Consider the following 72089-nt stretch of genomic DNA (forward strand, 5'->3'; position numbering starts at 1 on the left):
TCAATGAATTTTAATATTTTTCTAATAAAATATTAATTTTTTTCATAACAAACATCACATGCTCGTGAGTTATTGAATTTATTTAATTTAATTTCTATTAAACTTATTAATTTGGTCACTTTGGTGACTAACAAATTAAACATTACATAGACATTAAATTAATAATAATTTTAATCACATCAATTTACTTTAGTTTTATTGATCTAATTAAAAATCTAATTCACAGCGGAAATTTATTACAATTAACATAAATAAAATTATATGAAAAATCATGAATTTAGTAATCAAGGCTCTAATACCACATGCTAGAAAATTCATGTTTGAACTTTTTGACACAAATTTCAAAAAAAATTACATAATAGCCAAGATCTTTTAAATTCATGATTTTTACATATCTAAGGTAAAGTGACGCATACCTGTATTCATGATGAACAAGAGAAGAAGTTTCTCTCTCTAAACTTTTGAAACTTTTTGTACTTTCTGATAAAAAGAAATGTACGGGGTGTATTAGGTAGAGAGATGACCCATTTTTAAATTCATGCTCTATTTAACCACCATCCATCAAGGGGGTTACTAATCAATAGGATTTATGATAATTTATTAAATTAATTAATTTTATTATTAAAATCAATGACATAAGTTAGTAACATTTATTTATTTTAGGGGTTATCTGAGTTACAAAATAAATATCATAAGTTATGACATAAGTTATGAGTTAAGAAAATAAATAACTTAAGTTATCAAAATAAATATCATAAGTTATCATAATTTATGACATAAGTTATGAGTTAAAAAAATTAATAACTTAAATTATAAAAAATAAATATCATATGTTGTCATAATTTATGACATAAGTTATGAGTTAAGAAAATTAATATAAGAAAATTATTAATAACTTAAGTTATTAAAATAAATCTCATAAGTTATTAAAATAAATGTGAGTCATAAATAAAAACATAACATAATAATCTTATAATTTATCAATCTTAGGCATGTTGAATTCCTCTCATCTCTATGCTCAATTTGATTATAAATATGTCAATTTTGGAGTTCATTTGATCACTCAATTAGCAATCAAAGCCTGATGTACTTTAATGACTTGATTGGACCCGACTTGACAGAAATTTAATCACTATGTTTGTCTTCTCGAGACAGCCAGTTTACTTGTAAACTTGCTAAAATGGTGGACATTAATTATCTTGAATTTGAATTTATAAGATTCTTTAATCAAAAATGCATTGAGATATATAGAATTGATAGAAGAACTACACAGAAATAATCCTTCAGTAATTAAAAAATAATAATTCTATACACCTCATGATGTACCTATTAAGACAGACATCTCATATATTTTTTATATGGGCACAATAATAATCTAAATTGGATCAAAATACCGCTACTAAAAAAAATATTTTGTATTCATGAATTATGTTTATTGAAGTTGTAATACCGTTAGATTTATCACACGCCAGCGGAGAAACAAATACTATGGCAGAGGGAGGGGCCAGACAGTCGACATTAAAATTGATACTCTTAGGGTTTTTTTGGTGTCTTTTCGTTCTAATTTATAAAAGCATAATCAGCTCTATAGGTGAAGCAAAAAACAATTTTCGTATGTGTAAAGTTTTGCAAGTTGTCCGACATTTTTGGTGGTCGCATTGTATGATATAAGCGGCGAAGAAGATTGCGCCACTGTGGGACAAATAGCCGCATGTGAGAAGTAAACTATGCTATATATATATATATATATATTGGGGGAAGAGCCGAATTCCGATTCTATTAATTGAAAAGATCATTCAAAGTTAGGGAGAGGAGGAGGATCCCCAGAACTAGAAATATATATATATATATATATATCACACTATTCTCATGTATTTATATATCTATCCTATGAAGTTTTTTTCTTATTCTGGGAAAGTTAAGCCTAAATGACAATATGCACCGTATAAACATGCAACCTTACGGTAGAAGGCTACACCATCAACCACTATGTTGTGAGTAAGTTCACGAACATAAAAAAATTGATATTTACACTTATAACAACTTGTTGCTATAAATATATGCATAAAAATATGTTCTTCACTTTTAAAAAGATGTTGATGATTGTATTTTTTATTTGATATTAAAAATTTATGGTATGCATATAAATATGAATGTGTAGGTGTTAGATATGTAAATACAAAAGATTGTGTGCCATGTATGTAAATGTTAAACAGAAAATATTATAAAAAAATTCTTGTTATGTATGACTGAAATTTTTTTAAAAGTAATTAAACAATCAAATAATTTTAAAATGTTGTATGCACATATTCAAATTGAGTGTCTCCACCAAAAAAAATATATATATATGAAAAATTAAGTGAAGGCCAATTAATTATATTTATAATTAACTAACATCCCCTTTTATTTGTGAGTAAATTAATTAGTAATACAAACACTTCATACATGATAAAAATTACTTAAAGATGATGGTCATTTTTATAGAAGAATTTTTTTATGTAATATATCAGAAAAAAATCATAAAAATGTAGCTAGTTGAATATAATTCACAAATCATAAGAGATCACTCTCTCTTAAATTTGGAGAAGGCATTAAGCAAGCACAAAAGAGAATGCTAGTTACACACTTGATCTCCACCAAAAGGTCGAGTAACATTCCGTGTTACTCGACCTTTTGGTGGAGTAACAAATGAGTATTATAATAAATGCAGTGTTTACAAAAGGTACAATTCAATCATTTCATCAATCATTTTAAAATAAATGCACAGTGTTGATTATTTTTTTAAAACAAATGAGTATTATAATCCATTTTAAAAATAAATTATTATCCATCATCATAACTGAGCTGCCTCTCTCCATTTACTGTCATTTCCCAAATTAAGATACATATTTGTTTTCTACGTTTAAATGCTCAGAGAGGAGGGAACATTCTGGAAAACATGGATGAAATCCCAGCTTGAGATGACTAGAAGGTTTTCAATGCAGGATTCTAAGACCTTCACAGTGAAGAGAGGGATAAGAACGACTTCGACGGGCTAGAACGGTGGAGAGCGAGTCTTGCATCATGCCCTGAGAGCGGAGTCGAGCGATAGGGATGCAAACGAACCAAGTGTTTGAAAAACTACTCATGGCTCGCCTCGATTAGAATTTAGAGCTCGTATATTTGTTTAATATTAAAGTAATTGAATGAGCTTGAGCAATTTTCAAAATGCTAAATAAATAAATGAACAAACTTAAATACATTATTGCTCAATTCATTTATAACCAAATTTTTAAGTTAGAATTACAATGATAATTTAATTTACATCAAATAAGATTATATTGAATTTAACATTAAATTACTATTTTAAATTAAAAAAATGGTATGCTTTAGTGTGAGGCTTCACATTAAATATATTAATTAAATTGCAAGTTTCATGTGAAGCCTACACTTAATTACACAAAAAAGTATTAAAAAGTAAAAAAATAAACATATAAAAAAATTTAATTAAAATATTTACACCTTCAAAGGTGTGGGCAGTGGATGTTGAGCTTTGTGTAGGAGCTTTAGGATCTCTAGTTGAGACTCTTCTATTCTGCACATTCTATCTTCAATAGAATGAATCAAGATGTCTTTGTTGGCAGGATAAAGTTTTCCAGGGCTGGAAGATGAAGATGCGCGCGTCGCCCTTGGCTATGTGACTGCTCCCTGGAACAATGAGTGTTGGAGCGGGATGCTCCTTTGTCACGAATATTTGTCTGGGGACCACGTAGTAAGCCTTGCAAATACTTCAGTGGTGGGATTGAAGTTTCCCACATACGAGGTCATATTGATGCGTGCTAGAAAATTTGTATTAGTAGAGTAGTAGATTATTGTCTCAGAGTGGTGCAAAAATTTAACACACACCTAGAAAAAAAGAAATAAAATAATAATGACACCAAAAGTTTTTACGTGAAAACCTCGAAAAAGGAAAAAACACAGGTTTGACCCAGCTGAAGAGTTGCACTATAGAAATAGGATTACAGTTGCAACCATATGTCTCACAGATGAGAAATGTTTACTAGGTTTCCCAAGTTATAAAATCAACATGCTGATGAATTTGTTGCTACGAACATACATTGACCAATAGCGATTGACGACAACCAATCGGTGGAGGTTGAAGATGGTTGACAGTGATTGACGACTGCCGGCGATGATTGATGAAGATTGGCTGTGATTGATGACAGTCGACAATAGTCGACATAGGTTAGTGTCGGTTAAAGTCGGCCCACAACAATCAACGAAGGTCGACGGTTATCGACAAAGGTCAATGGTGGTCGACGGTTATCGACAAAGATTAATGGTGGTCGATGGCAGTCGCCAGTGATGATGCTGGTCTTCAACCCCTTCTCAAAGCTTCAAGCTCTTCAGCAAGCTCAAGACCCCCCCTCCCCCCAAATAAGAGGGGTGGGCTCTATTTATAGTTTTTTAGATGCAATTAATAAAGGAATATAAACCACTTTGATTAGACGATTCTGAGAGCTTCCTCTGAAGCTTGATGGGCATTTGAGTGCCTTAACGATGTCAAAATTGAGTAATATTGGGCTCGTTGGACTCGTCTTTGTCGAGATGCACAATTCATTTAGACTATAGATTTTCTAGATTCGACAATTGTTTGATCTTCTAAATATGTTTGAAAAACTTCTAAAACTGGTTTAATGTCTTAATTGGGGCTTGATTTCACTTGATTAGACCAATTTTGGTATCATTGGATCTGTCTCATTAAGTCGGTCGGTTTAACTATAAGTTTATTGAAATAAGAGTTTTGGAGGACTCATATGATGTGTTTTGGGCAGTTTGTACTTATTCAAATAAGCAGATTACCCTGAACTGCGGTCCGCGGGTTTCGACCCACAATCTGCGTTTAGTGTAAAAATCCGACCGCATTTTCGGATAAATTCCAAACGGTGAGACATCGTTTTGAAAACGTCGCCCGCACTTATAAGCTGCTCCAAACGGGTCCTTAATCAAAGTTTGAACATTTCTTCCTTAAATTGATTACATTGAGATTCGCGTCATGCATCCAGGTTCCTGCTGGATATTAAAAATTTGTTGATGACCAATTAATCTCCTGAAATTTTATTTTTTGCAACTTGCAAGTCTTTTTCTATATATTATAACTTATAATTTATTTTTATCAACTAAATATTGTTTTAGGAATTCAAAACAGTTAGTTTATTTTTGCAACTTGATTTTTTTGTAATTACATTATTTTATTCAATTGAATATGATTTATTGTATATATATCATTGCATGTGTATGTATTTTTTTATTTTTAATATATCAAAGCGATTCTTATTTTTGTGTGTATATATATATTATATTGATTTATATAGAACTGAACAGTTCAAATCAATTTTAGATCGATTTGTCCGATTCGATTCTATTAAAAGTTAATTTGGATCGGTTATTTCATTTTTTTAATTTTAATTCCCGTCGATTTGAAAATTTTACTAATCGATTGATCGAATGCACACCTTAATCGATTGGCTTGGGCTCATGCTTTGGGTATACTGTTGGGCTAGATCAGCTCTTTTTTGACAAGCCCAATTTTGGATGGCTCTGGGCCGTCTTGGCAGATTCTCTTCTGTCAACAGCGCCTAGCTAACCGAGCCTGATCTAGGGTTTACTGCCTGTTGTCCTATATAAGAAATGGGGCTCTCTCTCTTTCGGCAAGATCTTGTTTCAGTTTTTATTCTAGGGTTCGCAACTTTTGTGCGCCGTCCGTGCTAGGTTGCTTCCCTTTCTCTTCTCTCTTTCCTCTTTCTGTGATCTATGGATTGCTTTTGCATAGGATTCTTTTGCTTCTATTGAGGTATCTCCTGGTTTTTATTTAAAACTGCTGCCTCCGTTTTGGTCGGCGGGGGTACAATGATTAACATTGCGATTAGATTCTTTCATTATCATTGGAAGCATGTTAAAACTTGTTCGTTTCTTTTCAAAATTTATGCAAAGCTTACCTGGTTTTTCTGATCCGTTCGTTCACTTTTAGGGTTTTGTATCGTCGCTTCTATTTGTTTAGCACTAAATAATAATTTGCAAAAATTAGGACTTGCTTACTACGCTACTTCAGTATTTTGTTCTAAATGTTTTGGCGTTTGAAATTTTTTTTTTTTGAAGTAATCATACAACATTAAATATTTTTGGCGAAGACCTAAAGAATAGTTTGGCATATATAATGCAGTGCTTGATTTTTTTGGTAGCTATGCCTGTGATGTGCTTAAATTTTTAAAATTTTATATAAAGTTTGTTTTTTTAGACCTTCCATAATCAAGTATGACGTTTATGCCGCTGCACTTGATTGTTTGATTAATATGGCTTATTTTTAATAACCTTTAACGCTTGATGATGGCAAAATTCTCTTTTTGGTATGCGTTTTTCATTGCTAGATTATAATTTTCATAGGTATTTGTTACTGTTCTCTTAGTTTGTGTTGTTTATGTTTTTATTCTTTTTTCTTCTGATTTAGTTTTATTATCGTATATTTTTGGCTGTTCTTTATTATTATTATTATTATTATTATTATTATTGAACTACCCAATGTTTTCATTGAAATTTACTCTGAATTTTTTTTGCCAGAAAGGCATAAGGAAAAATTTTCCTGCATAATATATTAATCATTGCTCAGATAGCTGAGCAGCATAGAAGAGGTTTTTGTGACTTTAACTCAAGCATCTTTAAAGAATTTTGTATTGACTATTGGATTAATGTTTTAAGTCTTATTAATAATTAAATACTGTAAAATAGTGTTATTAAGTTTGCATATACTTTTTTTAATTGCTTCTTGATGGGTGAATATTATGATGGACTGAGAATTTTTTGCTTTTGCCTGATCAGCCTAGAGAGATCCGATGAAATCTATTTTTTCATTATATTTTGAAAAAAGTTGATTTTTGAATGTACACACAACTCTTTTTGTTTATTTTTGTGTTTTCTAACTATTTTTTAGTTTACCAATCTTGTAACTTCTAGATTAGATAGTTCTACTTAAAAAAATAATAATTGTAAACGCATTTAATATCTGAATATCAGGGTTAACTGATGTAAGAATTTCGGATTATTGGAGACCTTACTGGCGTGTGGTATCTGAAAGGCTAATTTATGTTTATAGCTTGTGTTAATTGTGTAAGTTTTCTGATGTCTAGTTGAAGCCTATAATTTTCTTACTTATCTTATTATTGTATATATGTATAGTGTTTCTTTTTGTTTATTGTGCAATTGATATAACATTTTTTTATTTCAAAACTGCTCAAGTAGTTGCATTGTCGATCTATCCTATAAAATTGTTGTCAATAGTTACTTTTAAAAATTACTTCTAAAAAAAGCTACACTAATTGAAACTTAAAACAGTATCCTTTAATTTTATTAGTCAATGTTGAGTGCATTTCTGTCTATACGTTTGTTTGCTTTTTGTACTGGTACTTGTATCTCTTTTATGAGATGCCACTTTTGTCGTGGTTTCCTGAGATTTCTTGTTTTAGAAGGCTTCAGAAGTTGTTCTGTTTATCTTTCTTTATCGGTTGTAAGCGGCCACTACAATATTTACTCTGTTTTTACTATGTATTACTTGATAATGAAAATTAATTTGGCTTTCTAATCTTATTAAATCCAATTGTAATGAATCATTATGTTTTTTTTGTGTCTTAATATTTTATCAAGTTCATTAAGTCTTGTTATGGTAGGTTGTTAGCTTCTTTTTGTTTTTCTTATTTCCTACTGTTACTCAAATAAGATGCCAATGATGACAAAATTAAGGCTTGTTTCTCAAAACATTCGCAGTGGCTGCCTGAGAGCTTTCGCCTTGCCAGGCTCGAGAGCTAGTGCTGCCTATCAATTTTTTCCTTGGATGTCTGAGGCCAACTCATCTAGATTTTTGGTGTATTTTTATCAAGTTTTAATATATGAATTGAAGATATTTTGATATAAATTCCTGTTGTTAGCTTTTTTTTTTCTTTTTTTTTTTCTGTTTTTTATTTCCTCGTGTGACTCAAATGAGATGTCAATGATGACAAAATTAAGGCTTGTTTCTCAAACATTCGCAGTGGCTGCCTGAGAGCTTTCGCCTTACTGGGCTGGAGAGCTAGTGCTGCCTAGTAATTTCTTCCTTGGATGTCTGAGGCAAACTCAACTAGATTCCTGGTGTATTCTTATCAAGTTTTAATGTATGAATTGATGATAAAAATACCTGTTGCTAGCTTCTTTTCTGTTTCTTATTTTCTTATGTTACTCAAATAAGACGCCAATGATGACAAAATTAAGGCTTGTTTCTCAAACATTCGCAGTGGCTGCCTGAGAGCTTTCGCCTTGCCGGGCTCGAGAGCTAGTGCTGCTTAGCAATTTCTTCCTTGGATGTCTGAGGCAAACTCAACTAGATTCCTGGTGTATTTTAATCGAGTTTTAATGTATGAATTGATGAAATTTTGATATAAATTCCTGTTGTTAGCTTCTTTTCTGTTTTTTATTCACTTATGTTACTCAAAGGCGATGCCAATGATGCAAAATTAAGACTTGTTTCTCAAAAGTTGCTGCAGCTGCCTGAGAGCTTTTACCTTGCCAGGCTTAATAGCTAGTGCATCCTAGCAATTCCTTCCTTCGATGTTTAAGGTCAACTCAACTAGATTCCTGCAGTATTCCTGCTGTATTTTTATCAAGTTTTAATTTATGAATTGTTGATAGATTGATATGGTAGATTGCCATCAATAATTACAATTATAATGAATAGTTAAAATTCATTGATTGGCACTTTAATTATTTTTTTATTGGAAAATTAGGTTTGTTAAGGATGAATCAAAAGTTTTTGATTGTGGGTTGTTGATACCTTTATGTTTTTGGTATTGTTGCATCCTAATAGTTTTTGCATTACAAGGCTTAAGTACTAGCGATGCCTAACAATTCCCTGATCTCTGCACCCCCTCCCCCCTCCCAATATTATGATTTAAGGTTCATTTTTTGCCCGATTTATTCTCTTATAGGATACTGATGTAGTTTTGTCTAATTAAATCATTGCTTTAGTTACAAGGTTAATCTCCTTTTTTGGCTTTCTTTGTTTTAATCAAATTATATTTCAATGATAACATTACGAAGGGTTGCTTCTCAATCATTCCTAACTTGATGAATCACAGGCAATTTACTAGTGCCAATCTTATTGTTTATTTTCAGTCAGTATTTAGGAATATTTGATTGTGGCTTAATTTATTCTATCACAGCCAAATTATATTAGTTCTTGTTGATTTACATAATTTTGTGATTTTAGGTTATTAACTACATTTTTGTTTCTTTTTTTTAAAATATTTCCTTTGCTCGAGCAGCTTGCCACTGATGATTTTGTGATGGCATGTTTCTTGATTCGAAGCTCTGTTATGATTGAAGGTTGACTCTTTTGCTGTTTTTTTTTTTTATTGCTAAACTCAGATGCGCGTGAAGTAATTGCCTTGCCAGTAGTCTTGAGAGCTTGTAATACCCAATGATTCCTATGATGTACGAGACTATCAAAACTTTTGTTTTATTTCCACAGTTGGTAAATTGTTGACAATTTGCATATGCCTTTCTTGCTTTCTTAGGAGTCAATATCTTTCTTATTTAGTTAAGTTGAATTGGAGGTTTGTTGATTCTTAGCATTACAGCTTTGTTTATTTTTATATTGGAGCTTTTGACCTTGTGGTGTTCTATGATTTGACGTTGGGTAGTCTATTTTTCAATGCAGAAAATAACCTATGAAATTCTTTAACATGGTGGCTCTAGTTTTCAACAGCATCATTGATATAACATTATCTAGTTTGATCACCATTAAAAGCTATTGTGGATAGCTACGTTGTTTTTGGCCTTCTTGGGCCTGGCTTCAATTAATTTTGTTTTACTTTGAAAATAAAAGATTCTTTATAAGGAGGCAATATTTTATTTACTTGAGACTCAATAGTTTTTCATGGGATGTGCTCCTTTTTTTTTCACTTGTGAGCTTGTTGTTTATGCTTTTTTGACATCTTTGTATAAATATTTATGTTTTTCTTTATAAAAAGTATTTGTAGTTTCTTATTGGGACTACCAAACGTCTGCCCCTATGGTTACACTTTAGCTGCCTTAGGGATGAACTAGTCCCTTATATTTGTTTCCACCTTTCAATCTGTTGGCCATTTTATTTTATTTTTTGTTGTGGCTGGCAACACTTTGGTGGGAAATACTTTACAAAAGCACAACCTACAACCAATAATTCAAATTTGAAGGTTAAAATGATTTTTGAAGCTCTAATGATTGTTTAATGATAATTATGCATTTTTAGTGAATACATCTCTTTCAACCTTATGCTGTATAATTTCATGATGCTTATTGGGAACAATGTTAAAGTAGGTTTATTGTTTTTTTTTCTCTGATTGCTTCTTGATTATTTTTTTCTGATGTTTATGGTGTTAATGGGCTTCTCATTAAGAGTCTAACAGCAGTTGCCATCCATGGTATCCTGTCTGCCGCATGGAGCCTATATTGATGGCCTGTGGAAGATTGCTTTTGGATCTTTTTGTTTTTTATCCAGATGCCACAATAACACGCAACAGTTCTTTTTTACTTTTTCATCATTTTATTTTTTCTATCATTTTAGTTTTCACAAGATGCTATGGTTTAATTTGTAAAATATGGCTCTAAGTCAGACAACGGGGGCTGTGTTGCTCGATATCAAGCTTCCTTTTGCATGGAGCCAAGATGGATATGATGGCACAGCTGCACGATGGAAGTAGTTGCATTTCATGGCTTTTCATTTCCATTAAAGTTTCAAGCTGTTACATCAAACATATTTTTTTCTTCCGATTTTATGTTAGAAGTGTTTTTAGGTCTTCTGCTTCTGATTTTATGTTAGAAATACACATTTTGGATGCTCAAGTTTTAAATAGGGAACTAAGAATTTCTTCATTCTCGTTCTTTTGAAGCATAAATATAAGCAAAAAGGTTCTAAAGTCATTCTATTCAAATAAATTGGTAGTATGTAAAATCAATATAACTTAAATCCAAGGTGAAGGGACGAGCGTTAAAAAAAATCCACGACTGATGAAAAAAACAATCTTGAATTTCTTATAAACATGAATTTCAACAAAAGTTACAATCTGATGTAAAATACTTGTCAACCTTTTTGAAAAACAAATGTCATCATAAGCTGTTTTAATTTTAAATACTTTTTAAAGCTTTTTACTGAATAAAATTTTAGGAAGAGTTAACACTAATTAATCACTCCTAAACCATCTTCCAAAAGAATCGAGTCTTTGGGAAAGTCAGTGATGAAAGGCCCTCACAACCTTAGATTCCATTGATCTAATAATATGACGGGCCCCATATAATGTGAGTTTCAACAAAAAAGTTAAATCCTTCATTAAGGGCTTTTTGGCACCTCATTCTTCGCACTGTGCGGCCCGACAACTTTATTTTACTTTATTTTCTTTGCCTGGGTAGTGCGTCACAGTGGAGATTTTGATAATTTTTGATAAAATTTGGTATTCTTTCTTTTTTGTTCGGTTTTTTACTGCCCTATCTCGAGAGGTGTATTGTACTTCTCTTTCTCGGGGGCTTTTTGTTCGTGTCTTGCTGTCCTCACTCTTGCCATTCTGTCCTAAATGTAACTTCCCTTCTCTCCTTTCCCATGCATGGCGCCGTTTGCAAGGGTTTGCTTGTCTTCTCCTCTCCTTATATCCCATCTATTTTTAGGCTTCTTTTGGTTTCATTTCTCTACCTCGGCCCATTGTATTCTCTACCGTTTTCTATTGTGATTTTTTTAGCTTTTCTAAGTTCTATTCGGTTGATAGGTGGTTGTGCATAGGCGTTGGATTTTGCAATTTGGTTGATTTTGGTTTTTGCGATTTTTTTTATTTGTGATGCGGTATTGGCTTTTTCTGAGAATCTGTGGAGGAGAAAGGGGAGGTGAGGTAAAGATTGAAGGATTCAGAGGATGTTCTCAATGTAATGAGAATGGATTAGTTTGATGCCCTTTTTGTTGCTAGTGATTATGTGATGCAAATTGTTTCATGGAGGATAAGAGATAGTTGCAAATTAACTGTATGGTGGATATTGAAGGTTCTGAAGAAAAAGAGGTAACAGTTTTTGTAGGCCAATTTTACCGTGAATGTGCTTTGTGGTTTTTTATTTTGTTCTATTTTTAATAAAGCGTTGCTGCTTTATTGAGAGCAACATTTAATACTCGAAATGCATCAATGAGTGAAACCATGAGCTTTCATTTGCTTTTGTGGAGGTTGTGTTGTGGAAGTGTGGTTGTGATTTGTGGACGTTGTGTGGTTGTGTGTGGAGTTAAGAACATAGTGGTTGTGGAGTTATGGTCCATGATTGTGTTGTTGTGTTTGCTAGTGTGTGGTTGTGCGTTGTTTGAGTTTGTGGAGGTGAAAAACTAGCTATGGGTATGTGGTGTTTGGAGGTTTTTTATTATTTTCTATTTTTAATAAAAAATTGCTACTTTAATGATAGCAATATTTAGTACTTGAAATGCATCAAACCATAAGCTTCCATTTGCTTTTGCGGAGGTTGTGTGCTGTATGGATGTTGAGTGTGTTTTTGTGTTTTGTGGAGTTTGTGTAGGGCTGTGGTTGTATAGTTTTGTGGTTGTGTGTAATTGTATTTTTTGGTGTGGTTGTGTGGTGTGTGGTTGAGTTTGTGGAGGTGAGAACACGGTGGTGGCGTGTGGAGGTGAAAACCTAGCTGTGGTATGTGGTATGTGGTATGTGGTGTGTGGTGTGTGGAGGTTTTTTATTATTTTCTATTTTTAATAAAACAATGCTACTTTAATGATAGCAATATTTAATACTTGAAATGCATCAAAGAGAAACCATGAGCTTCCATTTGCTTTTGCGGAGGTTGTGCTGTATGGAGGTGTAGTGTGGTTTTGTGTTGTGTGGTTGTGTAGCGCTGTGGTTGTATAGTTGTGGTTGTGGAGTGAACATAGGGGTGGTGTGTTGTGTGGAGGTATGGTCTGTGGTTGTATTGTGTAATTGTGTTTTTTGGTTTGGTTGTGGTGTGTATAGGTGTGGAGTTGTTGGTGTGTGGTAGTGTTGATGGTGGTGTGTGGAGGTGCGGAATTGTTGGTGCGTAGTGTATGGAGGTGTGGAAGTGTTGGTGTGTTGTGTTTGTGGAGGTGTTGGTGCTGGTGTCTGGTTATGTGTGCTGTATAGAGGTGTGTGCAGTTGTGTGTGGTAGAGATTGTGTATTTGTGTGGTTGTGTAGTTGTTGTGTGTTTTTTTTTTAGTAGGGCAAGGACCATTAATTTTGTTCAAAGATAATTGGTTTTGCATTATTTGTATTTATTTTTTAGTAAGTTTATTGGATTTCAGGTTTTGATGTTTTCTTTCCTTGGAATAATATTAGTGTTATTTTTTGTTTCTTTATATTGTACATTTTGTGACTTGTTATTTAAGGTTTATTAAAGTTGCTTGTTTAACATGTATTACTTGAACATAGCGCTTAATATGGATTTAGAGAGAGACTTAGAAGAATAATTGTGATTGCAATATGTTTGATATATGAGTACTACATGTCATATGTAGATGATATGTAGATGATGCATCTGGCTCTGATGATGATTTCTTTACAAGCCAAATAGAAAAATTGGTGGCTTTTTGCATCAATCATCCTGGGACGACCTCCATTAAAGAAGTATATTAAAGATGTGTTATTTTAGTTGATTTAATATACTTCTTTAATATACTTTAATATGATTTTACTCATAATTTTGAACAATTTTAATTCAAATGAAATTAAATTGTATTATTGAGTCTGATAAAAACAAGCACCGAGTTTGTCTTTTGTCCAAATTGCTTTCATCATAACATGCATTTCACTTATCCATCCACTTGGTCCTAAATACTAAGGGTCTGTTTGGGGTAGTTGCAACTTATTGAATAATCTGCTGATAAACTGATTAAAAATAATCTGTTGATTAACTGATTAAAAATAATCTACTGATAAGTTCGGTGCGGTAGCTATTACAAATTTTTATTTTTTTTGGAAAAACAAAACCGCAGTCAGAAAGCTGCCATCGCAGGTATGATAAGGCTGTTTTCAACATTTTGAAAACACATAAGTTGATAAAACACAATTTATTTAAACAGATCAGGTGCGTTTTCAAAACGCCACCGCACCAAAATAAGTTGCCCCAAACTAACCCTAAGACTCCAAGTGATTAATGTTTATCAAATCCTTAAAATAGTTGCATCACATTTATCTCATTAAAAGCAAGATAATTTTCTAAAACTAAAAAAAGTTGAACGAAGAATAAAATGCCTCAATTTTATCGAGAAAAAGAAATATACATAAAATTTTCAAACTATATAGTCATTAATATTGACAATGATTATTCATTAAATGCATATATTGTTATGAATAAAAAACTTGATAATTTTTTTTCAAAAATATTAAATTTATATAATATTGCAGAATTATTGTAAATTATATGATTAACAAATAGATATTACATAATTTGATAATGAATAATTAATCAATATAAAAAATGTGATGAATTGTATATGTTGGATAATGATGTAATAATTTGTAAATTTAATTAAAAAATAAATAGATATTAATAAAATAAATATAAAGTAATAAATTAAATTTAAAATACTATTAATATTTTAATATATGATATTAGATTTATAATTACATAAAATCTATTTAATCAAATTTTATTTAATATTATAGTATATATAATATGGGTTATTTGTTGAAGAACAAATGTATTGGCTCTTGAAAATAAATAAATTAATAAAATCATATTTATGTTTAGTTCATTTAATCTGAGCTTTTAAGAACATTCACATTTTTTAATTTATTAATTTCAACAAATATAATTAAGTCGAGCCGAGTTTGTGTTGTTCATCTCGTGCATTGCTTAATTTGTGGACTAGTTATGAAGTTTATGGAGCACAGATGACCCGCCCGAATTACTTTACAAGACTCGCGGACTAACACCTCCCTTTAAACCCTTACACGCGCCGTTCCAACTCATAACGGCTAGTTTCAGATACCGAAGCTCAACGGCTCCTTAACGTTCTTTTAAAACTGATAAAAGTTAATACTCGCAATCTTCAGAAGTTCAATCAAGTCTTACAGACAAACGGCCATCAGCTCCAGTTCCATCTTCCCGCTCCTCTTCCCTCCTCTTCCACCCTTCTCTCTCTCACCCTTTGGCCTTTCTTTGCTTGGCTTTGGCAGTAGAAATGGAAAATCCCAGCTTAGCAGTAGTAGAGGAAGTCGAAGATTTCTATGAGAGGATTGAAGCCCCAAAGTTCGTTGATTTCACCATCTCTGACAGCTCTTTTCCGGACCATAGGTCTTGGTTCTGTGCTCGCATCGGTTTGTCCTCTTAACATTTTCCCACTCTCTGATTTCATGATGTGGGGTTTAAATTGAGCTCTTACCATGGTGACTCTAGTAAATATCTGTTTTTTATCATTTCACTAACTCAGGTTGTGACCAGAAACATGAAGAGATAGATCCTGACGAGCTGAGACGAAGTTTCATGCTACGGGTTTGTAAACCATAAATAAAATTTTCCTCCTTTTGCTACTTCCTATTAGTTCTTTTTGTACTATTAATTTTGCAAGTAATATAGGTTATGACAGCTAGAAGTCCAAATGTAAGGTTTCAGAGAGCATTGAACAGGCAGGGTTTAAGGTACCGCTAGCATTTAAAACAATCCTTGTTTCCAAACGCTTTTTTTTTATTTTTATTAATTTCTGTACTCATATAAAATACAGAGCAAACACAAAATGCCCACAATCAGTCCCAGCTAAATCAACCAAAAATGGAATTTCCAGAATGAGTACCCTGAATTCAATCAAAGAGAAAATCACTATGTCCAAGCTAAAGCAACATCCGATAAGTAGTTTTAGAGAGACACCGATTCAGAAGAGAGCAAAATTGCCTACATTGACAAGTGAGAAGAAACAAAACACAACCAGCAAGAAAAACTCACATGCCAAATACCTGAAGATACCTGATACTTTTGTGGCGTCAAAGGATAGAAATTTGGTCAAGTCAGCTGGGTCAAGTAAAGTTCCAATTTCAAAGATTTGTTCTGATAAGAAGAAAAAGAAGAAGATAAATACAGGAGGTGAAAGCAAACGTATGAGCCCATGTTCTTATGCAATTGGTTCCAACAAATGTAAGGGATCTTCCATTTCATCAAAAAACATCACAGCAGTTGGATCAAAGATTGGTAACCACAACATTCTTAGAGAAGCGGAACAGAACGTGATGAAAGGTTTTCAGATTGTTGCAGGAAGTAATGGGCCAGAGAATTTAGTAGAGAACAATACTAATGCAGTAAAGCGAACCAATGAAGAACTTCTAGTTGTCACAAATTATAAAATTGTAAGCCAATCTGAAGCATCAATCAATCCAAGTAAAGATGAAGTAGAAAATAGAGATCTGAAAGTTTCCAGTGGAGTATCCAATCAGACTAAAACTACTTGTAATGTTACCAACGATGATGATAAGGAGAACACTTTGTTCAAAGATTATAAACTTATAAGCGATTCTGAAGCATCAATCAATCCAAGTAAAGATAGAGTAGAAAATAGAGATTTAAAAGTTTCCAGTGGAGTATCCAATGAGATTAAAACTGCTTGTAATGTTACCAACGATGATGATAAGGAGAACACTTTGTTCACTTCTGTAAACAAGTACTATCCACAACTCCAACTTCATACCTGCTATAGTTTCTCATTTTTATACTTATATTCATCTTTTTAATGACAATTTATGTCAGCAATCTGCAGCCAAAGGTGGCAATTTCTAAGGTTAAGAGCTTGCAGTTTCAGAATTCAAATCCTCAGGTAAATCTATATTTGATTGTTTCAGCATTCTTCATTCTTCCTTGTACCTACTGTTAACAACTTAGCACTTGGAATCAGGAAGCTCAAAACAAAGCTTTCCAGGCAGTAAAACCCAAGAGAACAACAAACCCCAAACCTTTCAGATTAAGAACAGATGTGAGTCCTACTAGTTGATTAATATGACCACTGTATACTACTACTTGGTAATTTATAAAGCGTGACATTTTCATCCACTGAATCAGGAAAGAGGAATTCTTAAAGAGGCAAATTTGGAGAGGAAGCTCAAAGTTGAGTTCAGGAAAGAACCTGCAACACTGTTCAACAATGTACATGGGATTCAGCTCAGCTTGTTCTAAATTTTGGTTTTCTAATTTGATGATTGAGAAAAATGCACTAAGCATATATAGTGCACGCTGGTTTCACCTTAGCCTGTAGTATTATCCGTTTTATTTTCTCTAACCTCCTGAATTCATTCATATTGTTAAATTTTCAGATACAAGAAACAAATTCTCAAGCCAAATTTGCCAATAGTACACAGGCTCACAAGGTAAACTAAATTACAGGAATATGTTCATCAACCATGGTTTTTTTGGTTAGTTGTTAATGATTAGAAGTCTATGGTGACAGCAGCTGGATAGTAAAAAACAGAAGATAATACAAGAATCACATTGTAAAAGTTTAAAAATGGCATCAACGAAGCAGCAACTGAAGATCACAAGGTTCTTTTTCAAATATAAAATATCAAATCAATGCAATAAACTAAACTAAAGGGAATGTTATTATTCAATGGGACAAATTGAAAATTTTACCAAATTATCTTAATTTCTCAATGCAGTGCAGGGGAGGAAAGAAAGGCTCCCGGCTACATGCAAGGAAGAAAGCCTGCAAAAATTCCCAAGGAACCAAAGCTCCAGCTGCAAGGAAAAGGGCCTGCAACAATTCCTCTGCAACAATTCCCAAGGAATCAATGCTCCACCTGCAAGGAAAAAAGCCTGCAACAATTCCCAAGGAACCAATGTTCCACCGAATCCATGTGCCGAAGAACTGCATCAGGAGGAGGTTTGAAATGGCCGCTTCATGAAATTTAATGTACTCTAGTGTACCAAATTCATGTGTAATGAAAATATTAATATTAAAGATTGTTATTACAATCAATATCTAGTTCATGAAAGAGGGGGGTGGGCGGGGGTGTTGCGGTGGGGGTAGATAAAATATATGCAAATTGGATATGATTTTTTTGTAGAAAATAAGAAATCATATTTTTCTACTTATTTCAAGTAGGTAGCATGTTTTAGTTTCTCAGTGTTTGTTTCTTGAATTGTGGGGATGAGAGAGTCGGGCTGTGACTTCATCCAATATATACAACAAATCAATTTGGGCTACTGGCTACTACTCAATTAGCAATATATGCTACTAATAATATTCAATCAGTAGCATTGTAATATTATAAGAGAAAATGTATGAACTCACCCAAAATTTTTGAGGGGAATTACAACACTGTTATGGTATGGCTCATATATCATATCGGGACAGACGCTGGATCGAAGCGGAGCAGAGCGGAGCGGAAGAATCTGTCCAAATTGGGAAGTTACGTGGGTTGGGGTGCGGGGGCAAAGCCCCGCGGTTTGGTACAGGGGTAATGTAGTAATTACATATTGTGCCTAGGTTTACTCCTGGGGTTATAAATATGCCTGTTAGTAACCCCAGGAGGGATCCTCTATTCTGTAACATTTTTTTTGAATATTGAAAGGAAATCGCCGTTCTGCTCCCGAGGACGTAGGCATTTTTGCCGAACCTCGTTAAATCTCTGTGTTCTTCTGGATTTGTGTCTGATTACTGTTTTCTTCGCCCTTATTTTCTCAACAAGTGGTATCAAAGCCAAGGTTCGAGGGCAAGGGAAGAAATTTCGTCGGCGCAAGGAAGAAGATTTGGCGGATAGGGTAGAGTTCTGCCAGAGGAGGTCCGAGCAGAAGTTTCGCCAACGGGCGAGATTTGCGAACGGCGGATCTTGCAGGACGCAGGCACAGGTTTTCGTGCGAAGGGTAGAAGTTTCGCGTGAAGGGGTTTTTGGATCGGGGCTTTTTCGCGACGCAAGAGGAAGGGAGTTCCGGGCAGGCAAAAGAGTTTTTCGGCGGAGGCTTGCGACAGGTAGAAGCAGCGAAAAGCGGAGGCTTCTACGACAGGCCGAAGGATCGCGAAGGAGGCTTTGCGGCAGAAAGAGGAGCTCTCGCCTTCGCAGGTCCGGCTTAGGCGTTCGCGGGTTCAGGAAAAGGAGGAACGTAGGCCGCAGCTGCCAATCGCGCGCGCAGAGGGGAGCTCGGCGCTGATCGCGAACGGAAAAGGAAAGGAGCGGAGGCCAGGAACGGAAAGGATCGGAGGAGGAATCAAGGGAATATTCCTTATATTTGGTTCCTATATTTGCCGGAAAGGAGGCTGCTGCTCTGGAGAAATTGGAAAGGAATTATTTCCCATCTTGCAAATTGGAAAGGAATTATTTCCCATCTTGCAAATTGGAAAGGAATTATTTCCCATAGAATAATATTCTCTTGGTGCTACAGGGAGGCGTAATTGGAGCTTTTGTCTCCAACTAAAGGAAAGTTTTTTTTTTAATTAAATTATTTTAATTAAATTAAGCAAATTTAATTAAGAATTTTTTTTGCTGGATAAGAGGAGGAAATAAAGGAAATATTTTTTTTTTCTTGGAGGCGGAGAGAAAATTTTTTGCTTTGCTCGAAGATTTCAAATTTTTTTTTTTCTTCAAAAAAAAAAAAAGTCACGATCCTTCCTCAGTCGTTGCCACAAGTCATGGTTATCTCAAACGTTTCTCCACTGATCTCGGGACCGATAGTTGTTGTTTTGGTGGCCGACAGATTGATTATCCTTCACCCTTTGTTGTTTGCCCTGTTCTTTTCGCTTCTTTGACGAGTGGTTCGATGATTCCAGCTTACACTTCGGGGAGCTGTGGAGGTCATCTTTGGTGAGTATGTGCTCGTTCGCCATCTCCAATAATTCTGAGAAAGTATTAGGTTTAAACAGATTTAGGTCATACATGAATCACTTGCTTCAAACTTCTAGCTTCAAGGTTGTTTCAGCTATTTCTGGCTTTAGGTTTCTGACTTCCAGCATCTCGTTTTGGAAGAGGGTGATGTAGGTCCGTAGACTCTCATTTTCTCTCTAATTGAGGTTGAGCAGGGTGTCTGAGTCTTTCCTTGGCTTATGCACATTTGAGAAGTGTGAAATAAACAATCTTTTAAACTTGTAGTAACTTTGGATGGTTTTGGTCGGCAGACCATTGAACTATCAAAGACTCGCCTCTTTCAGAGTGGTTAAGAAGAGACGACCCATTATTGGGTAGTCAATCTGGAGTCGACCGGCGGATGATTCGAATGATGTGATCTGGTCGATCAGGTCGGTGCTCCCTTTGTCAGAATCCAAGCGAGAAATCCTTAGATTGGGCGAAGGTATCACTTCTTTGATTTGGCGAGTAAAGGCTCCTCTTGCGAGTGGCCGAATAGACACTTGCATTTGTTCTTCCCATCACATGTTTTTCTGCGCATATGCGGTTGTGTTGGTGTGTTGGGACTCACCCTCTCCCTCTGCTTGCTGGTTGCTGAACTGATTGTGTGGAATATGCAGGTTCCCTAGCGGGGAGCCTGTGAGGATGAATCCTTTGAGGTTCTGCTTTCAGGCGAGACGCTTGGTCATTCCTCTAGGTGATCGCTGCACGAAGGACCTCAAATTGCTCCATCATGAGGCTCCCTTGGGCTTGCAAGCCCTAGATTTGCATATGGACATCTGGTTGTGTAGCGTCTCTATCAAGTTTCGTGTGTGATGTGTCTCTTTAGAAAGTTTATCCTTCGTAGTTTGCTCCGCTTCTCGTCTGGGATATGCCCACGCTCATTGTATCACCTTTAAGGATATTGGATCCTGGATTGTTTTTTGTAAAAACACATCAAGAGTTGGAGTTGAGTGAAAGAGAGAAAGAAAAGAGAGAGAGTAGAGCCAGCCTGGAATTCCTTGTCTCAAGAGTCCCCTTTATTCATATTTTTGTTCCTTTTTTATGGGGATGTATTTTGTACAATTACTGAAAAGAGTGAACAATTATGAAAACTGCTCTTAATGTGATTAATGCAAAAGTTATTTGTATGAGTTTCTTGCTGCATTACATCTTGATGTCGACCGACCTAGTGGCGAATGTGCCTTCTGACATACATGTTGGTCAGTCGAGGTGCTTGGCCACACGACAATCTCGTTAGTCATGGATCAATCGGTCTGCTGCGGTCGGGTGCTCTTACGTGCCTCTTTGTCCGTCGGAATAGCAGGTGTGAGTCTCTTATCGCAGGAGACCGCTCAAAATTTTTCCTTTCGGGACGGTAGTAAGGTGATAGGACACTCTGTTTGCTTGACCTCCTCCGTTTGGGCCGTTTAATGACTTTGAGATTCGTGCTAGTATTTTTGGTGTGCACATGTAACCTTTTGAGAAAGAAACGATAATAAAATCTAATATTAAAAAACTAATTTGGCTAATGCTCGGAGAATATCAATGGCGAAAGTAGATTATGTCCAGGGTGAGTAATTTCCCCCCTAAAAAATGAGATTTCTCTAAATAAATAATAAAAATTTTCATTTTTTTTCTTATGTCTAATTTATGCTATTTAGTAATTTTGAGAAATCTAATATTAATAAACTAATTGACTCATGTTTTGGGAAATTACATGGGCAGAAATAGATTATGCCCTGAGTGGGTAATTTCTCCCACTCAAAAACGTTAATGCGCCCTGACATACACAACTTTACATGGGCCCAACTCTTCTCATTGATTACATTTTCATCTTTTAGCCCATTAAATAAGGCCCACGTAGACTACTAGACAAAAAGAAAACAGATGGAAGTATCTCTCTTTATCCCGCATTTTGGTTCTTCAATCAGTCTAATTGTTAATTATGCTCATAATTGTTTTTAATTGCCACATTTTAATGCCTAGGTTATCATGTTGGTGTTCATATAAGAAGATAAATCACTACACAGACATGTAGGTCTTCTTCACATTGACAGAGGGTCTTATGCTTAATTATGTATCATATCAAGATAAGAAAACTCTAGTTTAATAATGCTTAATGAGGCCTTAAATTAAAATGTTGATTTTATAGCTTAATTGGGCCTTACTAGATTTGTCATATAGTTTAGTACACTATTTATATAGTTTTTTAGAGAATGTATGGGCTTGCTTTTTATATGTTAAAATGATTTCTAGAATAATATTCTAGTCATGCTAAATAGGGTTGTAAATGGAACAATGCATCTGATGAACAACTTAAACTCTGCTCGATTAATACTCGATCAAGTTTGTTAAGATTAGAAAATAAACAAGTTTAAACGTTTTTAAAAAAACACGAAAGATTAAGTGAATGAAAGAGAAACATGATTCAACTCATTTATTAATGCTGAATAAATTATTTAATTTGTTGTTCAACAAGAAATTATTAAATGATATATAACTATATGGTATATTTTTTAAATAACAAATTATTAACTATAATTTATTTAATTATATATTTAATAGTAACATATTATAATTTATTTAATTGTATATTTAGATAAAAATTTTATTAACTATAATTTATATCATTTAATTGTAAGGAAACTTATGATATATATTATTTTATTTAATTGATGTAAAATATTAGAATATTAATTCAAAATTTATCCAATTGTTGATCTGTTTAGAAATACATGTGTTAATAACTTATAAAATAAGTTATACTCATTCAAATTTTTAACTTGTTTATTAAAAATTAAATTACTTGTCCAACTAAAACTAACTAGTGAGATAATAATCAAGTAAAGTTTTTATGAGTTTGAAAGGAGCAAAGTATGAACATACATGTGAAAGTTAGATTCCAGCTGAACACAAATGAATTATAATATGACCAAACCAAGAACCGTCCACCATATATTGGGTTCAATCTAGCTCGATTAATGGATATTTCCAAGCATTGAGTTGGCATACAATGGAAGGGTTTAAGTTTTTCTTATGGAGTTAATTAAATATTTTTTTACAATAAAATAATGTCATTTAAGATTACATCATAATGATTAACCATTTAGGATCATAATCATAAATTACATTAATAATCATTCAATTAATTCCTAATTAGAAAATTTTAGCTAAAAATGTATAAAAAGGTATTTAATAAAAAGATCCATATAGTATTGATTTTTAACTAGATAAGGATTTTATTGAAAATGAGAGAGAACATGATGAGTAAAAGTATATCTACTTATGATTCGAACTTCAATTATTTAATCAAATCATGGTAAATTAGCTTATGATATTAGCTAACGTGGAAGCAAAATGTGTTTTATTTATTTATTTATTTTACTATTTTTTGAGAAATTAGAGTCATATTGGCACAGAAGCTGTTATTCATGAAACTGTGGTGGTTATTACAATTTTTTTAATTTTAAAAAAATTACAAACCGTAATTTTTAGCAACCACCATATTTAGCCAAGTTAGGTTGTAAAACACAGCTTTTCCATCACAGTGTCCTATAAAACCTGTAAAAAATTATTTCCTTAAATGCAAATGTGGTGCGCTCCAGAACACACTGCACTGTTAACATTTAATTTGATGGAGTATTAGCTAAATAAAAATAAAATTATAATCTATGACTATCCTTAGTGTTATGCTATGGCTCATATACCATATCGGGACAGACGCTGGATCGAAGCGGAGCAGAGCGGAGCGGAAGAATCTGTCCAAATTGGGAAGTTACGTGGGTTGGGGTGCGGGGGCAAAGCCCCGCGGTTTGGTACAGGGGTAATGTAGTAATTACTTATTGTGTCTAGATTTACTCCTGGGGTTATAAATAGGCTTGTTAGTAACCCCAGGAGGGATCCTCTATTCTGTAACCTTTTTTTCTGAATATTGAAAGGAAATCGCCGCTCTGCTCCCGAGGACGTAGGCATCTTTGCCGAACCTCGTTAAATCTCTGTGTTCTTCTGGATTTGTGTCGATTACTGTTTTCTTCGCCCTTATTTTCTCAACAAACACCTATACTTTAATTTTTACATTTACACTGCATCTAACATTTACGTCACCCAAATCTAACATGATATTATTAAGTTGTTTCACATTCTTAGATGGTTTCTCTTTTTACTACTTGGTACAATGGGCTACTACTCAATTAGCAATATATGCTACTAATAATATTCAATCAGTAGCATTGTAATATTAGAAGAGAAAATGTATGAACTCACCCAAAATTTTTGAGGGGAATTTACTTACACCCAGTTCTCATTTATTACATATACAACACCTATACTTTAATTTTTACATTTACACTGCATCTAACATTTACGTCACCCAAATCTAACATGATATTATTAAGTTGTTTCACATTCTTAGATGGTTTCTCTTTTTACTACTTGGTACAATGGGCTACTACTCAATTAGCAATATATGCTACTAATAATATTCAATCAGTAGCATTGTAATATTAGAAGAGAAAATGTATGAACTCACCCAAAATTTTTGAGGGGAATTTACTTACACCCAGTTCTCATTTATTACATATACAACACCTATACTTTAATTTTTACATTTACACTGCATCTAACATTTACGTCACCCAAATCTAACATGATATTATTAAGTTGTTTCACATTCTTAGATGCTTTCTCTTTTCACTACTTGGTACAATGGAACGGATACCTTGCTTTCTTGATTCACATTCTTAGGTGCTTTCTCTTTTTTACTACTTGGTACGATGGAACGGATACCTTGCTCTCTTGATTCAAGTGTTTGGAAATAGTATTTTTCGAGGGAACGGAGAAAAGGATTTGTTTGTCATGGATGTATGAAGATTGGGATTAGATCATTAGAATTAGTTTTTATATAATATTATAAAAAGTCAATTTTTTTGTATTATAATGTTTGTATCAAAATAGATGAAACTTCTTTAATTATGTCATTTTCTATAAGTTCAAACATTATGGTTTCGAAAGTCAAGCGAAAGATGTTGATTAGGTTGAATTAAGAGAATAAGAAATGTTGGGTGAGCATGTGTTTAAGAGATTGGTAAAATTGGGTGGTCTTTTAGTGCTAATGAAAAAATGTATGGAAATTGTGTGAATGTAATATATAGCTTGGAAGAATCCAACTGAAAGAAATAATGTGTTGATGAAATAACTGAAAGAAATATTGTTTTATGTTTTCCTCTTAGAAAAATAAATTTAAATACAATTGTAACCTATTTTAATAGCTATATATAATTGAACTAAAACAATACTTATCCTAAATAAAATTAAATTTAGAATATAGTTACGAATCTCTTAACTTCTATACTACAAAAGAACTTGAATTCATGGTTTAATTATTATAACATCTCCCAAAATTAAAATGTGTACCTAAACTTTCATAATGAAATAAATTTTCTTAAACTTTTATTTTAGCAAAGCCTTTTTAGTCTTTTCAAATATATTTTGTCACTTGATCTTCAATGTTATAATGCTTCAACATTACATCTCCTTTAGATATATTTTCTATTATGAAATGATTTATATTTCAAGTCTTTGCTTCTTGATAAATTAAATACTTTTGTCAAATTAAAGCATTTTTATTATCATAGAATCTCCGAGAATTAAATGACTTTTTCTCCTTATCTTACATCACATAAAATCTTTTACAAATAGATCACATGAAAATAGAGCATGTTCGTTCTTTTCAGGATTTTAAAAATTGGATCAAACATGCATATGACCGGTCTGGGGAACCACAAGAAAAAAAAACTTAATCTATGTGTTGAAGTTAACCCAAGGGTTCAAATTTGAGGGATTTTATCTTATTCATAAGGTCATAGATTTGAGAACAATCTAAACTTGTATGTTTAGAAAACTTTTCTCTCTTTCATTTGTTGAAAATTATTGGAGAAGTTCTTGATAAGGGGAGTTTAATTTGTTGTTAATTGAAGATCGTAAGGACTTTCAAGGGTAATTAGTCACCAAGTCAGTTGTTTGAGAATTTGCCCCATTTTGCGAATGTAATATCTTATCTATGTTTTTTCTATCCCATTTACAAATATAAGCATTTTCATTTGCCTTCATTACTGTCTTAGCTAAACCACAACTTGACATGCCGAATCCATTTGACAAATCTAAAGCCAACTCGAGACCCTAATAGACTTTGCTTCGCAGAGAACTCGAACCAAATCAAGATCAATGATTTAATGAGATGACTCCACCAACCACATCCAAGTAGATATGAATCTACAAATATCATCTATTTAATTGACATCAAGGGGGTCCATCAAGAATATATGATGACAACAAATTATACATTCAAAAAGAACCACACAAATGACCATGAAAGGCACCTTGACATGACTAACATTTGATGCATAGTTTTATAATATCATGTCATTCTTTCAACTAATAATGAATTACATTAAAAAATTCTATCACCTGCAAATAGAAATTGACCAACTGCCATACCAATTATTTACCCACCCACAATATGAAAGATGGATTAAATATAATACAACATATTTGACTTCTGAAACATATTTTGAAAGGGTTATGTTTTGATTATTAAACTATTGAAGAGATATGTTATTTTTTTCTAAGAGTGTGGGCCTCCTATAACTATTGAAAGAAGGTTTCTTTTGTGACATCAACTATGTGCTATGGTAGGCTTAAATTTAACATGTGCACATGGTGGTTGAAGAAGCTTCCCAGTAGTAACTTCGTCTGTGAATGCCAGCTCAGAAAAAAAAAATTATATTTCTTTTTTGATAAATATAAATAAATAAGTTAGTTTTTATTCCGCATAGAATGCACCCATCTGAATACGGTGACACGACTAAAATATGAAAATGATACGGGACCTGCGAACACGTTTATAAATTTTAGAATAATATATATTAATCACATAAATTATATAAATATGAAATGAAAAAAAATGGTCCTAAAATAATAATGAAGAAAAATAATGATATTTAAGGATGAGAAAATTAAATGATTATCCTAATATTCATAAATTAAGATAATAGATAGAGAAAAAAAAAATTATAAAAAATATAAACTATTATAAAAAAAATATAAATAATCAAAATGTAATAATTTTTTTTAAATATTATATATAAGAAAACATGAATTATTTGAAATTAAAATCTGATGCTTTATTATAAATTTTAATAATATTTATAAAATTTAAATTTCATTTTAAGGACAAATGCATGTTCAAATTTTGTTTTATTCTAGGTACATAATAGCTCAACGTACGCATAAATAGATAGCTTGATGGCTCATTTGGAAAGAAAATATCTTAATTAAATAAATTATTTCTCTTGAAAATAAAATGCGCTATTTTCATACAATATATTTTACCTTAAAATGTAATATTTTCCTAAATAAATTCGTTATTTCTTAGCATTCAATGAAGGCGCAATAAGCCGCAGAATAAAAATGTGACTATAAATTAAATACAATCAGTCTAATTTACTTTACAATATATATATATATATATTATCCATATTATCTTGGATGATGTAAATGCAGCACAATTCAAATTGATGCATAACTATCGCATGATTTTCATGGTTCTTTCTAATTGCGATTATCAGAGATCTCTAGATTCTGAGCACATGATTAAAAAATATTATAGTTTAGAATGCTAATTAATCATTTTAAGCTCTAAATCATATCTATTTAACTTAGGACAGTCAAAACGGCTCATTGTTCGGGAACAACTCATGTTAGGCTTGTTAAGAAGCTCGTGTTTTTAAAAAAATTATTTGACTATAAAGCTTCAAAGATTCATAATCAATTAAAAGTATTAATCAAGAAAGTAGAATAAAAAATATTAAATTATATTCAAATGATGTTTTAATATAAATAATAATCTTAAAATCTTACCCCAATCATTAATATTTTATGGCCACGTGATTAAGGTTACCAAAACAACTTTTTGTTTGTGAATGACTCATGTTCGGCTCGCTAAGAAATCGAGCCGGACACGAACACACTTTTTGAGCTCGAAATATAAATTAGCCAAACACAAGCTGGGGCTCGCTCTGGTTGGGCTTGTTACACCCTTAGCTGAATCCTTATAGGATGTGGGCTCTTGTATTGCTCGTGAGTACATATAACTCAACAAAGATTACGTTTTAAAAGAAAGAGATGGATGTGAAGCTTTGTGAGAGTGTCTCTGATTGTTTTCTCTTAATCTTGAAATTTCGGTTAGGACTGTCAATTTGGGTCAGTGGGTTGGGTTTGGGTATGACCCGAAAATGTCCCGACTCGAATAGGGTATGACCAGAGCGTGATTTGCTAACCTGAACCTGATTCGAACTTTCGTGCTTATTTGGGTCATGTTTGGGTTTTTGGGTTCAACTCGAACCCTATCCAAATAATAAATAAGTGGAATTCTTTTACCCAAACCTGACTTCAAAAATATTAGGGTCAACCCTAACCCAAATTGTTCAAGTTAAGTTCGAGCTGTCTTGACGTGTAGGGTCAATTTTTGAAATTCCTAACTTCGAAATATAACTCTGTGGAGGCTTTTCGGATCATAATATTTTCTCTAAAAAGAGAGAGAGAAGGTCAGAGGCCCCCTCTTTTTCTCCCTTGATTTCACTTCTATACACAACAGAGAAGAAAATAAATAATACATTTCGTACAGTATTGCACCATCTGTAGTGTCTTGATGTAAAGACCATGATATGGGCTTCATGTGGCACTTTTTAAAAAGTACATACTTCCGTCCTTGAAAATAGTGATGGTCATCCTTCATGGTTGTTCCTCACTAGATGGGCAAGGTTGCCCTCAAATCAGATAGAAATCTTGGTCCTTCGGCTTTCATCAAGTGAGCTCAGTTCAACCATTTTGACAGGTGGGTTTAGTTTGTGAAATGAGTCTAATTATATAGTTTGCACGACATGTCAACCTAAAATCCTTGCTTAGATATATATAAAAGAAGTATTCCTGATGGCTCTGAATAATTAGTTAATTATCAATTAAATTAATAGCTAACCTATAAACAATGAAAAAAAAGATTAATTATGCATTATAGATGATTCATGTAAGGCTACGACAACTATTTAGGTGGTAAGTTGCTTTTAATTGAGTGCCCACGTATTACAATGTGAAATGTTACCTATATAATACATTTAAAAATTAAAATACTTTAATCTAATAAATAAGGTTCCATTAACTTGATGATAACGCTAAAATGCAGGCCATCCGCACAACTGATATGTTTTTCTAATATTATTATATATAATTTCATTGTAGTACTAAATTTAAATTAGCTAATTGTTAGATTGTAGTTTTCGGAGTATTGAGGTCAAAGCCTACAAAAAGGCTATTCTTTAGCATCTGACGTCGTCCAAAGAGGAATTAATTTAAGGATTTTATCTAAATAAATATTTGCAGACAGTTATTTTAGTGAAAATTTTTAATTTTAATTTTCTTTTACATGCAGAATTACTGACTCCTTCATGTAATTTCCCTCTTTAGATATAATCTGGTTTAACTCGATAAATAATTAAAGGCACATTTACTTATTTCTCAATTAATGACTTGTTAATTTGCCAACAATGTAATATGATATATGCATAATGCTTATGTATTTATATATCAAACCCTTAAATTTTGATTTTTTTTATTTATAATATTTTAATTTTTAGTATCATGTCAAAAATAACACTATTATTAATTTTTTTATAAAAAAAAATAAATACACTTTTTAAAGCTTAAGTGGCAGGGACATAAATATACAACGGGGGTGTTTACATACATGCCACCCAATTGTTTTGTAATTACATATGTCACCTAGATTTTGTCTTCAATATTTATACAACTCAAATATTTCATATCCCCAAAAAAAAAAAAAAAAATCATATGTTTAACTCTTAAAATGTGAAGTACAAATTTTTCATGCAAAAAGAAGGTGGTATATTTGTAAAAATTGAAGTTTTAATTTAAGCCTGAGAAAAGGTCTTTACATATAAAATATTCAGATTCAGGAAGGAAAAATTGAAAGAAAATAGAGCATTAATTTAATCATTAAATTTTGCTAAGCCCAGCGCCCAGTCCCTTTCTAGGGACCAATATGTTTTTTTAATATATGAAAGCTAAATTTATAAGAGGTTACTTATGAGATTACTTAATTTTATTAAATAATTCATTATCCATTACTTTCGAAGAAGAAATTCGTAACGCAGATGACATAAAAAAATATTTAAATGACAAAACCCTTTGAACTAGTGGAAAATCATTTTAAATTCTAAAATATTATTCACTTTGATTCAATATTTTCATATGTTTTACATCATTCATATGCCTTAATTTTCATAATAATAATAATAATCCTGATATTGATATTCTAAGCCCAACATGGACAAGCCACATGATCGCAATTCAGCAATCAATCACCTCAAGCCTTGAAGCACTTACCATGTGGTCTTGTCTCGAACTGGACCACTAGATGGGTAGGACCGGTCTTTCCAATGGGGCCAAAATACCTTGTCCAGCATTGTCATGACAACTTTTATTATTGAGCTTATTTTAGAATGATCATTACATATTAATAAATACGTAGATCAAATTTAATATTGCTAAAAACCATGATATTCAAGATTTGTCCATGATATTTTAGTTTAATTATCTTAAAAAATGATAAGGTGCGACAATAATACGTAAGAATAATATCTCAAAAGAACGATTTACAAGTCACGAGTTGTACGACCAGCAACCTGAGGACTTGCAGCCTGGACGACCGACAACTTGGATGATTGCTGAGTGAATGTTTAGCAGCTTGGACAATTTGCAGCCTGAACGACCCATAATCCGAATGACCATCAGCCCGGACGATCAGTAGCTTGAATAATTTGTAGCCCGGACAACCCATATGAGTTGCAGTATAGAGCCTGGAAATCAAGTAAACTTGGACGGCCAGAAAGCTGAATGATTTTGCAGCATTGATGATTTGCAACTCAAACAACAAACAACCTTGATGACCGGCAGCTTAGATGCCCAATATCTGAACGAGCAACAGCCCAGACGACCAGTAGTCTAGATGGCCTGTGACTTGGACTATCCACACTTGAAAGAACCGCAGCCTGGACAACCAGCAGCCCGGGCGACAAGCAACCTTGACTTCCAATAAACTTGATAATCTGTAACCTAAATGACCAGTAGTCTGAACGACTAATAGTCCAGATGACACGTAGCCAAGATGAAAAGTTCACACACATAAAATACAAAAAATACTTCGATAAAACTCACATTAAAGCAAGCGCAAACATGTAACTTCATCTATTGTATCATCTCCCTTATAAACATGGGTTCATTTTATGAATTAAATAAGTTATAGAGGTCCAAGAAGTGTGATTCACATAGAAATTAAGATTCAACAGTAAAAATATTCTAAATAAAATTGTATCAAGATTAATATTTTAATCATTAATTTTTCAACTATAGACCTATTTAGAATAAATTTTTAAAATTTAGGATCGTTTGGTGATCAATTTTTTTTAAAAAAACTTGATTATGTGGAATGTTATATATATATATATATATAAGCTTGTATATTTTAAAAACACTCAAAATAATTTTTAAATGTTTTGTATTTTTAAAAGCAAAAATATATAAATCATGTATTTCAAATATATTTTATTTCAAATTAAAGTATAAATAAATTAAAATAAAATTTTTAAAAAATAAAAAAAAAACAGAAGTGATGCAAAATAATCCATGTTTATTTTTCACCCTTTTTTTAAAAAATTTTATAAGCTCTTACCTCTAAATTTTCTACTTTTCCATAGCAACAAAAAACTTAATATTTTCTTCAAACTATAAATATATAGCATTCATAATAATTTTTTTTCCATTTTTTAAAATAATTTTATAATCACCATTATCAAAAACTACGGCCGCCCAAACGGATCATTAATTTAATATTTTACTGCACAAATTTTTGTCGCGCACCTCCACCGAATTCATTTCAACCTTTTTTTTCCCTTTACCTAAATGCTTGTGGGTCCATTACTTAAATTCCCATGGAAAATTATAAAAATAATAAAAAAAACCGGGGGGAAAATTGGAAAAAAGTTGGCGGGGTTAGGACGTGATGGGCTCCGCGAATTTTGCAGGAGTCGACGGCACGATAGGCATCCCACCGACACCGTTGCTGCGGCCACGTGGCTGGTTTCCGCCTACCTCCTCAAACACACGCGAATTTCACGTGCCGCATCGTCGGTGCGACTCGATGTGCCTGAGCGCCGATCTTTGCCTCGAAAGCGCACTGCACGGCTGAAGTACAAGAGAACTCCACTTCCGCTGAAATATTATATGGAGGGATGAAACCAAGGCTTAATTGAGTGCATAATTAGTAATTCATATTCATCTCTAACTCAAGGCATGTTGATATTTAAATTTTTTATATTTTTAAACAATCATATTTAGCATATACTTCTCTCATTTAGATTAATTAAATATGAATAATGAGCTAATAAAAAACCAATGTATAAGAAAAAAAATATATTAAAATTTAGTATTTATATAGAGAAATTAAAAATTTCATAAGGGCAGCTGTCCGCACTGAACATAACCTTCTTCTGCTCCTGATTCAGCAATGGTGAGACCAAGGGATAGGTTAGGGGAGGTGCTCCCACATCTAGATTTCTATTAAAGATTTTAATATCATATAATACACCGAAAAGTTTGCCTTCTAAACTTAACTTAAATACTAATTTAATAATACTTTTAATAATTATGTTAATTTTTTCAAAGACATGAAAGCTTTAAACTCCAGTACTCGTCACTCTTTAAATTCTAATTTCACTAACCCTTTTTTTTAAATTATGTTTTTGTCACCTAATACTGGGATTTTTTATAATGTTATTATTAACTGGCTTTATAATTCTAAATAAATATGCAATTGAATAAATTTTGATTTAATATTTGCTTAGTATTCACTAATTAAATAAGATAATATGCATATTATAAGTAATTTTTTTTACTGGTTAATAATACAAAATGTACTAAAAAACTATGACATTGAAATTAGAAAATAAAAAGGAATTGTATTAAATTAATATGCATAATGATATTAATTTATAATATTTTACTATTATATATAATTAAATAAATTTTAAGTTAATTGTTTTTTATTTAAAAAATATATGATATATGATTTGAGTTGTCATGGAGTTTAATATATAATATTTAATTAGTTGTTTGTTAAACAACAAATGAATTTATTCGTAGACATAAATAAACAAGTTTGATATATTTAATTTGGCTAATTTACTCAAAATTTCTTTTCTTAATCTATTGCACAAATTTGATAGGGGAGCAGTCGAGTCGAGTTCCAGTTATTTATGAGTGCATTAATTTATTTACATCGACATGACAGAAAAAAATATTGATCAGCTTATCTAACTTTTTTGTACTTTAGGATCAAACCTATCATTTATATTCACTTTCATAAACCTTTCATCTCATGCATTTCATCAATTGCTATATTATCAATTTAACTTACGAGGATTTATTTACGTGGAACTTAAAATATTAAGATTTACACATTTGAAACATAAATTTCATTATTTACATCATCTAGAAGTCGGTCTGATTGAACACTCAACCAAAGTGGCCCATTATAAATAGAAACTGGACAGACACTCACTTATAGATGGGGCTAAATAAGTCAATCACTCCTCTAATATTTGATGGAAGGAATTGATTAGAACCCATAATTTGGTAGATATTCATCATAAGGGCCTAATTTTAAGTCTGAATTTGGTGCGATTGAGATTGGGATGCCTAAATTAATGACATGACCAACATATTTTTGAGGGGGGCAAACTATCCCAAGAGCAAAAGTGATATTTCAGGAGTGACAAAATCAATATTTCAGGAGGGGCAAAATATCAAATTGCTCTATCTTACAAGTAAAAATTTGAATGAAATGGAACAATTAGACCCTCTGGACCTTACTTGGGTTCGCCCCTGTGCCCAATAATGAAAATGGCTAGAATAAGTTTTACTTTGAATTTTATTTTCATACTTTAAGAGCTATATGTGTCAATAGTGAAGTTTAAAGGCGAAATATGCAAATCCTACTATTTTATGTGCTATGTATATAAATCCCCTTTTTAATTTATTTTGATATATTTTTTTAACTATTAATATTATGAAAACATTAGAGTTGAAGTATGGTAGTCAATTCATGAAGAATGTCTCTAAGACATCTAAATCAATTAGAAGGGGGATCTACACACAAAGCTCAAAGTATATTAATAGCTAAAAATACATCTAAATATTTAATTTTATAAAGAATACAAAAAAAAGAATAGCTAAAGGTTTAATTTTATCACTTTCAAAAAATACATACATAGCACAAAAAATATTAATAAACTAAAGGAATCTCTCTAAGACGTCTAAAAAAATTAAAGGGGGATTTGCCCCACTTGCTCACTTAGGCCCCTATGGAAAACATCTTAAATATTGAATTTTAGAAGCATTATAAAGGATTCCTTAGAAAGGACATGATGAGACAACTATAAAGATGTTTTGTGAGGGTCTCTATGGTTCTAACTCGTTGATTGGATGGACAAATATATAGGGTACAAAAATAATGGTATGTGATTCTGTATCTATTCATGATTACCAAGTTGTGCATGCGACTACTAACACTACTGTTGAGAACTTGATATCCTTTTAGCTAAAAATATTTTGATTCAACGTAATTATGTACTTTGCCATGTTAAAATTAAAACTATCAGCCATTTAAAATTTTCTCACTCAATTCTATAATTCTATATTGAAAAGATGGTTGTCTTGGGTCTCTTCCTTTTTTTAAGCCAATCCTTAATGCAATATTTAGAGTACATTTAGTGGATGGATGATATGTTTGAAGGTATGTGAAGTATTTAATATATTTTTATTGCATGATTTATCATTGTTGAATCCTATATTGCCTTTCAAAAGCACACACCTTGAGAGTTGGAACCGAGAGAAGGAGAGGGAGAGAGGGTGGAAGTAGTAGCGAATTCAGGGAGAAGTCCGTTATTCATCTTTTGACCTCTCATTTATAGGGGTTTATTTGTATAAACTACCCTAAATACAGTTAATATGCTAATTAAATATTGGATTCACGTTACAATTTGCCCATCGAAAGAGTGGAAGAGTTTTTAAAGTTAATGGACATTAAACTAAGCGCTTCTTGTGAGGTAACCCAAGTTTATTTGTGTTATTGTTGTTTTATGTGTTTATTTATTGTAAGTGTGATTGTGTGATTTGTTTTGATTAAGTATGTGTGATTTGGGGATGATGTATGTGTCTCGTTGAATTGGGCAAAAGTGAGTTTCGCGCTAGGCCCCACTATCGTGACGCTTGGGCACTGTATTGTATCTGAATGTGTATTTGAGCACTTAGGCGCTACCCTTTGAGCGCCTAGGCGTCATCTTCTCGAGAGAAAAAGCTTAGGCGTTGCTATCGCAGTGCTTAGACGCTGTCCACCTTCATTTACAAAATTACACTGGTGCTTAGGCATCAGCATTCGGGTGCCTAGTCACCCAAATCGATATTAAAGTAAAATTGGTCGTTTTTCAGCTCATTTTCTCCAAATTTTCTCCCTTGTTCTTCTTCTTCAACTAACAGAGCGCTTTAGGGGTTATCAAATCTTTCAAATTTTTTTGTGATCTAGGGGATACCATAAGGAGATCAAGCTTTTCTAAGGTATATCTTGGGAGCTCAAGCTACAATCGTGAGTGAGTTGGGTTCGTTGATTTTCAAGTTTTTAATTTAAAATAAACATGGCGCGGCTAGACTGTAAGGTTAAATTTTGGCCGTAGACACATATCTGCTTTCTATTGCATGTAAATGAATTTCCTGTTCGGCAACTTCATATTAACAACAATCCATTCAACATTTTTTTTCTTCCCATCAATATTGCATCACATTCTTCATCTACTTATTATCAGCACTCATCTTATATTTATTTTATATTTGTAATAAAAGAGTTTATATAAAAAAATGATTTTTAAAATATAGAAATTGTAATGTATTCATTGTATCCTATTTTTTTAATAACAGTATAGCCCTCGTTTGCGTATTGTTAGCTTTATAAATTTTGACAATTCTGACAATTATTCATTTTCCCGCCCGTTCTCTACCCTTGCTGCCGGCAGCCGCGGGGCAGCCCAGACCCCGAGCATTGAACGTTCACGTGCCTCACGCCCACACAGTAACTCGTCCCTGTACAAACCATTGTAGATAATTTACTTCTTTACCCCTTTCAAGCCTATCGTCCCATCAGACTTTTTTTTTAAAAAACTTATTTTTTAAAAACCTACCACCGCGGAAAGCAGGCTGGGATTTGAGCTGTACGTTTCTGCCGCGCCTGCCTTAATCGCTGTTTTATAATGAGAAATATTTTGCAGCTTAATTATAAAATTATTAAATATTTACTAAATATCAACATAACCAGTGTACGAAACATAATAAAAACTAAAATCTTCTGAGATTCATTGTACAAAATTAAAAAATTAAAAATTTTATTTTAAACTGAAGGCAGTACATAAGTAATTAACATTTCATTAATTTAAAAGTAAACCTAAGATGTTGAGGGCCACTATAATCACTTTTTAACAAACAAAAGTTCTTATATTTTTCTCTTAAAATATAATAGAAATCTCCTCCTTTTTCCTAATTAAGAAGCATTAGATTCTAAAGTATGATTTGATCGCTCGGGTTCTTGTAAATCTACACAAATTTACTAGCAAAGCAAGAAGGATGGCATCATTGATGTAAAGGTAATTGTCATATATGAATGTTGGGAGATGAGATTTGGGCAACAAGGGATGCCATTTTAGTCGCCTAATCAAGATGATGAGCGAGTTAGGAAAAAGCAATCAAGCGATTATGATTAGACCACGTTAATTACTGGCAGTGATGACAAAGATTAATCATTAGGCAAAGCTCTATAATTCTTCAAATCACTAAGGGGCTATTTGATAAGAGATTTAAGCTGAATTTAATTTAAAAGTCAGGAAATATAGAAAAAAAAATTCACTTTCAAATCCAAAATTTAGTAAATTTAGATATATATATATATATATATAGAGTATTAAACTCTTTTTTTTTTGCTATATATATATATATATATATATATATATATTCATTTTTATCCTTGAATCCCATATTTACTAAATCTTGGCATTGACATGATTTTGTAAATCAGATTAGAAGAAATTACTAAATCTCTTACATGACAACCACAAAGATTTTGCAAATTACATGTCTTTCTTATACACACAATGAGAATTTACTTATAATTTTTTTCATGTAATTTTGATTATTTTCTGTTAGGTATGACTCATAATACCAAGATTTGGAGTCTCTTGGAATGAAGGGATGTCTCTTGGAATTGAAGATATGTGTCTCTTGGAATTCAGTGGGTTGGGATCAGCGAGGGCGCAGCGGAAGCGTGGTGGCCAACCACATTGTGCATAAGAAACTCCATGATATATTTCTTCTAAGGGGTTGGATATTCGCTAAAGCGGAGATTTGTTGGTATATGTATTTTTTCTAAAGGGGTTGGATATTCGCCAAGGTGAAGATTTGTTAGGTGTGACTCATATACCATAAATGGGACAGATGCTGGAGCGGAACAGACGCTGGATCGAAGCGGAGCGGAGCGGAGCGGAATAATCTGTCCAAATCGGGAAGTTACGTTATATGGGTTGGGGCTATACAGTACAGGGGTAATTTGGGAATTACATATTGTACTGTAGGGTTTACTCTAGGATTATAAATAGGCCTGTTTGTAATCCTAAGTTTTTGAGAGAGTTGAATTTTGTATTCTGCATTCTTTTCTGAATATTGAAAAGGAGGTCGCCGCTCTGCTCCCGAGGATGTAGGCATCTTTGCTGAACCTCGTTAAATCTTGTGTTCTTCTGGATTTGTGTCGATTGTTATTTTTCTTCGCCCTAATTTTCTCAACAAGTGGTATCAGAGCTAAGGTTCGAGGGAAGGGAAGAAAATTTTCATCGGCGCAGGGCGGCATATCTTGCACAACGCAGGCGCAGGTTCCAGATCTTCGCACGAAGGACAACTCGGCCGCAGAGGTTTCGTGCCAAGCGCTTTGGATCGGGTGTAGGAGAACGAAGTTCGGGCGTTTTACAGGAGGATCGCAATTCTTTGTTCGGCAGTTCACAGTGTTCGGAAGGCTGTTCGGCGACCGAAAGAATAATCGGCTCGGGAGAAGGAATCGCGAAAATTTCGGCTTCGGCGGAGAAGGCGCTGCTCGGCGACAGGCTGCGATTGGGCAGGAGGAGGCATCGCCGGCTATAAAGGAAGGTTCGTGCGACGCCTCCGAAAGCTGTGCGCAGGAGGAATCGGCGAGATGACTGTTGGAAGCTGCGATAGGCGAGAGTTCCGGGCAGGCGAACCAGAGAGCAAGAGCGGTCGGCGAAGGTTTTGCGCCTCTCGGAAGCTGTGATCGGCTTTGCGCGAGCAGGAGGCATCATGCGGCAGAGGCTGTTCGGCGGGAGAAAGGATTTTGCCTGGTTGCAAGAAGGAAAGGAGGAATTGCAATTTTACTTGAAGTGCAGAATTTTTTCCTTTTGCTGCTGGCTTGCGGAGAGCAAATTTTCACGGAAGAAAATTCGGAACTTTCCATTGTTGCTGGCTCAAGGAATCTTTGAGAGGAGATCTCGCGGAGAAGGAAGGAAAAATTAAAGGAAAGTTTTTTTAATTAAGCAAATTTAATTAAGGATTTTTTTTTGTGGACACGGAGACACGGAGAGAAAATAAAGTTAATATTTGTTTCTTTTATTGGAAGCGGAGTTCACATGTTTGTCGCAGGAGTTGCGGCATGTGCAGTTGCAGCGGAGTTCGCAGTTTTGTCGCAGGAGTTGCGGCATGAGCAGGTGCAGCGGAGTTCACAGGTTTGTCCTGGAGTTGCGGCAGGCGGATTGTTCGCAGGTTTGTTGCAGAAGAATTTGCGACAGATGGAGTTCGGTAGGGTGCTGGCGAGCGAGTAGACGCGATTATTCGCGGACAGTGGTTTCGCGGAGGCATTTCACGAAGGGTTTCGCTCACGAGACAGCAGTTTAGCCGAGGTGCTGGCGCGAACAAGAAAATTGCTTCAACCCACATTTGTGCATAAGAAACTCCGTGATATTTTTCTCCTAAGGGGCTGGATATTTGCAAGGTGGAGATTTTCTCCTAAGGGGCGGGATATTCGCAATGTGGAGATATTTCTCCTAAGGGGCTGGATATTCGCAAGGTGGAAATTTTCTCCTAAAGGGCAGGATATTCGCAAGGTGGATATTTTCTCCTAAGGGACAGGGTATTCACAAGGTGGAGAAATTTCTCCTAAGGGGCTGGATATTCGCAAGATGGAGATTTTCTCCTAAAGGGCAGGATATTCGCAAGGTGGATATTTTCTCCTAAGGGACAGGGTATTCACAAGGTGGAGAAATTGGAGATTTTCTCCTAAAGGGCTGAATATTCGCCAAGGGGGAGAATTATTAGGTATGACTCATAATACCAGAATTTGGAGTCTCTTGGAATGAAGAGAAGTCTCTTGGAATTAAAGAGGTGTGTCTCTTGGAATTTAGAGGGTTGAGATCAGCGTGGGCGCAGCAGAAACATGGTGGCCCAACCCACAGTGGTGCAGGTGTAACTCCCAGGTATTTTTCTCCTAAGGGGCTGAATATTCACCAAGGTGGAGATTTGTTATGGTATGACTCATATACCATATCGGAACAGACGCTGGATCGAAGCGGAGCGGAGCGGAGAGGAAGAATCTGTCCAAATCGGGAAGTTACGTTATATGGGTTGGGGCTATACGGTACAGGGGTAATTTGGGAATTACATATTGTACTGTAGGGTTTACTCTAGGATTATAAATAGGCCTGTTTGTAATCCTAAGTCTTCGAGAGAGTTGAATTTTGTATTCTGCATTCTTTTCTGAATATTGAAAAGGAGGTCGCCGCTCTGCTCCCGAGGATGTAGGCATCTTTGCCGAACCTCTTTAAATCTTTGTGTTCTTCTGGATTTGTGTCGATTGTTATTTTTCTTCGCCCTAATTTTCTCAACATTATCTATTATATTTTTTATCTTCTTCCTCTCTCTCTCTCTCTCACACACACACACACACATACACACATGCGCGCGCACACAAATACAAAACACTCATTTCTTATTCCAACCTGTAAATTATTTCCGAAAAGAATATCATAAACATTATATTTGAGTCCTAATTCTTCATCCAAAATGCCAAACTTTAATATTGAAGTCATGAATCTATCTAAAGTTTTAGGTGTTGCTAATTTATGACCCATATTAAAAAAAAAATCAATAATTATTATTTTTTAATTGCTTTTGTTTAGTTATAACCTTGAGTATTTTGGGCTTTATTTCTATATTTATTTATTTATTTATTTTGATTAGCTACCTTGAGATTGCTTTGAGGCAATTTAACAACAATTTACTTCGTTCTGTAATCCTTCTAAGAAAGCAACAAAGAGTTCACTCTACTCCTCCCCATTCTTCTCTTTACAAATATCATTTCCTTGGTTTAATCTGCACCTGGAACAATATTTAGTTCAATTATTGGTATTAGAGCTATCAAACTTCATCCAAATGATGTAATTAAGAAGGTTTAGATACAAAGGTTCACGAGAGAAAATGAATTAGTTTTTTGGTGAATCAAGATGAGGGCACTCCTAATCCATCATGGGCATGTGAATTCAATTTTGAGAGAAAGCATGCATCCATGATAGATAGAGCACGAGCAAGAGAAATCTAATTGAATGCTCATAGTGTTCTTCTCCTTTCATTTGACAATCAGGAATTGAAGAGATAACTAAAGAGTCATCAACTATAGATGCCCTAGAAAAACTTGAATCATTGTACTTGAAGAGATTTTTGAAAAATTGATTGTTCTTGAAAACATCATTATATACACTGCAAATGGATGAATTCAAAAATATTAATCTTAACCTCAAGAAAGTAGATGTGCATATTGGTAAGAAAGATCAAAGTATTAATCTTCTTAGCTCACTCCTTAAATCATATAAGCATATAGTAGACACCATGTTAGATGAAAAATAAAACTTGATTGTGATTAAGGTAAGATCAATCTTGGGTAAAAAAATTTTATGACAAAATCTAAAATTAAAGAAGAGAAAAATGGGGATGGTTTAAATAAAAGTAAAACATGAATTACAAAGTTAGAATTTGTATTAAAAATAAAAGTGATGCGCTTATATTTTTCAATAACTCAGACCATCTAGATTAGAACACTTGAATAATAAGGAGAGATAGAGACAAAGGAAAAAAGAGATAAAACGAGGTAAAACTAAAGAAAGAAAACCCTACGATTGTTATTGCTCGGAGAAAGCAATAGTACAAAGTGTGTAGCAAGAATTTTCATATAAGTTACTTATATTGTTACACGAGATTGAGTTCCCTAAATCTTAGCTTTCACCCCTCATTTGCATATATGAGGAGATGTTGATTATGCTACATAATTATTTTTAAGGAAAAAAATTACATAAGCACATGGAAATATATCGTACATGTCTCTATAGGATGCCAAACTGCTAATTAGATAAGATGTCGACTTAGCTAATTGATCATACTCGTGTTGAAGATATAATGAATACATGATCTCTTAGGCCACTATGATCGAGTTGTGAATTGATAAACAACACAGTAGCTGAGAAGTAGTCTCTTTACTTCGTGAATCGGTAAGCATCACACGAGCGGCCATTTGAATGGATCTGAGGATAAATCAATCTTGAGTGAACATGGGTTTTGATAGAGTCCTCAAATATTTGTTCATATATCTAGACTCAATTTTGTAATCAAATGAATTTTATATAAAATTTAATAAGTTTAATTTGAAGATAGATTTTTTGGCAAAAAAAAAAAAAAGGAAAAAAAAAAGAAGAAGAAAAGTTTTTCCCGGTGGCAAATTATGTAAATATATGGTCAAGAAAATCCAACTCATTTTCATCAGAGTCTCGGCTGTCAAATTACGCCCCCTAATTGAGGTCCACGCGGTATAAATTAGCATAATTTGTTAACGCTGACAACTTTAAATAAAGTGTGAAAATAAATATATGTTTTTATATATATATATTTTTGCTCTTAAAGAATCTCCTTCAATCAAAAATGTATTTATTCCCTTCACCGCAATGTGATTCCCTTTTTTATTCTGCTAATCTCAAAAAGAATTTAATGATCTTTAAATTTACTTCAAAAAACAATCAAACATCCTAATTTTTTTATTTTTTCAATGTTGAAGCTATTTAGTTGGACACACGTTTATCTTACAACAAATATTATCTGTAATACACTTTCATAATGATGAGAAATATAAAAAGGAGCAAATTGTAAATCTATAAAATGTTTTTTGCATTAAAGTTAGTTCAAAATTCAATTTTTACTAAAAAAACTTGAAAAAGAATTGAGATCGATGGCATCATATAGTGGTTGAGAGTTATTTTATTTTATTTTGTTTTTATATGTGGCCAATATCTTATTATTGATAATCAGCAGGCTCATCATTTCCAATATAATAAAAAAAAAGGGCCAGAAACGATTTACATCTGCCAAAATTCTTTCTTTTCTTATTGTCCCGAACGCGCATAAAGAAAGGGCATTGTTCAGAGCGGAGCGGAGGAGAGGAGCCGTCCAAAACCATCACCTCCGTCAGTTTCCAGCTGTCAGCTCGTCGCTTTCTTTGGGATTATCTTTAATTACCTCCATAATCTCCGTTACATCGCTGGTAATTACAGGAGACGAAAAAGATAAAATTTTGTTGAGATTAGGGTCTCCTCTTCTTTCCCTCTCCCCCCCTCTTTTTAATCCGAAGACGTGTTGGGTTGTTCTTGCACCGAGGTGCTTGCTGGTTTTTGTCGGTGTTATATTGACCGGAGGAAGAAGAATAAGACCGCGAGGAGGAGCATGAACCGCTTCTCTGAGCTGTGAGGATGGGAATATGAGAGCTTGATTGATGCGCGAGATTACGAATTACTTGCATTGTCTTCGTTCCACTCCAAGCATCGAAGTGCATCTAGGGATTTGATTTCCGTGGGCGAATTTGAAGGAATAAGTTTAAAATCCTTACAGCTTTTGTTTTTCGCTTTTCTCTGCAATGTCGCCTTCATTCGATTGGTGGTCAAAGGATAAGCACAGAGGGACGCCGGTGATTGTGAAGATGGAGAACCCTAACTGGTCGATCTCGGAGATCTCGTCGCCGGACGACGGCGATGCCGACGAGTTTTCCGGTGTACGGAAGGGCGGTAGAGAAAAGAATGCAAAGCAGATTACTTGGGTGCTCCTCCTCAAAGCCCACCGAGCCGCCGGCTCCCTCACATATCTCGCCTCCGCCGCCTTTCACCTCGCCGCCGCCGTTCGCCGCCGCGTTTCCTCAGGACGCACGGACGCCGACGAGAGCCCGGCTCTTCGCCGCCGCTTCTACTCTTGCATCAAAGTCTTCCTCTGGCTTTCAATCTTCCTCCTTGCTTTCGAGATCGCGGCTTATCTCAAGGGATGGCACATCAGAGCTCCAGACCTCCCTAGCATATCGCTCCCCTCATCAGTCGGCTTTCGTAGCCTCTTTGTTGCCATTTACTCCGGCTGGGTTCGCTTCCGCGCTGAGTACATCGCTCCTCCTTTACAGTTCCTCGCAAACGCATGTGTCGTCCTCTTCCTCATTCAGAGCGCCGACCGCTTTATCCTCTGTCTTGGCTGCTTTTGGATCCGCTTCAAGGGGATCAAACCTGTTGCGAATTCTGTAAGCAACGACGTGGAAATGGGTGATTATTTCCCAATGGTTCTGATTCAGATGCCCATGTGCAATGAGAGAGAGGTGAGCTTGCAAAAAGTTTATAATTTGTGAAATTTATATTGCATTTCTCCATTGAAATTCTCAAATTTAGCTTGGTAAGTTGGCATTTTGCAGGTCTATCATCAATCAATTTCTGCTGTTTGCAAATTGGACTGGCCGAGTTCTAACATGCTCATCCAGGTTTTGGATGATTCCAGTGATCCCACAACGCAGACTCTTATCAAGGAAGAGGTGGAGAAGTGGGCGGAAACTGGCGTTCCAATTGTGTACCGTCACAGGGTTATCAGAGATGGTTACAAAGCTGGAAACATGAAATCTGCAATGAACTGCAGCTATGTTAAGGACTACGAATTTGTAGCTATCTTTGATGCCGACTTCCAGCCCGCACCAGATTTTTTGAAGAGAACCGTGCCCCATTTCAAGGTCTCAAGCAAGGGGTTTTTTTTTTCAGGACCATTAAATTTTTGTTTTTTTATAGTTGAATTGTGATTCTGATTTTGATTTTGATGGTTAATTCCAGGGTAATGATGATTTGGCGTTAGTGCAAGCTAGATGGTCATTCGTGAACAAAGATGAGAATTTGCTAACCAGGCTTCAGAACATCAATCTTTGCTTCCACTTTGAGGTGGAGCAACAGGTGAACGGGATATTCATCAACTTCTTTGGATTCAATGGGACTGCCGGAGTTTGGAGAATTAAGGCTTTGGAGGATGCTGGAGGGTGGTTGGAGAGGACAACAGTGGAGGACATGGACATTGCTGTTCGGGCTCATCTCAAGGGCTGGAAGTTCATTTTTTTGAATGATGTTGAGGTTTGCAGATCAACTCTATGGCGCTTTTACGCAATTCATACATTTTCTATCAAATTTTCATTTCTAATCTCAATCATAACTTCATTATTTTGGCATTTGTTGCAGTGCCAGTGTGAATTACCAGAGTCCTATGAAGCTTACAGGAAGCAGCAGCACAGGTGGCATTCCGGTCCAATGCAATTGTTCAGGCTTTGTTTGTCAGATATAATCAGATCGAAGGTATATATTAATCAAGGAATTAAATATTTAATACTTTGTTTGTCTTATCTAATTTTTCTTATATAATTTTAAAGTCATTAATTTTGTTCATTAGACTGTCGTTTCCTTGGTTAAGGGATTATTAAAAGATGTGAGGCAACTGTAAACATGTGAAGTTCTGCATCTTTTTTTTTAAACAATTTTTTTCAATAATGTGAATAGAATAATACATATTTTGGAGATTTTTATGTTTTTTTATTTTTCCTTTTTGAAATTTTCACTTTTGAATCTGTAGGGAACCCTGACCAATTCTATTGACTCACTAGTTTAAGGAATGGAATTTATGCCTTCTAAATACAAAATTTTTCCTTCATAAAGTGAGTACATAAATAGGGAAAAACCCAGACCCTACCTTTCCCTTCCCACATGATGCAAATGTACTGAAAAATACAAATAAATTTCTTGTCTGAACTTCCAAGTATGAACATTTATTAGGTAGAACAAACCTTGCTGCATATATAGTTAGGTATTATTACGTATGCTTAAATGTTAGGTTGACACATAATATGGGCATCAAGAACAAACATAACAACATTATCGTGTGTACCTACATTTAATATTATATTTATACACAGGGTATCACCAGCTGTTTCTCAAAATTTTGTAAATTTCTCTATTGTTATTTCTGCAAGTCGGTTAGCTTTTGTTCATTGTAGGATTTTTTTTTTCACCTTTGTTGAATATGAGGATTTGTTATGGGTGTGCAAACGTGTGTATTGTTGTGTATTTTGCTGTTTTGCTCTATGCAAAAAGCATACATAACAAAATATAAAGTAATACATAACTTTGCCCACCTAAATTTATGTAGGTTGATTGTATATAATAATCCTTACATTGAGTCACTTTTTTTAAAAAAAAATTATAATACATTTTGATATGGGTAGGGTTGCAAATGAACTGATTTAAGTAGTGCATCTTTCAAGCTCTTTCATTTATTTTCTTGCCGACGTTGCGCCTGTTAGAACATGCTGCGAGTTTCACAATCTTGTGTAATTTGAGGTCAAGCTGAATTCAGGATGCAATTTAGCATCAAGTAAATCTAACTGATGCTTATAAACAAATGCTCTTTTTGGTAACAACTAATATGTTTATGATTTTATGTAAAAATTGAATATTGTTTATTCAGTATTATTTATGATGTTTTATGAGTAATAAAATTAGATTTTTACACTACATACCTATCTATCTATTAATTATGTTTTTATTATCAAATATTAATTACAAATCAAATTAGCATTACAATAAAGCCATTTGTTATTTTGTTTAATATACTTTTTTTTTTATAAAAATAATGTTAAATTTTAGCTCTATCCATCTAGCTATCTTCTCAACATCTTCATTGTATTCATACCATGTAATATATATAATTTTTTAATTGCATAAAATACAGCAAAGTAATATAATAATGTAGAATAAGCTATAAAAACAATTAAATCATTATTAAATGACATTTATTTAGCCCTTAGTGAGCTCAAACAACAAACAAGCATATTCATGAATGCAAATGAACAAACAAGCCAATATTCAATTCTGTTCATTTATTTGTGGAGCTTTAAAATTTTGATAGAACATGTTTAGTCATCTAAATGAGCACATTATGAACGAGCTGTACATCGAGCTAATTCGTTTCCATCTTTCTCAACCTTGAATGTTTTTAATGTTTGATTTTCATTATTCAGTTGCAGCACTTATTTATGTTTCACACTCGTTTTTTTTAAAATTTATTTTGCTTTAGTAATGGTTATTCAAATTCATCTGGAATTTCAGCTTTCAGCTTTAGCATTAGTTTCTATAACACCCTTTCCTTCAATTTCTGTGCAGATTGCAGTCTGGAAGAAGGCAAACCTCATCTTTCTATTTTTCCTGCTCCGAAAGCTCATATTACCATTCTATTCATTCACTCTCTTCTGCATCATCCTTCCCATGACAATGTTCGTCCCCGAAGCTGAGCTCCCCGCTTGGGTAGTCTGTTACATCCCGGCAACAATGTCCTTCCTCAACATCCTCCCCGCTCCACGGTCATTTCCGTTCATCGTCCCCTACCTCTTGTTCGAGAACACAATGTCTGTCACGAAGTTCAACGCCATGATCTCCGGCCTTTTTCAACTTGGGAGTGCCTACGAATGGGTCGTTACGAAGAAATCTGGTCGTTCTTCGGAAGGCGACTTGCTATCTTTGATTGAGAAAGAGCCCAAGCACCACCGCGGCAGCTCCGCTCCTGATTTTACTTCCATTACAAAAGAAGTTGTAAAGCAGTCAAAGAAAGAACAGAAGAAGAAGCATAATAGGATCTACAGGAAGGAGCTCGCTCTCGCCTTTCTTCTCTTAACTGCTGCCGCCCGCAGCTTGCTGTCAGCCCAAGGCATACACTTTTACTTTCTGCTGTTTCAAGGTATCTCCTTTTTGGTGGTTGGTCTTGATCTCATTGGGGAGCAGATCGAGTAATACTCAGTATAAGACGTGTTCTGTGAATGATTCAAGGAGAAGACTGAACATTTTTTTGTTTTATTTTGCCTTTAAGCTCAAGTGGAGAAAGGAACTAGTGTAGATAGAGCTATTCTCAGCCCTGTTAGATGCTTCAGATTCTTTCAGGTCTTCATTCTTTTACCAAGATGAAAGCTTTATGTTAAGTTTTATTTTAACTTAAAAAGAATTCAACCATTTCTTCCCTTAAGTGAAGAAAATTTAAGTGTACCAGAATGAATAACATAATTATGTTGCCTGCGTTAGAAAAACAGGATTGTGTGATGTCTTGGTGCATCTGTGAATCTCAAACGGAATTCATGGATTATGACTATATTTTCAGAATGTTTGTATGAGGTGAATATAAATAACCAATGTGTTTTCTCATTGTGTGGGGGAAACGACCATTTTGTTATACCTTTATTTTTATTTTTATATTAACTATCAGAAAATTAAAAATTATATATATCCAATTAACTAAGACATAGTGGTTGAGGGTGTAGATTACCGACATTGCGGGTGCTTCATTTGCATCTTATTTTAGTTCAAAACCTTGTGCCAAAGCTATGTGTTTAAGTCATGCTTAATGTGCAAGTTTTTTTTTAGCTATATGTTCCTACTAGAAGGCGCTCATTCATGATGAGCTTTAGGGAGGGCCCAGGAAATTATAATGCTGTATTTGAGATTCATGCTCAACTATCATGTCCTTGGTAATAATAAATGAATTGACTCGGGTCACTCGTGAAGAAATTAAGATAGTTGGAGAACTAAAACAGATGCCTTTGTTAATAATAAATGAACTGAAAGAGACCCAATGTCTCAATATTAAAATACTTGGACATGGAAAAGAAAAAAACAAATGTGCTTTCTGGTTTTCAAATTGTGATGATAATAGTATAAAACTTGACAAATGTAATTTTGTAAAACTTGCGTTAGCGGCAATCAGATTTGTTTCATCTTGATTGATATGCCCGGATTGATTTCCAATACCTTCTAGTAGCCCCCTCGCACCCTCCCCCCTCGTGGATGGGTGAAGGTTAATGTGGATCGAGCCCTCTCTTCGGCTGGTTTGGCTGGTATAGGGACGGTCATTCGGGATGAATTGGGCATTGGCTTTGGGGCTATTGGGCAACACTACGAACATTGGGATAGTACGATGGTGGAACTTCAAATGGTCGCTTCCATCCAGAAGATTTGTGAGCCTTGCATGAGAGAATGTAAATGCATCATTGTTGAAGGTGACAATTTGAAGATCATAAAGTTTTTGCAAACCAACCATTTTGCAGAAGATGACTTCGTAACTCCAACCCAAGAATGCTCCAAATTTAGCTTGCTTATAAGTTTTAAGCAAATTATTTTTCGGCATATTCATAGAGATTGCAATAAGGCAGCTGGCTATTGTGCTAAGCTTGCTTTATATGATAATTTTTGCTGTAATCATATTAGCGAGGGGGTAGTTTTTTGTTCTCTTTGCTTTCTGAGGATGGAGCTTATTTTTTTTGTTGGTTGACTAACTCATTTGCTTGGCAAACTCCCAAGTTGTTTGGGAAAAATTATTATAAAAGTTCGATCATCATTAATCTCAAAGCAGAGTGATAATGCAGCTACCAAAAAGATATATAATATACTGGTGCTCGATGGACGACTGCATGTTTCATACTACTTAGATTGGGAGCTACAAGAATAAACTTCTTCGAGAGAATAGATGTTGGTAATTGTATAGTCGATTGTCGACTGGCACTGCTCAGATTAGTAAATTGGATTCCCAAGTCTACTTGTTCTGCCAAGCTAACAAGTTGATGAATAAGAATAGCTGAGTATCAGTTGTGGGGTATGAGTTACCATTTGTTTACTGCAATCAGTCAATGAGCGTGAAGCTTGGTTGAGACACTGACCTACTCACTGAATGGATCATGTCCGCCTTGTCGTACAGATTAGCTCAGTCAATGAGTTGACTAGTGTTCAATTATCTCCAAGGTCGAGTAGCTTGGCAAGGATGTGACCTGAAGAGTGTTACGGGAAATAGATGCTGGAATATGACGTTGCTAGAAATAATAGTAATCATATTGTTAACTAAACAAAATGAATAAATAAATTGATGAACTTTCGGGATTTGTGTGGGATGAGTGGCTATTTTTTGATAGATGAATATTTTTTTTTGTAAATAGGAAAAAATAATGTAATTACATAAAGGTATAGAATACATCATTTGAACAAAAAAAAAAAATTGCATGGTTTTGTTTGTATTAAACGTTAAAAAACACAATTATCTACATAAAAATGGGGACTGAACATGTTGAAAAGCATTTAATGACTTCTCCTTTTCTTTTGTTTTTTTATTGTGAGATATTATTTCTCTCATCCTTACATCTAAATCCCTTTATTAGCCTATGATTAAGGGATGCATTACAAGGAGTATATGGGTTCAAAAAATGAAGGTTTCACATTATAATATTAATGATCGGCTATAATAAAATTTTTTTAAAGCATCCATTATTGTACACCCAAAAATGATCTGTATGAATCTTGAGACAATCAGACGGTCCAAGACATAAAGACTAAAACAACCTGTATTATAAAAATGTAATATTTTATTTCCTTTTTTTATTTGTTATAAATATAGGACCCATGACATGTATTAAAGCCTTGGGCTCTCCTCTCTCTAAAACCCTCATGTAGAGAGAACTCTCCCCTTCCTCTCTCTTGCAAACACTATCTTCAAAGGCATAAAATGGGTCAAAGAGCCTGAGAACACCCCTCTTCGCTATGCGGGTCAAGTCTTGCTCTCTTCCTGTTCTTCTCTTTCTCTATCTTTTCTCTTCTTTGGTCCCTAAGCTTTATCACTCGTGCATGATCAGACAAATTTGGATACAATATCCTAAAAGGTGTAGTGTTCATGGAGTGTGAGACAACAAAAAGACGAGCACACCAAGAGGGAAAAAAACCTAAACAGAGAAACAAAAAAATATAAGTTTTTTTTTATCTTTAATTGTTTTTTCAAAAGAAAGAAGAAGGAAAAAGCAAAAAAAAAAAAACAAAAGAAAGGAAAGAAAGAAGAAGAAATAAAAAATCTCTCTCAAACTCTAAGCATCTCCAAAAAACCATCTCCAAACACGACTCTAAAGAAGCTCAGCAGTAACAAACACCGCGAATGGTACAACAAAAATCACCCCAAAAGAGAGTCTTAGTGCTCACCTTCGCGAAAGCAACAACAAGATCAGCCTAATACCTGATGAAATGTGCGGCCCTGCCAAGGCAACGATGCAACGGAGCAAACAAGCATGTGAGGAGTAAGAATTGAGTTGGGAAAATAATGCATCTACCAAAAATCTAAAAACTATCTAACAATCCTATCAAAGAACAGGTCGTCGATAAACACACCAAAAATCAATCCAAAAAGAAAGCAAAAAACTACAAAGAACTAAAGTATTATAGCTAGTGATTAATGAAATTATATTTTCTGTATTAATGAGTTTTTCATTTTTATTAAAGCTTTGCCATCAACAAGTAAAAGACATGGGGGTTTAATGTATAATAAGAAAATATCACCACCTTGTCAGGTCAAAGGAATTACCGTAGTAATCGCATCTGCAGTCTAGTCTCCCTTAGGCTGACCACCCTTGACCAGCAGCCTGAAGCCGACCGATTGGTCATATTGAGCCGGCCACCTGCCTACAGCCGACCAGCCGATCACCAACTTTAAGCCCGCCCGATCACCCTGATCAGCCACCACATTCAGTTGGCTACCCAACATGGGCCAACCATTACAAGCCGAGTCACGAAAATCCAACTGGCCGGCCACTAGACACCAATCGACAAGCCACCTTGGCCGACCACCCCTAACAACTAGCCTCCCTTCCTTGGTCGGCTACCCGATGCCAACGAACTCCTAACTTCTAGAACACAAGATATGGCCAAAGAAAATTAAGGATGAAAATACTCCGTACTACCCTCTTTAAAGCTAGGCTAAGAATATAATATTGTATTTTCTATTGTAGCATATATGTAAAATATAAAATAGAAGATCAACGATGAAGCGAAAAATAGAGCTAGGAAATTCACACCAGAAAATAGTAACACAGCGGAGCACACAAATTTACGTGGTTTGGCAAATTGCCTACGTCCATGGAGTTGCAGATAATTTTACTACTTGATGAGAAATTTACACCAGTCGATCGTCTCGACTTATAAGAGGGATCTTTCACTTCCTTGCTTTTTCTTCTTTTCTCTCTATACCGAGATACACTGAAGAAGATAAACTTACAAGAGAAATAAACCAAAATTTTCTTTTGCCACAAGCCACCAAGAAGAAGATAAGGGAGAACAATCTTCTTCTTCTTCATTCTTCTTCCTTCTGCAACAAGGAACTACTATTTGTACTTCTCTTCCTCTATCCCGCGGAAGCCCAAAGAAGAACACAAAAAAGCCCGTATCCAAACACTGAAGGAGTGTCGTTGAGTTTTATTGCAATTGAGAGAGCCCATCGGTTCGCGACTGAAGAGGCGAGAAGCGAACCGAAGCTTCGCTTCACAGAAACAGAAATAGGTGGAGGCGGGAGCGACGAGCGGGAACAGATAATTATATATATATATATATATATATATATATATATATATATATTGCTTCTTTTAAACTGGGTTCCACTCATCAAATCTCCCACTAGGAGACCAGTGCACAGACTAAAACGTCTTCTTCCTCAAACTAGTATCTTTCACTAGCGGCATAGCCCTTTTCTTCAAACATGAGTCCATAACCTCTGCAACTCAAAGCCCTTGTTTTCACACCAGAAGACCAACTGAAGCTTTGCACAACTTCAATTTCTCAAGAGTAACATCCTTAATCAACATATCAGCAGGATCCAAATAGCCTAGCACCTCCAAGCTATTTCCTGGATTATTCTTGTACTCCTTGTCTCTGCTTACAACTCTCATTGCATGGGCAATATCCTGCATCTGCTAAAAGCCTTTTTCAACAAGTCTAGTCTTGTACCTCTTACTGCCATCAAGCTCAGTCTTCACCTTGTACACCCACTTATTTTGTAATGCCCTCTTCCCTAGTGGAAGTTCTGCCAGCTCCCACTAGCTCGAATTTTCATCTTGTAAGATTTCTTCATAGCACTTTGGTTCTCCAACACCTATCTGTGAAACAATAGGAATGGGTGTCCCAAACCCACCTCTTCACTTCCAACATTTCCCTGCAATGTGGCCTCTGGTAGATAAATTTCTATCACATTCAAAGCATCTTCATCTGCCAGATATACTTTCTCAAAGTCATCTGAAACCTAATTTTGCATCAATTCCCGATGGAATGCTGTGTGGAAAGAAACCCCTGAATCCAATATCCAGTTATCAACAGAACTATGAATTGCTAGTAATTTTGCATCATGTACTTCTTTAGATACCACATTTGTGCTATCATTCTCTATCTTCTTGGGATTCCTGCAGTTTCTCTTTATATGATCAGTCTTGCCACAATTCCAGCAGGTTGCCTACCGATCAAACTTTGATTTTGATCTCCATTTATTTGAGTTCATGTCATGTGATCTCCCTCTGAAATCAACATTCAGTGCCAAACTCAAACATGAGATCTCACTATAATCTTTCCTACGCACCTCTTCAGCCAAAATAAAATCACAAATATCATCATATTTCAGTTTAGATTTACCCGCAGAACTGCTAACTGTCATCCTCATGATTTCCCAACTATTTGACAATGATGCCAACAATATCAATGCACGTATCTCATCATCAAAATTAATTTCAACAGACAACAATTGATTTGTGATAGTATTGAAATCATTCAGGTGTGAGCAGCATAAACACCTTGCTCCATCTTCAAATTGAATAACTTCTTCATTAAGTACACATTGTTATTCGCCGATGGCTTTTTATACAATTTGATAAGGCTGCCATAAGATCTATTGTCGTTCTTTCCTTGATGACATTGTGTGCAACGAGCCTCGATAGGGTCGATTGAATAACCCCCATAACTTGTCGATTCAACAAATTTTATTCTGCTCATCCATCCTTTCAGATCTTTTCCTTAATAACGGAAGATGAAGATTCTTCCCATAGAGGTTGTCCTCTATCTGCATCTTCTAGTAACCAAAATCCGTGTCATTAAACTTTTTGATCTCTGAAACCTTCACTTCATCTGCAGCCATAATTTTTTCTTAGATCTGAAACCACGACTCTGATACTAGTTATTGTGGTATATATGTAAAATATAAAATAGAAGATCGACGTTGAAGCAAAAAATAAAATGAGAAAATTTACACCCAAAAATAGCAACACAGCGGAACACACAGATTTACGTGGTTCGACAAATTACTATGTCCACGAAGTTGTAGAGGATTTTACTACTTGAGGAATTTAAACTAGTCGATCGTCTTGATTTACAAGAGGGATCTCTCACTTCTTTATTCTCTCTATCTTATTCTCTCTTTACACCGAGATACACCGAAGAAGATAAACTTATAAGAGAAATAAACCTAATTTCTCTTCTGTCACAAGTCACCAAGAAGAAGCCAAGGGAGAACAATCTTCTTCTTGTTCTTTCTACTTCCTTCTGCCGCAAGGAACTACTGCTTGCACTTCTCTTCCTCTATCCCAAGGAAGCCTGAAGAAGAACACAAAAAAGGTTTTACCCAAAAACTGAAGGAGATCAGCAACAAATTATTGCGACTGAGAGAGCTCATCGGTTCGCGACTGATGAGGCGGGAGGCGAATCAAAGCTTCGATTCGTTGAAACAGAAACAGGCGATGGCGGGAGCGATATATATATACACACACACACACACACACATATTAGCTTCGTTTAAACCAGACTCCACTCAACATTTTCTTTCTTTTGTCTACTAAAAATAGAGGATCTGCGACATGAATGCAATCTTTATTCATGGAAAATACCAATATCTATACTAGAGCAATCTCAATGCTTTCTTTTATTGTGTTTTGATTAAATGTTCTTTCCTCATGACATTTTTTATGGTCTAATTTAGAATTTTGTAGGCCTTGTTCATACTAATTATGAGAGGATACACAACTAACCTCCATAACTTGTTTGTTCATTAACACATACTCTTGTTGAATCATTAGTCATAACTCACATATGAATAAAGATTGAAGCACCATTTTTTGGGATTAATGGCTGAGAAGGAACACAACCTTTTATTGTGAAGATGAGCGTTGAAGATGAGGAGATGCATTAATAATACTTGATTTTTTCCTTTTTTTTTTTAAATTGCGAGAATCTCTTTCTCTTTTCATTATTTCTTCTTTATTTTTTATTTATTTAGGATTGTGGGATGCATTGCAAATGACGATTACATGAATTTATACAGTGAATATTCACTCATTCAGTTTTAATAATTAGCTGTTGCCATTGAAATTTTTTTTCTTGTCCATTGTTAACTTTGTTGATATCCTTTTTGGCGCAATTTTGTACAAATCTCCCGAAATTAGGGCTGTCAAAATGGTGTTGAGGTGGAGCCCGATTCAGAAAAATGAAAGAAAAAAAAAGGGAATACTCGTTAAACGCTCTCGTCTCTCTCTCTCTCTGCCACGTTCGCCTCTTCTGATTTTACGATTCCCGTCTCACGCCCTAACCCGTCTCTCAAAAAAAAAAAAAAACTTACGACTCGTTCAATTTGCGGTTCGTCTCCTTTAGTTCACGGAAATAGAAATAAATTCTTGCTTGGGTTGAAAACAGGAAGAAGGATTTCTTGCTTGCATGAAGGAGTTCTTTCTTGCGGTTAAGGCAGGAAGGAGTTCTTGCTTGAGGTGAAGACAAGAAGAAGGAATTGTTGCTTGCGGTGTTTCCTTTCTTTAAACTTGTCTTATGTTGTGGCTCTCGAATATAGAGAGAGAGGAAGTAAGAAATTTCTTCGTTGTAGTTGTCGACGTGCTCAGACGTTGTAATTTCTTCAATTAGTAAAATCCTCTGCGACTTCGTGGATGTAGGCAATTTGCCGAACCACGTAAATCTGTGTGTTCTTATGGTGTGAATTTATTATCGTTCTATTTTTCACTTCGTCGTCCATCGTTCTATTTGATTTCAATATATCACAAAAATTGGTATTAGAGCCATGACAGTAGATGAAGTGAAGGTTTCAGGGATCGAAAAATTTGATGACACAGATTTTGGTTACTGGATGATGCAGATAGAGAATTACCTCTATGAGAAGAAACTCCATCTTCCGTTATTGAGGAAAAGACCTGCAATAATAGATGAAACTAAACAGAATATGTTGGATCGACATGTTCTAGGGGTTATTTGATTGATCCTATCAAGGTATGTTGCACATAACATCTTCAAGAAGAGGACGACTGCAGATCTTATGACATCCCTGTTAGGTATATATGAAAAACCATCAGCGAATAACAAGGTATATCTGATGAAGAAGTTATTTAATTTGAAGATGACAGAATGTACGTTTGTTGTACAACATCTGAACGATTTAAATACTATCACAAATCAATTATTGTCTGTGGAAATTGAGTTTGATGATGAGATACGTGATTTGATCTTGTTGGCTTCATTGTCAAATAGCTAGGAAGCTATGAGGATAGCTGTCAGTAATTCTGCAGACAAATCAAAATTGAAATATAAAGATATTTGTGATTTGATTTTGGTTGAGGAGGTACGCAGAGTGCGCAAGAAAGATTCTGGCGAGATCTCAGGTTTGAGTTTAGCATTAAATGTTGATTCCAAAGGGAGATAACATGAAAGGAACTCAAACAAGGGAAGATCAAAATCAAAGAACAGAAGCAAGAGCAAGTCAAGGCCTGGTAAACAAGTAACTTGCCGAAATTGTGGCAAAACTGACCACATAAAGAGGAACTACATGAATCCTATGAAGAAGGAGAATGACAGTGCAAATGTGGTAACCGAAGAATCACAGGATGCACTACTGCTGACAGTTCATAGTTCTGTTGATGACTAGATATTGGATTCATGGGCTTCTTTCCATACAACTTTTCATCGGGAATCGATGCAAAATTATGTTGCGGGTGACTTTAGGAAAGTATATCTGGTAGATGAAGAAGCTCTAAACGTGGTAGGAATGAGAGATATTGACATTTTACTTCCAAAAAAGAATAAGTGGACTCTGCAAAAGGTCAAATACATTCTTGAACTGAAGAAGAATCTCATTTATGTTGGACAACTTGATGAGTGTGGACATTCAGTAGTGTTCTCAGATAGCACCTGGAAGGTTACTAAAGGGGCACTGGTACTAGCTCAGGGTAATAAAACATGTACGCTATATATGAATACTAGTTTAATTAACAGTATTGATACTACTGTTGCAGAGAGCACAACAGAGTTGTGACATTGCAAACTTGGCCACATGAGTCAAAGAGGTATGAAGGAACTTCAGTCTAGATGCAAGCTACCAGAACTGAAGCCAATTGATCTCTGCATTATCATGGCATCTATGAGAGTTGCATTATGGGGAAGCAGAGAAAGGTCAGTTTCTTGAAAGGTGGAAGGATGCCAAAGGCAGGAAAGCTGGATCTAGTACACACAGATGTGTGGGGACCTTCTCCAGTAACATCTCTTGGAGACTCTCGTTACTACATCACATTCATTGATGATCATAGCAGAAAAGAATGTGGTTATTTCTTGAAGTATAAATCTGATGTATTCAGTGTATTCAATGCATGGAAGGCCATGGTTGAGACAGAGACATGCTTAAAGCTGAAATGTCTGAGGTCTAATAATGGTGGTGAGTACATTGATGGTGGGTTCAATGAGTACTGTGCAACTCAGAGAACCAGAATGAAGAAAATCACACCAGGGACATAACAACAAAAAGTTGTTGCAGAGCGCATGAACATGACCATTAATGAGCGGGCTAGAAGCATGAGATTGCACGCCGGACTACCTCCTACTTTCTGGGCAAAAACGATCAGCACTGCAGTTTATTTGATCAATAGGGGGTCATATGTTCCATTAAACTGTGAATTACCTAAAAATGTCTGGAGATGGAAAGAGGTCAAATTTTCTCACCTTACGACTTTTGGTTGTCGTTCTTATATTCTCACTAATCATGATGCTTGAAGTAAGCTTCAGGCTAAGTCAAAGAAGTGTTATTTCATTGGCTATGGAGATGTGGCATTTGGATATCATTTCTGGGATGATAAAGGTCAGAAGATCATAAGAAGCATGAACGCGATTTTCAATGAGAAATGTATGTACAAGGACAAGTTCAGTACAATTTATGAAACAACGCTGAAGGAATCTGAGTTGGTAAGATTTGATGATTTATCAGAGGTCACAGTGCAGGGCAGAGATACAAGTGACGAGGAGAGTGGATCCGGTGCATCCACTCCTATTGTTTCACAGTCATTTTCAGAGCAGTCGACCCCTACAGTTGCAGTTTGCAGGTCAGAAAGGGCTAGACATTCTCCATAGCGTTATTCTCCAACTTTAAACTACATTCTGCCGATAGATGGTGGAGAACCTCAGAGTTATGAAGAAACCTTGCAAAATGAAAATTCGAGCGAGCGGGAGCTAGGCATGAAAGAGGAGATGGATACTCTAGTAGAAAATCAAACTTGGGAGTTAGTAGGTCTTTCATCTGGAAAGAAGGCATTACACAACAAGTGGGTGTACTGGGTGAAGACTGAACATGATGACAATAAGAAGTACAAGGCTAGACTTTTTGTAAAGGGTTTTCAGCAGAAGCACGATTTGATTATTCTGAGATTTTCTCTCCATCATAATGGTACTGTCTATGGTGGCTACTGAAGATCTCTTCCTTGAGCAGTTAGAAGTGAAGACAGCTTTTCTTCATTGGGTTCTTCAAAAACACATCTACATGCACCAACCTGATGGGTTCGTGGTACAGGGAAAGGAAGAGTCAGTTTGCAGATTGAAGAAAAGCTTGTATGGCCTGAAACAAGCTCCTAGATAGTGGTACAAGCAATTTGATAATTTCATGCACAGTGCAGAGTAAACATATGTCAGACAGATCATTGTTGCTATGTCAGATATTTTGACAATTCTTATATCATCCTACTGTTGTATGTGGATGATATGCTTATTGCAGGTGCTAATATTGAGGAGATCAATAATTTGAAGGAGCAGATGTTAAAGCACTTTGCAATGAAGGATTTGAGAGTCGCAAAACAAATCCTTGGTATGAGAATTGTCAGAGATAGAGTCATAGGCATGTTGAGACTTTCTCAGTCTGAGTATGTGGAAAAGGTACTTAGTAGGTTCAACATGGATAAGGTCAAACCAGTTGGCACACCCTTGAGAAGTCACTTCAGAATCAGCAAGAATCAGTCACCCAAGTCAGAGGTTGAACGAGATCACATGAGTAAGGTTCCTTATGCTTCAGCTATTGGTTCACTTATGTATGTTATGGTTTGCACCATACCGGTATTGCCCATGCAGTGGGAGTTGTTAGCAGATACATGAGTAATCCTGGAAAGGAACATTGGGAAGCAGTGAAGTGGATCTTGAGGTACTTAAGAGACTCTGTAGAAACTTGCTTGTGTTCTTGTGTTTCTCAGAAAAGAGAGTTCAGAGGTACGAGGCTATGTTGATGCTGATCTAGCTGGAGACATTGATACTAGAAGAAGTACTACATGCTATATTTATACTATTGGTGACACTACAGTATCACGGGGTTCTAATTTGCCGAAGACAGTTTCGTTGTCTACGTTGTCTACTACAATCTACTACAAAAGCTGAGTACATAGCAGTGTCAGAGGCTGCAAAGGAGATGATATGGCTACAGGGCTTCTTGAAAGAATTAAGGAAGATGGATCAGAAGTGCATTCTCTACAATAATAGTTAGAGCGCCATATTCCTTGCCAGGAATCCAACATTTCAGTCTAGGACTAATCACATTCATATTAGGTATCACTTCATATGGTCATTATTGGATGACTAACAATTGTTGCTTTATAAAATTTGTGGAAGCCAGAACCCTGCTGATATGTTGACAAAGGATGTTACTCTGGAGAAACAGATGTTGCGCGCAGCTTCAGTTGATCTTCTGGTGTAAATACATGGGCCTTGAGTTGCAGAGGTGGAGGATAACACATTTGAAGAAAAATGGTGACGCCGCTAGTGGAGGATATCAGTTTGAGGAAGAAGAAGTTGGAGTCTGTGTACCGGTCTACAAGTGGAAGATTTGTTGAGGTGGAGCCCGGTTCAGAAAAATGAAAGAAAAAAAGGAAATACCTGTTAAACGCTCTTGCCTCTCTCTCCCACGTTTGCCTCTTTTGATTTCGCAATCCCCGACTCGCGCGAAATAAATGCCTCACCCGTCTCTCAAAAAAAAAAAAAAACTTACGCCTCTTTCAGTTCACGGTTCGTCTCCTTCAGTTCGCGGAAACAGGAAGGAGTTCTTGCTTGCGTTGAAGACAGGAAGAAGGATTTCTTGCTTGCAGGAAGAAAGAGTTCTTTCTTGCGGTGAAGGCACGAAAGAGTTCTTGTTTGATGTGAAGACAGGAAGAAGGAATTGATGCTTGGGGTGTTTCCTTTCTTTGAACTTGTTTTCTGTTATGGCTCTCGGATATAAAGAGAGAGGAAGTACGAATTTCTTTATTGTAATTGTCGACGTGATCAGATGGTGTAATTTCCTCAATTAGTAAAATCCTCTGCAACTCCGTGAATGTAGACAATTTGCCGAATCAAGTAAATCTATGTGTTCTTGTGGTGTGAATTTTTTATCGTTTTATTTTTCACTTCGTCGTCCATCGTCCTATTCGATTTTAATATATCACAACAAATGGCTTATTGTTCACGAATAGCTTTTTTAAAATTTAATTGACTACAAAGCTATAAAGATTTATAATCAATTAAAAGTATTATTAAAAAATAGAATAAAAATTATTAAATTAGATTCAAATGATGTTTTAATAAAAACAATAATTTTTAAATCTTACCCCATCCCTTAACATGTTATGCCTACGTGATTAAAGTTGTCAAAATGACTCTTTGTTCATGAACAACTTGTGTTTGACTCGTTAAACAAATGAGTCGAACACAAACACACTTTTCGAGCTTGAAATTTAAACGAGCCGAACACGAGCTAAACCTAGGCTCGCTCGTGTTCGGCTCACTCACACCCCTACTCGAAACTTGCTATTTACAAATCAACCACCTTCTTTCATCTATTTATCAATTTCTCACTCAAAAATAAAAGTTTATGACAAATATCAATGTTTGAATGAGATAGCGGATTGATACTAGTGGCTTTAAGATGGTGTTAGTAATGCTATAAATTATTCAATCAAATTTTTGTTGAAATCTTGCCATTAAAGCTAATTAGATTTATTGCATTTATTTAGGTAGGTCCAAAGCCTGACACTTACATTCCAGCGAAGGTCCATGTGCGGAACTGAAGAGCATCTACTAGTTCAATAATATACATATATTATTGAAATAGTAGAATCATATAAAGAAGCGTTTGAGAGTTATAAGCCATTTATTTTTTTATTTGAGGAATATGGAATTATAAAAACTCTTTTATAATGATGAATATTATGAAATCACCATTATTACTTCTCCTTTGATTGGACTTGTCCATAATCTGATCGTCGCTTCTACAACTCAATTAGTGAATCATATAAAAGCCGTACTATAACTTATTTAAAAATTTTAGAACTAACTGATCTTCGAGGGCATTAGTATGCGCCAAGCGGGACTATATTTTATAAGCTTAATGTTTAGTTCCTTATATTTTATAGTTTTAGTGTTTAATTATATCATTAAATCTGATGTATTGCTAATAATATTTTATCATCAAGCATCAGTTTCAAAGAGCTTTGAGCTAGAAAAATTCCAAATTAAAATTAAGGATATTTTGAGCATCGATTTAAAAAAAAATTATAGCCAAACTATGAACTCAATGGCCGTGAAAGTGATCTGATCTGACTTGAAAATAGTCTAGGTCAAACACTTAAAGATTTTGGTTCAAACTTTGGCAAGTTTCTAGTCAAATCAAGTGTCTCGTTAATAGGAATCCAACGAGCTCACGATCATTCAATTTATATGTCATTAAAAAATAAGAGGATCAATGTAAACCATCTAATTAAGTATTTTGCGAGATTGACTAATTTTATCAAAACACCCCTCTAAAAAACTATAAATATACCCACATTCTTCAATTGATGGGAAATGAGGAGAAGAGTGAACTGGCCATTGAAGCTTGACTCTTAAAGTCTTATGGTTATCATCAGTCACCCGGAATAACAATCGTCCATTAGAGTTCATTGTCGACCAAAAAAAATAATCAACGATCACCGAAGGTCGCCCTCAATCACCATCAATAATTTTCTACGACCAACTATAAATATTATAGCGACAAACTAAAGCCTTCGTTGCCAAATAATGTTGTTGTAACCATCAACATCATCTTATAATCACATTTCTCCTAATATAGGAGAGGAATGGATTCATCTACTTTCAATTTTTATGGATTACTTTGATTGAGCAAGACCCCTGTTTTTTTCCCTTTTTAAGTTTTTTTCACGTAAAAAATCCTAGTGTCTCATGCCACTAATTTTCAATGCGTGTGTTGGATCTTCATGCAACACTAAGACGTTAAATTATCTTTTTATCATCACAAATTTTCCTGGGTGCAAGAAAATTAAAGACCTAATATGTGATCTAGATCGCCACCATCATTTTTCTTATCTGTGCAAACTCTCCAACTATCAGGAGCCACATCTCACAAGTTGTAGACGCCTCTTTAACTATTCGTCCACTATTACTTTTCCGTGCACAAACTTCGCTTATTACTTAAATCGGTAAGAATTCATGATAAATTAACACAAATAGACTTTAAATTCGCTGTAGTTTCAAGATCACGATACAAGTTTAACAACAATAACGTTATATATTCATATAAATATGCATTAATGGATATTTTTGTTCTCTAAATATGTCAATAATTATTTCTTCTCAAATATTTTTTTCTTAATATATTGTATGAGATTTATGTGGGAAATAATATAACAAAATTGGAAAATGAAACATCAAAATAGAGCCGCGAGTAAACGGAGCCGTCCAGCCCAGGCCAATAATCACGATGCATGGCCCAATAGTGAGTTTTCTTGTCCCAATTAACAAATGGAATTTTGTATTTTGGGCTTTTGTTAGCGAGAGACATGAAATGTGAAAAGATAGTATAGCAGTCACGAGACGGGACCACGGTCAAAAAGAACAACGCCGCGTAAGCAGCAGCTTTTTCTGATTTGCGGGCGCGGCGCGGAGCGGCTGTCGTGTCTCCTAGGACCGCTAAGAGATACGGATTAGATTCAGGTTGAACTGACGTCACCCAGCGCCTAAAGTGAGATTATATACCTACTTGTATCATCAACATGCCTAATAAGGCGCATCCATTCTCGAAAGAATTTATCTTAATCTATCGTTGAATCAAACTTGATAAATAAAACTTAAAAGAAAGGTAAAAAAGAGAAATAAAAATAGAGAGAAGTAATAATCATAATGAATATTGTTCAATTATATCTTATTCATAAAATAATTCTCCTATTTATAAAGAAGAATGTACATCATGATGATGTTATAATTTTATCCTAATTGTAAAAAGGATCGTATTGGGGCATCTATGATATTTTTATATTTATGAGCTTGACATCCGGCTGGTTGTTAGCTTGGCTAATTAAACTTAATTGACTTCGGATCGGCAGGGTTAACTCGATTAACAGAACTGGGTTGATCATCCAGACTAGGTCAATCGTCCATGCAAGATCAATCATCACGGCTAGGTCGATTGTCTAGGCTGGGTCGTTCGGGCCGCGTCAAATATCTAGACTGAGTCGGTCGTCCAATCTGGGTCATCCCTATATAAGATTCAACTATACATATTTTTATTATATACAATTTTTTATTTTTTAATTAATACTAATGAATAGTGATCAAAGGAAGTTTTTGTTATGCATATCATTTAGTTCAAAGTTTAATCTTTCAATCAAAATGTCTTACATTTAAGATTACATCAATGTGATATACGTGTATTTATATTTAAATTAGCTCAAGCTTTCAAAACACCCAAAAAAAAAAAAGTTTATGGATTGGTTATAATATTATAATTTTTTTAGGGATAATCGTACTGTTTAATGGTAATTTTAATGATCTAGCTAAACTTTATTGACTCAAAGAACCGATTTTCTTTTTTCTAAGAAAATGGAAAAAAAAAAGACATAATATCAAAATTATCCCCATTAGTTTGTTTATTTATTTATTTTTGAAATGATAAACAGTAAATCACAAAGCTTACAATAAAAATATGATGATGAGAAATAATCTCCTTCAATTATTATTATTATTATTATTATTATTTTGCAATCATCTTTTTTCGTTTAAAACTAATATCAAATTGTTTTTTCAGCTATTTATGATGCACAGATTAATTGTTAGTAATTTGATAAAAATGAAATGTAAGCTTTGAAAATCTCTTGTGAATTTTGACATTTGGCATAAATATTTAAGGAATAGATTTAGAAAAATATTAGTTATGTGAATAATAATTATATTTCAAGAATTGAGTATAGAGTTTCAAATATTGGTAATTTAATTGGTTTTTTTTATCAAAATTTACATTTAATTTTAATTTTTTTAATAACTCAATTAAGGTTGAAATACCAATGCTCATGCACTAATTTCCTCACTTGAACCCATGACCAAGTCCAAGTTGTGCGACTCATATCTCTTATAAGTGATATTTGGGCTCATGATTTTGACTCAGACCAAACAGTTCATGTCTTTTAGCTCAATAGGGCTTTGATATTATTGTATTACAATTGAGCAAAGTCCAAAAGAGGGCAATTCCCATGATATATTCATATAAAAAATAGAGATGGTTTCGACATGTAATTCAATATTAAATATTCTATTATGTTCATGTAAAAATATGGAAAAGCTTTCTTTATCAAAGCTCAAAATTTGTCCACAAAATTATTATAAATGCTTTGATGTAAGTGCAATATGCGAGTAATAAATTCAAACTCATATATATACTCATCTAATAGCCAAGCCAATGAATTTGAAACAAAATGCATGAAGAATTTTTTTGGAAATTTTTGGCATTGTGTTGGTAACGTAATTTTGAGTTTTTTTGCTTAAGCTATAGTTTTCGTTATAGATTATAGAATAAAATATCAAAATAACCATTAAATTACATGGGGCAGTTTTAGTCCAGCAGCTTATAGAAGTTCCAAAATAATTCTCATATTCTTTAAATTGTGACTACAATATACCCCATGAAGAACTGTTAGAGCTCAATTTTAAAGTAATCGGGAACTATTTTGATATTTCTATAAACTCTGTGACTAACACAACCCTATATAAATAGTCGAGGTCAATTTTAGTACTTTAAATTATATTAAAGCGAATATTCTAAAAGTTGGTTTCATAAAACATTAAGAGAATGCAAGTTCATTTTATTAAGTTTCTTTTGTTGTTGATTGGATGTGCTCTTCCCTTTGTAAACAAATGCAAATTAAAGTATTTAGTAATGTTGAAGCTGTTTCCACGATACATCTTCTTTGGGTAAGGATAGAATTAATAATAAATAAAAAGAGCACAAAATATTTAAATATTTTTGTTAAGAACATGCCATAAAAATGCTCTTTCTCTTCCTCCTCCATCAAAAATAACATTTTTTTCCCTCCAAATGAATTTTCCTATTGTGTTTAAGTGCTTGGATATTTTATTTTGGATACAAAGTCTCTCTTCATGAATTTGCTGTTGCTTTCTATCTACAGGGCTTCATCTTAAATAATTATTTTGATTTTTTTTAAAGGAAAAGTTATGTTGACAGCATAATGCAAAACTTTGTTGTATTCAATAAAATAAATATTCTTATATTTTTTTTGTGTGTTGGAAAATTCATGACAGTAGAGTAATGTGTAATGTCATAGCATTACACAAAGATCAAACACACATTGCTAAAAAAAATAGTAGAAGAAATCATCAAGAGCTTTTATATGAAAAAACCTTGGGAAAGGAAAAAAACCACAGGACCTAGCCCAGACAAACTAATATACTATGCATATACACAAGACTACTCTTTTCCTGAATCAAAGAAGATGGATTTGCAAACCTGATAATCATAGATGTACAATGATAGTTCAAAAATGATAGTCATAATTGGGTCACAACAATGTGTTTTATGAGTGTAATAGCAATAGTTAGCCACAAAAATTATAATTGATTGCTACAATGGCATTAGTTAGCCATAAAAGCTAAAACTGGTGACTGCAATAGCGACAATTGAACACAAAGGACGTAGGTGGTACTTGGCCACAAAAGTTAAATTTGGAAGCTATAATATCATTAGTCGGCCATAGAAGTCGTACTCGGTGACTACAATAGCTTCAGTTGGTCACAAAAATCGTGGTTAGAAGATGTAATAATTGGTCACATTTGTTGCATTTGGTAGTGTTAAATGTGGAGCCCGTACGGTATAAAAAAATAAGAGAAAAATGCACGTATACCTGCTCTCGCTCCCGCTCTCATTCGCGATTGTCGTGTCTCCCATTTCCGCGAACCAAAAAATTGCTTCGGCTTCTCTCTGCCATTTTCACAAATCGACGACCGATGCTCCTTTGAATCGTGAATAGTAGCCTGCTCTCAGTGTGATCAACTGCTACAGGTGAAAGATAACAGAAAGGCATTCTCTGCGGCTTCGGTGTGCTTTGCATAAGGAATCTCCGGGTGTTTTTTCGCAAGGTGCTCTCTCTTAGTTGTTTCTGCGTACTTGGCAGAAGGAAGAAGAAGATAGTGGAAGAAGAAGGTTGCTCTCCTTGATTTATTCTTGATGGCTTGTGGCGAAAGAGAAATAGGTTTTTTCTCTTGTACGTTTTTCTTCTTCTTCGGTGTATCTCGGTGTAGAGAGAGAAGAAGTGAGAGTGAGAAAGTGAGAGACTTTCTCCCGTAATTTTTGTTGTGATCAAACAGTGTAAATTTCTCAATTAGTAAAATCCTCTACAACTGTGTGGATGCAAGCAATTTGCAGAACCACGTAAATATGTGTTCTTTTGGTGTGAATATTTTCTCGTTATATTTTTCACTTCGTCGTCGATCGTTCTATTTTAATATACCACAACAATTGGTATCAGAGCCAATGACTGCGGATGAAGTGAAGGTTTCAGGAATTGAGAAGTTCGATGGCACAAATTTTGGTTACTAGAGGATGCAGATAAAGGATTACCTCTAGGGGAAGAAACTTCATCTTCTGTTATTGGGGAAAAGACCTGAAAGAATAGATGAAGCTGAATGGAATCTATTGGATCGACAGGTTATGAGGGTTATTCAATTGACCCTATTGAGGTTTGTAGCACACAACGTCGTTAAGGAGAAGATGACTGTAGATCTTATAGCAGCCCTGTCAGGTATGTATGAAAAGCCATCAGCGAATAACAAGGTATATCTGATGAAGAAGTTATTCAATTTGAAGATGACGGAAGGTTCGTCTGTTGTACAACACTTGAATGATTTCAATACTATCATAAATCAATTATCGTCTGTGGAAATTGAATTTGATGATGAGATACGTGCACTGATCTTGTTGGCTTCATTGTCAAATAGCTGAGAAGCTATGGGAATGGCTGTCAGTAATTCTGCAGGTAAATCAAAGTTGAAATATAAAATATTCGTGATTTGATTTTGGCTAAGGAGGTGCGCATGAAATATTCTGGTGAAATCTCAGGTTTGAGTTCGACACTAAATGTTGATTCCAAAGGGATATCACAGAAAAGGAACTCTAACAGGGGAAGATCAAAATCAAAGAACAGAAGCATGAGCAATTCAAGACCTGATAAACAAGTAGCTTGCTGGAATTGTGGCAAAACTGATCACATAATAAGGAACTACAAGAATCCTAAGAAAACGAAGAATGACAGTGCAAATGTGGTAATTGAAGAAACACAGGATGCACTACTGCTGACAGTTCATAGTCCTGTTGATGATTAGATATTGGATTCAGGAGCTTCTTTCTATGCAACTTTCCATCAGAAATTTATGCAAAATTATGTTGCAGGTGACTTTGGGAAAGTATATCTGGCAGATGTAGAAGCTCTAAATGTGGTAGGAATGAGAGATATTGACATTGCAAGATATTGACATTGATTGACATTGCACTTCCAAACAAGAACAATTGGACTCTGCAAAAGGTCAAACACCTTCCTGAACTGAACTTAAGAAGAACCTCATTTCTGTTGGGTAGCTTGATGAGTGTGGACATTCAATAGTGTCCTCAGATAGCACCTGGAAGGTTACTAAAGGAGCAATGGTACTGAATCGAGGTAAGAAAACAAGTACGCTATATATGACTACTGGTTTAATTAATAGTGTTGATACTACTGTTGCAGAGAGCACAACAGAGTTGTGGCATTGCAGACTTGGCCACATGAGTCAGAGAGGTATGAAAAAACTTCAGTCCAGAGGTAAGCTACTAGAACTGAAGTCAGCTGATCTCAGCATATTTGAGAGTTGCATTATAGGGAAGCAGAGGAATGTCAGAGGAAGGTCAGTTTCTTGAAAGGTGGGGCAGGACACCAAAGGCAGGAAAGCTAGATCTTGTACACACAGATGTGTGGGGACCTTCTCCAGTGGCATCTCTTAGAGACTCTCGTTACTACATCATATTCATTGATGATCATAGCAGAAAGGTATGAGTTTATTTCTTGAAGTATAAATCTGATGTATTCAGTGTGTTCAAGACTTGGAAGACCATGGTTGAGACAGATACAGACTTAAAGCTAAAATGTCTGAGGTCTGATAATGGTGGTGAATACATTAATTGTGGTTTCAAGGAGTACTGTGCAGCTCAAGGAATCATAATGGAGAAGACTACTTTAAGGACACCACAACAAAATGGTGTTGCAGAGCGCATGAACAAAACCATTAATGAGCGGGCTAGAAACATGAGATTGCACACCGAACTACCACCTACTTTATGGGCAGAAGCGGTTAGTACTGCAATTTATTTGATCAATAGGGGGTCATCTGTTCTATTAAAATGTGAATTAACTAAAGAAGTTTCGAGTGGGAAAAAGGTCAAATTTTCTCACCTTAAGACTTTTGGATGTGTTTCTTATATTCTCGTTAATCTTGATGCTCGAAGTAAGCTTGAGGCTAAGTTAAGGAAGTGTTATTTCATTGGCTATGGAGATGAAGAATTTGGATATCATTTCTGGGATGATCATGATCGGAAGATTATAAGAAGCATGAACGTGAATTTCAATGAGAAGGTTATGTATAAGGACAAGTCTAGTACAGTTTCTGAAACAACACTGAAGGAATCTGACTTGGTAATGTTTGATGATTTACCAGAGGTCACTGTGCAAGGCAGAGATGCAGGTGACGAAGAGAGTGGATCCGGGGCATCCAATTTTATTGTTCCACGGTCAGTTTTAGAGCATTCCATCCCTTCAGTTAGAATTCACAAGTCAGAAAGGGCTAGACGTTCTCCACAGCGTTGTTCTCCAACTTTAAACTACATACTGCTGACAGAAGGTGGAGAACCTCATAGTTATGAAGAAACCTTACAAGATGAAAATTCGAGCAAGTGGGAGCTTGCCATGAAGGAGGAGATGGATTCTCTGTTAGAAAATCAGACTTGTGAGTTGACAAAACTTTCATCTGAGAAGAAGACATTACACAACAAGTGGGTGTACCAGGTGAAGACTGAGCACAATGGTTGTAAGAGGTACAAGGCTAGACTTGTCGTAAAACGTTTTCAGCAAAAGCATGATATTAATTATTTTGAGATTTTCTCTTCTATGGTGAAGCTTACAACCAGCAGAATGGTACTGTCTATGGTGGCTACTGAAGATCTCTTTCTTGAGCAGTTAGATGTGAAGACAATCTTTCTTCATAGAGATCTTGAAGAAGACATCTACATGCACCAACCTGAACGGTTCATGGTACATGAAAAGGAAGAGTCAATTTGCAGATTGAAGAAGAACTTGTATGGCCTGAAGCAAGCTCCTAGACAGTGGTACAAGAAATTTCATACACAGTGCAGGGTACGACAGATGTCAGGAAGATCACTGTTGCTATGTCAGGTATTTTGACAATTCCTATATCATCCTACTGTTGTATGTGGATGATATGCTTATTGCAGGTGCTAGTATTGAGGAGATCAATAATCTGAAGGAGCAGATGTCAAAGCACTTTGCAATGAAGGATTTGGGAGTGGAAAAATAAATCCTTGGTATGAGAATTGTCAAAGAGAAAGTTAGAGGCATGTTGAAACTCTCTGAGGCTGAGTATGTGAAAAAGGTACTTAGCAGGTTCAACATGGATAAGGCCAAACCAGTTGGCACACCCTTGGGAAGTCACTTCAGACTCAGCAAAAACTAGTCACCCAAGTTAGAGGAGGAACAAGATCACATGAGTAAGGTTCCTTATGCTTCTGCTATTGGTTCACTTATGTATGTTATGGTATGCACTAGACCTGATTTTGCCCATGCAGTGGGAGTTATTAGCAGATACATGAGTAATCCAGGAAAGAAACATTTGGAAGCAGTGAAGTGGATCTTGAGATACCTAAGAGGTTCTTCAGAAACTTGCTTGTGTTTCTCAGGAAAGAGTTCAGAGGTACAAGTATATGTTGGTGCTGATCTAGCTGGAGACATTGATACAAGAAGAAGTACTACATGTTATATTTATACTGTTGGTGACACTGCAATATCATGGGGCTCTAATCTGCAGCAGACGGTTTCGTTGTCTACTATAGAAGCTGAGTATATAACAGTGGCAGAGGCTGCAAAGGAGATGATATGGCTACAGTGCTTCTTAGAGGAATTGGGCAAGAAGAATCAGAAGGACATTCTCTACAGTGATAGTCAGAGTGTCATATTCATTGCTAGGAATCCAACATTTCTGTCTAGGACAAAGCACATTCAGATCAGGTATCACTTCGTACGGTCATTGTTGGATGACAGACAATTATTGCTTGAGAAAATTTGTGGAAGCCAGAACCCTGCTGATATGTTGACAAATGGTGTTACTTTGGAGAAACTGAAGTTGTGCGCAGCTTCAGTTGGTCTTCTGGTGTGAAGACATGGGTCTTGAGTTGCAGAGGTGAAGGGTAACACGTTTGAAGAAAATGGCGACACCGCCAGTGGAGGATATTAGTTTGAGGAAGAAGACGTAGTCTATATACCAGTCTCCAAGTGGGAGATTTATTAAGTGTGGAGCTCGTCCGGTATAAAAAAAAAACGCATGTATACCTGCTCCTGCTCTCATTCTCGATTGTCGTATCTCCCATTTTCGCGAACCGAAAAACAGCTCTGACTTCTCTCTACCTTTTTGGCAAATCAAAGCCCCCTGCTCCTTTGAATCGTGAATAGTAGCCTCCTCTCAGTGTGATCAACTACTACAGGTGAAAGATAACCAAGAGGCATTTTTTCGCGGCTTCGGTGTGCTTTGCAGAAGGAATCTCCGGTTTTTTTTCACAAGGTGCTCTCTCATAGTTATTTCTGCGTACTTGGCAGAAGGAAGGAAAAAATTGTGGAAGAAGATTGCTCTCCTTTATTTCTTCTTGGTGGCTTGTGGCAGAAGAGAAATAGTTTTTTACTCTTGTACGTTTTTCTTCTTTTTCGGTGTATCTCGATGTAGAGAGAGAAGAGAGTGAGAAAGTGAGAGACTTTCTCCTATAATTGTCGTTGTGATTAAACAGTGTAAATTTCTCAATTAGTAAAATCCCCCGCAACTTCGTGGATGTAGGCAATTTGTCGAACCGCATAAATCTGTATTCTTTTGGTGTGAATTTTTTCTCGTTCTATTTTCACTTTGTCGTCGATTGTTCTATTTCAATATATCACAACAGGTAGCTGTAAGAGCGTTTGTTGATCATAGAGGTAGTATTAGAAAGTTACAGTAGCAACTTGTAACATAAGTCGTGGTCGGTCACATAAATTATAATCCGTTATCCACATAAGTTGTAGTTGATAATATATGTCATAGTTGGTAGCTGCAGTAGCGTTAATTGACCACATAGACTATAATTAGAAGTTACAGTAGTAGGCCATAGTTCATAACATTGGTTGTACTTAGAAGCTGCTAGAGATTTTTGCAACATAATAAAAATTTGTTAATGACCTATCAATTCTTATATTGCTCTTGAACTCAAATACCAATATGCCCATCAAATCATAAGCACATTTGCAGCACAAATTTATAAAATGACATTCTTTAAAAAAAACAAAAAACTAGCAGAAATCCATTGATCAAGCCTTGCATAATCATTCACAATGTTCTGCAACTAAAGCACAAAAAAATAAAAAAGAATAAAAAAAAATTCTCAAACAAGAAAAGTAAATAGTTCTCTAATGATCAACAAAGTATAACTTAAAAAACTTCTATTGAAACCAATCAATCAGCACTAAGAATTAGTGAGCATTAACGAAGAAAACTGGCCAAGAAATTACAACAAACAAAGAAAAAAAAAAAAACAGAGAGCTAAATATATCCCCCCTCTTAAGAGGCCCCCACTCTGTAACATCATTTCCCCACATGGCTCAAAAGCAGAACTACCAAAATTTGAAACCACTGGAAAAAAGCAGAAGAGGCCTGATTCCTCCCATCTTTTTCCCCACAATACACAAACCTATCCCCCCACCCCAAAACTTCTCTTTTTCACCTCCACCTTCACTCATCGCATGCTCTCAACATAAGAAATTAAGATTCAGCCATCATTCCATGCAGCATAAACCGGTGTTTGAGCCAAAGCTACTGAACTACTAAGCTGGTTTGATGCCCAACTTTCCATCCCAAGAAAACCATTAAAATTTGCCAAAAATGAGCTGTTTTGATGATTTCCATTAGCTGATATAGATTGGTGGTCGAGCGGTT

General features: G+C 34.8%; 3 protein-coding genes across 9 annotated transcripts in view; 2 read left to right on the top strand and 1 right to left on the bottom strand.

Moving 5' to 3' along the window:
• Positions 1–14733: 14733 nt before the first annotated feature.
• Positions 14734–18013, top strand: LOC110023379. Of its 6 annotated transcripts, none has more exons than XR_002293893.1 (10): positions 14734–15351; positions 15465–15526; positions 15611–15672; positions 15756–16682; positions 16769–16835; positions 16914–16991; positions 17078–17133; positions 17329–17382; positions 17463–17554; positions 17671–17752. XR_002293893.1 is itself a non-coding variant. In XM_020722773.1 (10 exons), the coding sequence occupies exons 1-10, from the start codon at positions 15216–15218 to the stop codon at positions 17921–17923; spliced, it is 1815 nt and encodes a 604-aa protein (XP_020578432.1). In that variant the 5' UTR covers positions 14734–15215; the 3' UTR covers positions 17924–18013. The 6 variants fall into 6 exon arrangements, 4 of the variants coding, with proteins under 4 accessions (XP_020578432.1, XP_020578440.1, XP_020578450.1 ...); XR_002293894.1 differs by having other exon boundaries at positions 17466–17554; XM_020722773.1 differs by having other exon boundaries at positions 17078–17161; positions 17671–18013.
• A 24489-nt stretch (positions 18014–42502) lies between these two features.
• LOC110026863 (probable xyloglucan glycosyltransferase 7) lies at positions 42503–47633 on the top strand. Its single transcript, XM_020728052.1, has 5 exons — positions 42503–43729; positions 43823–44131; positions 44229–44519; positions 44625–44738; positions 46599–47633. The coding sequence occupies exons 1-5, from the start codon at positions 43013–43015 to the stop codon at positions 47220–47222; spliced, it is 2055 nt and encodes a 684-aa protein (XP_020583711.1). The 5' UTR covers positions 42503–43012; the 3' UTR covers positions 47223–47633.
• A 24002-nt stretch (positions 47634–71635) lies between these two features.
• The window catches only part of LOC110029871 (AP2-like ethylene-responsive transcription factor ANT), a 3347-nt gene continuing 2893 nt past the window's right edge, over positions 71636–72089 (bottom strand). For both annotated transcript variants that reach the window (XM_020732362.1, XM_020732355.1), the window contains one exon: positions 71636–72089. This exon is cut by the window's right edge and continues 291 nt beyond it. In XM_020732362.1, coding sequence (XP_020588021.1) covers positions 71923–72089 — 167 coding nt within the window. In that variant the 3' untranslated portion in view covers positions 71636–71922.

This window comes from Phalaenopsis equestris, unplaced genomic scaffold (genome assembly GCF_001263595.1).
Source record: "Phalaenopsis equestris unplaced genomic scaffold, ASM126359v1 Scaffold000002, whole genome shotgun sequence".
In the NCBI taxonomy this organism is placed as follows: domain Eukaryota; kingdom Viridiplantae; phylum Streptophyta; class Magnoliopsida; order Asparagales; family Orchidaceae; genus Phalaenopsis; species Phalaenopsis equestris.

Coding starts and splice junctions, on each gene's coding strand:
- LOC110023379 (XM_020722773.1), top strand. CDS start 15,216: ATGGAAAATCCCAGCTTAGCAGTAGTAGAGGAAGTCGAAGATTTCTAT. Junction 16,683..16,768: donor TTGTTCACTTCTGTAAACAA/GTACTATCCACA, acceptor AATTTATGTCAG/CAATCTGCAGCCAAAGGTGG. Junction 17,383..17,462: donor ATAGTACACAGGCTCACAAG/GTAAACTAAATT, acceptor CTATGGTGACAG/CAGCTGGATAGTAAAAAACA.
- LOC110026863 (XM_020728052.1), top strand. CDS start 43,013: ATGTCGCCTTCATTCGATTGGTGGTCAAAGGATAAGCACAGAGGGACG. Junction 43,730..43,822: donor CCATGTGCAATGAGAGAGAG/GTGAGCTTGCAA, acceptor GGCATTTTGCAG/GTCTATCATCAATCAATTTC. Junction 44,132..44,228: donor GAACCGTGCCCCATTTCAAG/GTCTCAAGCAAG, acceptor GGTTAATTCCAG/GGTAATGATGATTTGGCGTT.